The sequence below is a fragment of the Trachemys scripta genome, chromosome 14, assembly GCF_013100865.1.
Source record: "Trachemys scripta elegans isolate TJP31775 chromosome 14, CAS_Tse_1.0, whole genome shotgun sequence".
NCBI classification, from domain to species: domain Eukaryota; kingdom Metazoa; phylum Chordata; order Testudines; family Emydidae; genus Trachemys; species Trachemys scripta.
In genome coordinates, this window is record NC_048311.1 from 29,187,623 (window position 1) to 29,248,657 (window position 61,035).

The 61,035-nt window shown below is 45.1% G+C and overlaps 1 protein-coding gene across 2 annotated transcripts; it reads right to left on the minus strand.

The window, feature by feature from the left end:
* Positions 1–6,441: 6,441 nt before the first annotated feature.
* Positions 6,442–60,490, minus strand: LOC117887689 (WD repeat-containing protein on Y chromosome-like). Of its 2 annotated transcripts, XM_034790376.1 has the most exons (20): positions 58,681–60,490; positions 56,189–56,456; positions 55,333–55,479; positions 54,610–54,732; positions 53,267–53,438; positions 51,922–51,968; positions 50,633–50,770; positions 48,719–48,907; positions 45,901–46,092; positions 43,892–44,152; positions 39,459–39,623; positions 38,561–38,710; positions 38,122–38,306; positions 36,049–36,188; positions 31,138–31,283; positions 27,384–27,601; positions 19,360–19,544; positions 10,787–10,920; positions 8,782–8,934; positions 6,442–6,984 (listed from the first exon to the last, which is right to left on the minus strand). In XM_034790376.1, exons 1-20 carry the CDS (start codon positions 58,800–58,802, stop codon positions 6,703–6,705), a joined length of 3,417 nt encoding a protein of 1,138 aa, XP_034646267.1. In that variant the 5' UTR covers positions 58,803–60,490; the 3' UTR covers positions 6,442–6,702. The 2 variants fall into 2 exon arrangements, with proteins under 2 accessions (XP_034646267.1, XP_034646268.1); XM_034790377.1 differs by lacking the exon at positions 50,633–50,770.
* Positions 60,491–61,035: the final 545 nt, after the last annotated feature.

The following is a 61,035-nucleotide window of genomic DNA, read 5'->3' on the forward strand; positions in this document are numbered from 1 at the left end:
TTTATTCTGGACTAGAGTGCACATACTGGGAGCTATTCCAGAATGGTTTATTCTGCAACAACTATCCCAGTCAATTTCCCATGTACACAAGTGTCATGTCCCCGTGTAATCAAAATCCACCGCAGCTGCCTACGGGCACCTTTCACTTTGCTGCCATCAAAAGGGCTTGAAGAATTCAGACCTTAACTTTTTTTCCACTGTGCTCTTTGTTTACTTCCCTTGTTGAATGTCACCAGTGCGGTTGACAAATATTTTCTCCCTTTGGCAAGCGGAGCTGTCAGTAACTAACCTTGTGTGTGTGCGTGTGATGCCATGAGAAAAAAAATCAGGAAATACTTTGAACATGGGAACTCACTGTTAAAGGAGAGTAACCGTCCTTGCATGCCAGAGTGGATGCCACGTGCCAGGGTCTGCAGCAGTACACACTGAAAAGACAGGTAAAGGCAGTGACTTGCTCCTAACATCAACAAGGTGGAAAAGTAACTAGGGAAGAGCTACAATACCTATATTGTACTAACAGAACGGGAGCATGCTGCCGCACACCAACTGCATTTTTTGCATCTTTGCATTAGTTTGGAAGGTGCATGTACCACTATACTCTAAAATCATACGCGCATGTTTTTGGATCAGATGAGGGGCAGCCAATTAAAGGTAGAATTGTGGTTTTAATGTCTTTAGTGCAACCTACTAAAGGGATTAAAGCCGTAACTCCTCTTAAATGTCTGTCTGTGAAAATTCTTATTCACTTCAATTTTCATCCCTGCTTCTTGATTCTCTACACAGGCACTTTAGCTGAGAGATGATCTTGGCTCCGGTCTCGCTCCCAGCCCTGGCTCCCGACCGCGGCTCCTGGGGGCAGGTGCGGACAGATGCCATTACGGGTTAGGGCGTTGTGACTTAAAAAGTTTGGGGACCACTAGTCTATGGGCTTGTCTACACATAAAACACCACAGCTACACCACTGCAGCACTTCAGAGTAGACATGACCTACGCTAATGGGAGGGGGTCTCCCGTGGGCGTGGGTACTTCACCTCCCTGAAAGGCAGTAGCTAGGTTGATGGAAGAATTCTTCTGTCGACCTACCCGGGGACTTAGGTCAGCTTAATAACGGTGCTCAGGGGTGTGGATATTTCACACTCTTGACCGACGTATTTACATCAACCTAATTTTCTAGCATAGACCAGGGCTGAATCTCTTACAGCTGCATTAAGATTCTGGTTGTGGCACAGTCAAATAACAAGCTCCCTCCAGAACCCCGGAGAAAAGTAGTTCAAGCAAAGCAGAGGCTGGCGTGGGCTGACCCGCTCTGCTAATGAACAGCTAAAGTCTAAAAGGTCCCTTAGACCTGACAAAACAAATAGCCCACAGCAAGATTAAATGAGAGCAGCTCTGACCTTTCATACGCTGGCCAGCAACAAAGGAACCAGTTCAGAAAAGTGGCCTGGCAGGGATCATTGCTCTGTCTTTTCTAGGCAATGGCAGTTTTAGTTTTTCTCTTAAATCAACAGCGTGTCAAACGGAATGTAGCCCCCCGAGACCCAAACCAGCAGCATGTCCATCAGCAGAGAAAAGGAAGAAATGAACACTCTTCCAGGCAGAGGAAACCGGGCTAAGGTTTACGTGCTACCTTCTCATTGTTTTCCTGGAGAGTTCTTTGGTCCTGTGGTTGCAGAAAGGTCAAAATCCAGAGCAGGATGAAACAAAACAAAACAAAACGAAGTGGAGTACGTGGGCAAAGGGATGTGGCTTTTGTTGTTCACAAGCTTCTTTTCAAATGACATGATTCACTCGAGGTCATTTTTCTGCAGAGAGCAGCTAAATGATGGAACCTGGCTAGTGCCCCAAGTCCAAGCTTGTATGCTGTAAGGAGCACGTATCTGGCTCTGCACTGACATGTGACTCCTCTACACCTCACTTCAGTGCTGTGCAATCAAAAAGCCACAACATGTGACCTTTCTACAGCACCTTCCAGTGAGGAGCTCAAAATCTCTTATGAACAATAGCTAATTTTCTTGTTATATTTCAATAGCACCAACAGGCCCCCACTCAAGACTGGAGCGCTATTGTGCTTGGAGCTGTACAAGCACATAACAGAGAAAGCCTTTTCCCCAAAGAGCTTGACCAGGCATAGGAAGTATGACTATTCTCATCATACAGATGTGGAACTGAGACACAGAAAGATTAAGTGACTTACCCTAGCTCACATAGGAAGTCTACGGCAGACTTGGGGGCTAGAGCCCAGATCTCCTTGTGCGCTTTAGTCTCAAGACCATCCTTGTTCTCTTGCAATGCACTCTTCCGCGCACCTTGGGCAGGCACGGTGGCATGGTGCATGATGAACAAAGAAGCATATTCTTTATACATATATTAAATATATATTAAATATTCTGCGAGAAGAGAAAAGCTTGGGCTGTGTTTATGTTTGGCAATACGGAGAGTAAGGGCTGTGGGCAACCGATCTGGTGACAGGAATACCTGACATGAACTTTCACCCAAAACGCTGACCCTTTTTGGAGGTTTTGGTTCCAGCTCACACATTTCAGTGGGAACTGGATGTGGAAATACAAGAGTTAAAATAGCACCAAAGAGGCGAAGTCTGTTATATTTCCAACTCAGCAGAGTCCAAAGTTTGCTTTTGAGGTTTCTGGTGCTAGGGAGACCTGGATACAGTCTGGCTAAGCATGCTGTCTGTTCGGGACTTGTGGGCACAGAACTGAAGCATTGGCACTTCACTTATATCCTCAAGAATTGTAAAACATTTTCCACCTGGTCTGCATCCGTCTCCTCAAGGCAGTTGCTGTCTGTGCGAGCTTCGACACCCAAGTAGAATACCCTGCATTACTGAGCTACCGCCATAAAAGGCTTTTCTAGTATAATGTAAGGAGGGATGTAATACCACCTTCAACACAAGTAGCTGCAGCAGAAATAGATCTTGTTGATATGCAGGGAGCGTCATTGAAATCTTAGTAAATTATATCCCAGGCTAAGCTATTCATTAAAGTCCCACGGGGGAATTTCAGTATAGCTAGGTACAGCATCATAGGAGATAGGTAGAACATTATAGTAATTTGAGTTCCTTTAAAAAGAGAAGCGTGGCTTAGCTCGTGAATCTGAATCTTAGGGTCTGGTAGTGTATGTCAGTGTGCAATGAATGTTTCCATTTAAGAATACAAACTCACACTAATTCACTGCGGATAATTGCATATCACAATATGTCACCGATGATCTCGCCCATCCCCATGCTACGTGAGATTTTGCTGGGGATCTTTCATGCCATCCTTTCCACCCTAATTCCACCTGTGTCACACATATGGGTGGTTCTGAAATGGACTCGTTCACCTACTCTGTTCAATGCCACTCTGCAGGGAACATTTCTTCCTGACCTCTGTGGTCTTCAGTGTATCCTCTGAAGCATGAGGCTTGAAAGCCCTTGTAATTTGCATCCCAGCTAGTGCAATAGTCGAGGCTGTTCTTATTCATATAAACGTCTAATCTGTCTATGAAAACTGGTCAGAGAACAAGTTTAACTAGCATCTAGAGAAGCCCTAGCTGTTTCTGCAGTGTGTAAATTGCCTGTTTCTATTAACTCACCGTAGTTTTCCTGTGAGGAATTGCATGCTGATTCAACATTTCTTTTTGGGGCTTACAGAACCCATAAGTCATATTCCAGGTGCCCTTTGAACAGGGGAGGGAAAAAGTGGCTTGTGGAAAACAAATGCTGATCATTTTCTTGAGTGCAGCTCTTCTAAGGATTATCTCAATGGATAATTCTCGTGCACTTTCACCAACTGGCTTCCTTTTCATTTTTCTGAAGGCTACATGCATCTACAGGAGCGCCACCAGCTTTTTTGCCGCCCTAGGTGGCGGAAGGTCCCGCCCCTGAAATGCTGCCCACGACAGAGGCGGCGGAAGGTCCCGCCCCCGAAATGCTGCCCCCGACAGAGGCAGCGGAAGGTCCCGCCCCCGAAATGCCGCCCCCAACGGAGGCGGCGGAATGTCTGGCCACCACGGTTGTCGCCTCCCAAATGTTAGTATCCTAGGCGACCGCCTAGGTCGCCTAATGGGTTGCGCCCGCCCTCTGCATATACTCCCATGATCTTCTCGGTGGATCTGTATGGTTAGCTGCCTTTCAGGCTCTGCCGTGCGTGGCTGTAGTGTGGGAGTTTGCGTGAGACAACAAGTATATGCAGTTTCCTGGTGGACATTTATTTTTATTCCCAGCATAATGGCTGGCAGTGTACAGCTCTCTGTCTGCCTAACCCCCTGGATCAATTCATTCACTGTACAGTGCTGTACAATGCCTATGTGACTCTTCATTGCTACAAGAGGGGTTGTTTGGGGTTACTCACAAACCAAGATTTCCCTAGCAAATGACCTAAAGCTTCTTCCTCCCCACCCCCATCCCTCCCAAACTGCCTCAAGGTTTTTACAAGACAAAAATACTTTGGAATTGCTAATTGGGGGCTTTTTGCTTTTTCTCTGAAACCACTAACCTCACCAACCTCATGAACTTCCCAGTTCCACTTGAGATGGAGGTCTTTTTAGGACACCACAGTAAAATTGCCATCTGATTTCAGTGACTTAGCCACAGAGCCGGCTTATGCTTTATGAAACTCAAACTTACTTCCTGGGTAAATGAAATCTCTGCAGTTTGCAACAAGTTCTTATAGGCTCATTTATAGGCACTTGGTCTTTATCACATTTCTCCTCTCTGCAAGGCTGAATTCCTCCAAAAAAAGTGGTTTCTTTTTCTACATAACATCATCAACATGAGAAACTCTGGGGGAAAGTGTAGACCATTTTAAAGAAGTCTGATTCACTGAAATAACTTTTCCAGTTCTGCCTCCAGCCTTATACATAGTTAAACACCACTGCCTTAAATTTTAATGCCAAGATCTGTCCATCTACAAATATATGAGTTCTGCATGTCTGGAGAGAACTAGCTATGATAGCTCTCGTACATATCTATATCTAATCTGTCCATTTCCAGTGTTTCTAAGATGCCTGTCCTGGTGGTATCTTGGGGGTGAATATTTGAATTGTAGGTAATATAACTTACATTCCTTTGAGCTACAGAACCAAGATGCCTTTGTGGGGAATAAATCTTGATTTGCATTTACCAATCCCACTTTGTAATGAAGCAGCCTGGCACCAGATTGCAGTTTTAAAGAAAAATGGCAAATTGCATGCTGGGTAATCATTAGGCCACACCCATCGCATGGTTTGTATCAGAGCTGGTCAGGAATTTTCCACTGAAATGTTTTTTTTCCCCCAATGGAAAATTCAGTTTCCACAAAATCAAAATTTTCTGTGGAAAAATTTTAAGTTTGCCCAATTTTTTCAATTTTCCATTGTGAAAATTGAAATGAAATTGTCCAACATTAACTTGCTGCTACCTAAGGTGCTGCAATGCTCCATGACAGTTGTAGCCCAGGAGCTCCGCACTGGTCGCTAACTATGGGCTGGGCTCCTGGGTCAGACTTATATCGCCCATTATGATCTCCCCTTGCAACTTTTCCAAACTGGGATTTTTCACAACTTTTAAGTCCATGAAAAATTTCAATATTTGGATTTTTTTGGTCCCACTTCAGGCTGAAAACACATCTCAAAATATCAGAATTTCGTAGAGGATGGGATTGACTTGACTCTAGTTGCGATGATCTGATGGCCCTCACTCTGAATGCAGTCATAAACACCTTTAAACCAAGCGACTGCTGTATCCTCCAGAGAAAGGTTCTCTTTTTGAATAATGCTTTGAGTCATGTTGCTTTGTTTATATTATTCTGGTTTGCTCCCAGCCTCTGGAAAGCTTACTGATGCAAACTGTACAGCGAGACTGCAGTGTCTAAGGTCACATTGATGATTTACTGAGTGTCTGCAAACAGCTTTCAACTGCTGTTCACCTTCCCCCACTTTTTTCTTTTTTTTTTTTAATAGTAAGGAGAAAATAATCATCTTCCGTCATTGCCGCTATTGCTCAATTACATGGTTATTTCTGACATGAAGATTATAGGATAATTATAGTTGAAGATACTATGATTTAACTAGATAACTAAGTATCAACATTTTATAAACTACAGGGAATTTTTTTGCTCATATGGTAATATTTAGCCTTAATTGGAGACATAATTAACCAAGTAACTTCTAAACTACATAGTAACTATCAGAGAGAATTACGAAAGAATGCAAAAATTCCCTGCAAATAAAGTGACGCTGAATCTTTCTTTGCCTGGTTTTGATTTCTCCCATTATATTCAAGACCTCATTTCAAGAGCTAAAGGAGGCTTCAAGAGGCACTTGAGATGCACAAATGATGTGGTTTGGTTTGATCTCAGCAGTTTGAGTTTTTCAAAATTGGGAGGGATAGAGATTTGAGCCACAACTGAACTGAACGTCCGAAGACTGTCAAACGTTGGAGAGATGGTTTGCCTTTTGCCCCTCACAAAATCCCATGTTAGTTGCTTTATTTTCATTATCCAGTGTAGAAATTTCACCATTTTCAAACCAAAGTACAAAAATACTCTTTTGCAATTACTTTATGTGAGTGTCAAAGAGGAATTTAGGTGTCAAAGGGATTGCTTAAAACAATGCTCTAGGGTCTAATACAAAAAAGACAAAGCATATTGCTCTAGAAATGGAATCCAGGTATTCTCTTTCAGAAGGTGCCAACACTTAGCATCTATTACAGGCTAATAGAGACAGCTACTGTGGGAACTGGGAGGGAAACTGGAAACTTTTAGCCTTTTTACTGTGGGAGAGGCTAGCTCTGGTTGGTTTAACTAATGGGGGAAGCAGAGGGGTTTTCATGTGGACTGATGACTTCTTTCTCTCACTCAGGCTGGGCTCTTCTGTCTTCTCGGCGTCCAGGTCTGGGAAGGTTAATGGTAAAGACCTTAAGTCCATCTCGGTGCTGCAGACTATGCCCTGCCTCAGCATCCGAGGGGTCATGGGTAAGTCTTGAGGTAAAGTTAATTTCTGCATCTCCTAAGACAGAAATAGTTCATAAAAATGCATAATGAACACACAGGCCAACCTCGAGAAATACATTCTATCGCATGCATTTCTATAGCGTCCATCATTTCAGCCTGGGCGTGTATGTGTCAGGATTTTGTCTGAGGGCCTGATGATGGGTGGTTCTCTAATTACAGCCAATTTCAGGGTTGAATCTCTCTGGATTTAGTTTGAGACTAGTGAAATTATTTCTGTGGTTCCAATAATCTATGTACAAGCACCCAGAGACATTGTACTTGGTGTATTTTTAAAACTCATTCAATTAAACACCCCTCCCCCCTTTCCTCTCTGGGGACTCTACAGAACGGGAGAGAAACAACAAAAGTTGATACAACCAGATTCCTCCAGTGCATTTTGTAGGGATGAATATAGATGAGCCCAAATGGCTCCTCTCCTCACCATCTCCACATCTGGAAACCCCAAACCTGTATATCCTAAACAGAGGGGCATTTGGGGTGAGAAGTAACTTTCTCCCTGGCCATGGACACAGTCTTCCCTCCGCTTACAAGTGGAAATGGAATCTGGGGCCCATAGAACCTAGCAGCTCCATTTACGCCTGTGTTGATGCTGTCAGGATAATGTGTGGCCTTTAATAACTGTAGAGATGAATTTCTAAATATTCTGGCTAAGGGCCAGAATATTGCATTTCTAGGTGCCAGGTTTTACATCTGCCTTGCACATGTACTGACAAAAAACTGTGTGATACATGTGTTTTGAAAAATGCATATTTCATATCTGTAATGACAAGTATTTCTGTTATAATACATACAAATGTATTAGGGGATGAAGCTCCTGGTTGGGAATTAAGATTTCTAATATTCGCTCTGTCGCTAACTCACTATGTGGCCTTGGGCAAATCACTTAACCTCTTTGTGCTTCAACTTTCCTATCTGTAAAATTGGGAACTACATTATTTATCTGTGTGCCTCGGAGGGTTATTTTGTAGATTAACTACTTGACATTTATACACCACTTAGCATGTACACACTGTTCATATTTGCAGAGTATAATTATATCATAAATATATTAAAGATCAGGAGGTGCTCAGATAGCATGATAATGGGGGCCAGACAGAGAGAGATTTCAAACATGAAAAAATTTATCTAAATTAAACAAGTATTGTAAGAAATCTCTGAAGGAATGAAGATTCTCTTTGAAAGGAGTGCAGCCAACTCAAATTTGACTCCACATTTAATTTTTGTACAAGCAAGTTTTTAACCCAAGCAAGGATCAAGAAAAATGTTCCCACGATATTTTCTTTTAAACAAATTCAAATATAAACTATTATTTTTACGAAATCAATATCACCCAGGCCTAGCTTGCAAACAGAAGCCTGGAAGCGATGCTAAACAAAAGCGAAAGTGAGGCCATTCATTTTCATTTTCCAAGAAGTAAACAAACAGAAAATAAATAAAATAAAATAAAAAAATAGATTTTTAAAATTCTTTTCATTTTAATCTATGGTGTTGTTAGAAAGGTAGGTAGGTAGTGTGACTCTGCTATAGATTATGATTTTTAAGTTGATGCTAACCCATTAACAAACAGCTGGGTGATTTACTTACTTCCTTACTCCTTTTGTAGTGAAGTTTATGAAGAAACGATTAAACCTTACAGGAAAAGCCGCAAGGAAAATATAATGAAAACAGCCAGGAGTCATTGACTGGCTGATTCTGAAAATGCTGTTGGAATGGCTATTGGCAGGAGGGGCCTTGGCCACTGGGGGGCTGGTTTGTATTTAATGTAAAACTACCTGGAGGGAAGGACACTTACCGGGGTTGCTAGTGCATGAAAAGGTGAACAGAGTGTCCCAAACCGGTTGAATTTGTTAGCATTGATAGCCCCAAACACACGCCGACGGGCTTTCCTTCCTGTAATTCTTTTCACCAGGTCATTTTCCAGATGGTGTCTGAAAAGGCTCTGCCACTGAAAAGGGAAAAAAAAAAACTGGGTTGCAACGGCGATGATGCCATCACACTAATTTAAAGCCTATCTCCCTTTTCAGAATGAGGGAACATTGATTCACGTTGGAAACAACTAAATCCACCCCCAGAGCTGCCCTCTTCCTAAAGCTCAGAAGCAGAGGGCATCAATATCACTTAATGGAAACGCATGACAATGGTTTTATAACATCAATAGATCCCCTTCCCAAAGGAATGCTAATTACAGCTCAACTTCAGTGGCTAAAGTGTAAAACGGACACACTATTCTATGTATGATTATGTCCCCAAAACTCCAATATATGCCAGCCACTGGAGAGAAATAAACACAATGCCTGGCCCATGCCCCAAAGAGTTTACACTCCTATGGTCATATAGAGTCCCATGGGTTCCTGGTGGACATCTGCATGGAGCTCATTGTAGGATCCACCAAGCAAAGATGATAGATGAGATTGGAGAGGAGGGACAAGGAGACAACAGGATTCATGGGATTATAAAGCCAGAAGGATTCATTGTGATCATCTATTCTGATCTCCTATATATCACACACCATCTGAGTTGCTCACTAAGGAATGGGACATCTCAAAGGTTCCACCACGTGTTTTTGGTTCTGTTTATTGTTCTTTTCCCTGCTCACTTCTCACATCCTTCCCAGCAGAAGTGAAATTTGAGGAGGGAATTGAACATGGTGAGGGACGTGGCAAGGTGACCTGGTTTTGGGAGGGTGTTCCCAGGTTCAGGGGACGCATTGAAGAAGGAAGAGACACATAGCGGTGGTTGCTGATTTTAGAGAAATTACGCAGTTTTCTTTCTTTCTTCCTGGTGGTGTGACTTTTAGTGATTGGCAGTTCTGGACTGATCGCCCTGGAGATGGTCATTTCTCTATATCTACAGAACAGCTATAGAAGAAGCGATACAAGCTTCCCCCACCCTGGTGCTTCAGCCATGGCCTGGAGAGAGCAGACCTCCAGGAGTGAAAGGGCAGCTCTCAGTCTCCTTGGCCCATGTAATCCCTGGCCTTTTTACTGAGAATGCCGAGAAGATTGCAAATTAGTGCTAGTGGAGATATGTCCACTGGAAAATGGACCGAGTTGACCCATCTCATTTCATAAAGGCTACAGAACAGGCTTTGGATGGAAGTAATTTCAATCATTATGGATGTGGGCTAATTCCACTGCTTGCAATCCATTACAGTTGGAACAAACTACCAAGGGAAGTGGTGGATTCTCCATCTCTTCCAGTCTTCATATGAAGACTGGCTGCCTTTCTGCAAAATATGCATTAGTCAAATGGAAGTTATTGACCTCGGATATACGAATGGTCCCTTCTGGCCTTAAAATCTATGAATCACCAACCCTCTGTGCCACCCAAAAATTCACATTTTACAACGGCATTAACCACCTGAAGAAGAGGTACAGAAGAATACATAAGAATGGAGCATTTGTTATCAGACCTTGGAGATTACTGTTATCTGCATTTCCTTATTAAATATAGTTCAGCTTTGCTGCCTCACACAGGAATAAAACCTACTGGCTATTACTTTAAGAAACCATCCATTATTATTATTATTATTTTAAAAAAACCACCATTCAACAGTCTATTTGCTCTTGTGTTTGCAATAGATTGGATTGCTCTGCATAATCCGCAAACCGTTCCCTGTACATGACTTTTTTTGGCTTGCCTATCTGAAGCAATCCCCAATGCTTTATCGCTTTGTGTGTCTTTTAATTAACCTGAGCTCATGGAAGATTCTCTTATCTTAAGCTGCAGGGTTTTACCCTTCAGTGGAATGGCAGAGTGTCAAGGTCAGAGATAGGCGAAAGATCTCACAGACTCACCTCGTGTTTTCTTTGATTTGAGGTACCGGTGAACGATTGTGGCGTAGTCAGGCGGCTTTGCACCGTATCCTCGGCAGAAATCTGGCTGGGGGATGTGGATGGATGGGCACCATCCGCTCTTGGTAATTGGAACTCTGTAGAGAGAGAATAGGGTCAGCAGGTGGCACTGTATGGTAGAACATGTATAGTATTTCTTAAAGGCATGGGCAGTTCTGTCAGCTTCTTCTTTAGTAAAAAGCAACAGAGGGTCCTGTGGCACCTTTGAGACTAACAGAAGTATTGGGAGCATAAGCTTTCGTGGGTAAGAACCTCACTTCTTGTCTGAAGTATGCATCCGAAGAAGTGGGCTGTAGTCCACGAAAGCTTATGCTCTAATAAATCTGTTAGTCTCTAAGGTGCCACAAGTACTCCTGTTCCCCCTGATACTTGACACCTTTCTTCTTTAGTGGAATCCCAGCAAAACAAGGCAATGGCCTAAAGCGGAGCAGGGACCACACACACCAAGTGCTAAATACCACATGACTCAGGAGAGGAATCACACCTCTTTATTATGTGGATTTAGCTTCCTAACACTGTCACTGCCTGATAAGCATCACCAGACCTTCGTTTTCCCATTTGACTCACTGGCTTCTGGAACACCTGTGTAATTGCCATAGGTGCGAAGACTCTGTGCGTGTTAATATTGCTTGAAGCACTTATCAACCTAACTAAAAAAAGAACCAGACTGTTGAACGTGGAGTCACACTCGGCCGGGCTCGGTCAAAAATGACTTGGGCCTGTTAGTTCTTTGCATTCGAGCCAAATCGTAGCTTCATTATCAACAGCTGCCCCCTCCCATCTCAGCATCCTTCCTGGATTTGAAAAAGTTTGCTGGTTTGAAAGCCTCTGTGGGCATTTACAAATGGAAAGGTTTGTTGCTGCAGCCAGGCTGCGGTGTGATGAGACCTCTTTGGAGCTCAGCGCACAGCACCTTTGCATGAGCAGCTGCTGAGGCGTGATGGGCAGAGCCAGCGCTCAGCTGGGAGACCAAGGAATGCAGGTGCCACAGGAAGCAGTGATGAAATGATTCAGTAAGCGTGTCTGATCTTTCCGAGGTGATGCTCATCCAACACTCCAGCATGGTTTGGGATCACTGTGCGGACAGAGGTCAGCAACAATTCCATTTCAGTCTTTGACAGAGGCGGGGTTTTGGCCTCTGTAGTCTGACAATTGCTTTCTGTCTATTTAAACAGCTGTTGCAACTGGGAAGCATGCTGCTTCCTTTCCTGTCCCAAACCATGCAAGGTGCTGTTTGCTGTGAAACAGATGCTGCATTTCAACCCAGAGCTGGCTGCACTTCAGTAATGCTTGAAGGGATTCCCGTGCAATTTGTCCGTCTGCTTTCGAAAGGGACAATAACGGATAGTTAAGGTCCGGTCCAAAAGAAATGTTTCCATGAATTATGCAAATTCCAGTTTGAATTCTCCCCCCCCCCACCCTCAGGGATACATTTAAAACAACCCCCATCGCCTGTTTACAGCTGGGTAGAGCATGGCAAATACAACTGGCACAAATATTTTTGACAAAAATGTCAACGCCAAATCGTTTCATGGAGATACATTGATTTCAACTACATGTTTGACAGGAAGGCTTCAGAGGTCCAGGGCTCTCTGGTCCCATCTGACTAAATTGAGGGAGCGAGCAACTTGAATGGAAAAACCTGACCTTTTCTATCCACAATTCTGTTTCACAAAAACACATTTTGAAACCTCGAAAGTTGTCATGAAACTGAATCGGCCTCCTCCAGCCAGCTCGTGTGAGATGGTTAGAAACACAAATGAAAATCACACCGGTCTGTATTCATTGGACGCTCCCCTCAGCCCAGGCAAACAGCCAACAGCCCAGCCCACAAACCCTGACCCTCTGCTCAAGGGTTCACAGAGCCAGGATCCTAGGTCAGCCCATTACAGAACTAGGGCTAGAGATTTGAAATTTGAATATAAACCTGAACTGCCTTAAAGTTCATGAGGGGCTTGGAGGGGTGGGGGGAAAGAATCAGACCCATGTCTAATAAGTTGGAAAAGTGCATGAAATTGTTAACATTCCTTCACCTTTAACAATCAATGGTTTATTAGAACATAGGGAAGGGTATTTGTTCCCCAAGCACCTGCTATTTCGCCTGGCAGTGCCCCTTTAAGCTTCTGAAGTCCTTTGGGATGAAACGTGCCAAATAAGTGCAAGACATTAATTAGTTTTATTAAAGATGATGATACAAAGACAAATATCTTCGGACTCTGCCAAGCCTCCTTCGGGAGGCCCCAGACTGACAGAGACTAAGCGAGGTATCGAACAGTCACTAAAGTTCAAACATTTGGAGCGTGGTAGGGAGAGAGACCATCTCTGCATCGCTGTGGGACAGACATTCACCTGCCCTTTCCATATAGGGTGGGGTCCCTGAGAGGAGAGAGCTTCTCTTCTCCCCTCCCCTGACTGCCTCTCCACCCCTAGGCCTCCTCACCTTGCCTCATGAGACCTTAGGTCCAATCCTCTGGTGCGGCTTTTTTCCTCCTCCCCACCCCGCTTGTTGGATATGGTTCTAGATCTGTCCCTTCCCTTCCAGGGGATGGGGATTGGTTCGCTTCCTCCCCTCCTTCCTGGCCTGCAGTTTTACATTCTTGGCTTAAACCCCTTTCTTATGGATCCTTACTCTATGCAGCCTGCATCCCTTGCTAGGCTTCAGCATGCTTGTAACGTAGTTTGTAACAGGGCGTGGACGCTAGCCCTGCACCAATCCACTAGGTAGGGTGACCAGATTGGAAGTGTGACAAATCAGGATGGGGGTGGTGGTGGGGTAATAGGTGCCTATATAAGAAAAAAACCTCAAATATTGGGACTGTCCCTATAAAATCAGGGCTCTAGTCACCCTAGCATTAGGCTGCAAGTGCATTTGAAGGTGGCTCCCAAACACAGGGCCTGATCCAAAGCCCACAGATGCCCGTCCACTTCAGGGACTCAGAGTCCTGGTTAACAGCTCCAGGGTAGACAGAGCTTGAGATCCATGAAGGCGACAGGGAGCCCACTGCTGTCACTGGCAGGTTTGCAGGAGCAGGTTTCTAGCATGGGATCCTAGCATGGGTAGCTTTTGCTTTTGTTTCCCTCTCCGACCCGTAAGGGCTGAGAAGCAGACAAAGAGGCAGACACAGCAAGGTGACTTCAGAGGATGCCCAGGGAGGTCAGAGAGAATTCGTACAGCAGAGCATGTAAAACACCGGCAGCCTCTGATCAGCCAGGCAAGGTAGGATCTGGAAAGAGAATTATGCAGCCGTGTCTGTTTGAACGAGGGAATTCGCTATTTCCCCATTTCGTTCCTCGCCTCCAATACCTGTGAGTTTTAAACAATATGCTAGGCCGGGAAAAGGCATTCTTCAGCATCGCCGGGGCTCAGTGCTGTCTAGACTTCAAAACACAACAGTGCACGCCCTTCCTTGAACTCCTGCCACTGCCTCTCTCAACATTTCCTAGACATGGAAGCTGAGAGCCCTTCGCTTTGCCAAAGTCTCAATCATGCTAACGAGCCCCTAGTTCCTGTAGCATCTGGCAATTGGTCCTGCTGAACTTACAGCAGGTGTTAGCAAAGTTCATTTCCAAAACCACATCCATCCGAAAAATTCAGCCTTCACTTCCCATTATGGAATGACAGCATCTCCCTTCAGGCTGACGGAGAGAGAGAGAGGAGCTTGGAGCAGGCTGTTCCTGGAGGCACGGCTTCCTAATAATTACGCTACGGGGGTAAGCTTTCTACTGGCGTATTACTGTCAGGGCAAATTGATGTCTAAATCCTGTCAGAAAGGAGATACCTCTCGTAGCTTGGAAGAATGTCCTCTTTTCTATAAAACCAGCTATGTCCAGAGACCCGAGGTCGCAGCTGCCCTAAATAACCTGCTCTTTCTTGCTTATGTCCTTTCCAACTTCTTATCGGTATGTTGAGGGATGTGTGGTTCTACAAATCTGGTTACCCTTAAGTGAGTTTAGATTTCTCATGTATTGAGGTGTTTGTTTAGTTTAGGGTAGAGTTTCTCACATTAGCCTTTGACTCTGTGGGTTTTCATCACAAAGAATGGGACCTGGCTGTCTCTGAGTGCAGTCCAAGTGAAGAGAGTTTATAAGGAGAAGGTACAGGGTTTGCCTAACCCCACGATCTAAGTAACTCCTTAAAACCCTGTTTCTACCCCAGTCAGGCCCTCTCTGCATTCCTTATGATGTGGCTCAGCCTGGACCCGTTAGTGCTGATAGGAGGCATTTTCCAATTGCCTCTTGTTACCCCTACAGCGTGCGTCAGGTCCATGACACATCCAACCCCTGCAGGCTTTGGTTATGTGCTGGCGAATGGGTTTGCCTCACCGCTGTTCTCCACTGGATGGACTGTCAGACCTGCTCCAGTATCAGGTCATTTCACCCTCTGGCTATCTTAGGTACTTTATAGCCCTCATAGGACTTCACGGTTATTAATGGCTTTTATCTCACCACACTCTGTAAGGCAGGGAAATAATAGCCTCCGTTTTAGAAATGGGGAACTGAGGCACGCAGTAGGTTGAGTGACTTGCCCCATATGACACACCGTGAGCCTGTAGCTGAACCAGGAATTGAACCTATTTCTTTTGAGTCTTAGTCCAGAACGCTAATTGCGAGGCCCTTCTTCCCTCTAGTGACATGCCCCTAGGAGGGATAGAACCAAAACTAACACTACAGGTCATTTAGCTCATGTAACAGAGGCTTATGTTTTTGGAGCTCAAGGTGTCAGTTGCCATGGAGTGTCCTGTGATTATTTTCAGAAGTGACTAGAGATTTTGAGTGTCTCAATTTTTGGGTGCCTAACTTGGCACCCCTTAAAGGGGCCTGATTTCCAGAAGGTGGGTGTTCAGCACTTTCTAGAAACCAGGTCCCTTTAAGGTATATGAAACCAGGCAGCCCCAAATGGAGGCAACCAGAATCACCACTCACTTTAGAAACTTGAAGCCCTGAGACTCCAAAATTTTGACCCAGAGAAAAACACACTCAGCAGAGACAATTTCTCAGGTGTTTGATCACGATGGAGCTGATTCCAGCCCCACAGCTCTGAGCCGGCAGCTGGCAGCTCTAATCTGATAGGCTAGAAAAGTAACACAAATCAATGAAAAGCTCCACATTAGGACTCCGACTGTCTGATGTAGATTTGACTGTGTGTGATAGATAATGTGTCTGCTTTAAAAAAAAAACACAGGTCACGCGTGAATATGAAGGGTGTGTTCGTCTAATGGCAGGACACCGAACGGTAATTAAAACATTCAGCAAATGGGAACCGACCAGCAAACACTTAAGTGGCCTAAGCCCATCTAATACAAAGAAGGCGGAAGGTGCACCTGCTAAGCAGAAAGGCAATAATCCTATTGCCTTCCATTCCACAGCACCTTCCATCTAAGGAGCTGAAACCAGTCTCATTAATTCAGTTTCCCCCGCAAGGTGGGTTTTCCACATGGGGATGCAGAGGCACAGTGTGTAAGTCATGCAGGAAATCTGTGGCAGAACCCGGGAATCCTGGCTCCACGTTTCCCGCGCTAGTGCCTATCCAGCCTGTCACCTGGTACTTAACGGCTTGATCGTGAGCACAGGAGGCAAAGAAAAGAGGCTCTAATTGCTCACTGTTCGAGCGGCTTGTGGATTTGGATAGGGAAACACATCCAGATATAAAATGCTGCAGTGTATTGTGAGCTCTCCAAAGCAGCAAGATGGCAGATTTCTCTGTCCTCCCAGACAGCTGGAACAGATTTTACATTTGACAAAAAAAAGTCTGATCTATGGGCTTCCAAACAGCACTCTGGACAAAGCGCTTATGTGTGTTTTAACAAACATGTTCATGAAGGCAGGGTTTGCGGCCAGCCCACTAAGAGTTGGCTGCAAGTTGCTCCTAACTTGGACGGAAAAGTGCAGAAAATCTGTGTCCAGGCTAAACAAATCTGAGCACATGTACCCGTTCAGCCTTGAATCTCGGAAGCCGTTGACCGGCCAGTAGCTCCAGGTGGTCAGAATTTGCAGTCTTGCTGGTTGATTTCTATAGGGCCATTTCAATTCAGACCCCAAACAATGATGTGGGTGCTGTTCTGCACACCCCTCTCACTTAGATAACTGCACAGTTATTACCATCTTCATGCAGCACAGTGCCTGAAACTTCAGAGCAAGGCAAATCAACCCTTTTAGGTCCTCACCCAGCAAAGCACTTAAGCGCTTGCTTCATGCTAAGCATGTTCTTAAGTCCATCTCTATTCTGCACTGAAACATGTGCTTAACTTTAAGAACAGACTTCAGTTCCCTTGACTTCAGTGGGTTTTAAACAGCTGCTTACGTGCTTTGCTGAGCTGGCACCTTCATGCATCTGACCTATTATGTAATACTATCCATAGATCTGGGATTTCCTTCCTGAGCCCCATGGTGATCAGGTGGCATGAAGCATGAGATTTAACTTCCCTGATCTGATCATGCATATGGCAATAATGGTAATCCAATTATCTAGCCTTTTAAAAATGCAGCCACACTATTTGACTTTCTGCTCCAGAAACGCAGAGTTCACAGTGAATATATTTCTGTTCATTTGGGAAGATCTGAAAGTATTTCCATGGTGGGCATTTGTTCAGTTTAATGTGTTCTAGGGGTCACTGTGTGTCCCCCCTCCACTCCTTGGCTAGGAATTTTCTGGGCAGTGTTGATTTTTTCCCTTAGTATGTTTTTAGTTAGCTTTTTTTGTTGTACCCAAAGACCTTTGGGTGTTGGCACCACATCATGAGAATATTTTATTATTATTTATCACAGTTATGAATGCGACTCTGTTTACTGCATGGCCCCTAATGATTTACACAAATTCCTGGAACCCATATTGTGCAAAGTGAACGGAAACCTCACAGCTGTGCATTCCTTCAGTGAAAAGTGCAGTCCGGTTCCAGTCTGTTTCTTAGCAATAAGTCAAGCCTGTGCAATCTATGGAACAGCTTGGCAGCCGCGTAAAACTGTCTGACTGTTAGAACAATTTGTTGCTCACTTATTCTGGGTCCTGCCCTGAAGTCCTGACTCCAGTAAACCCCCACCCCTCCATTTCCAATATTTGCCAATTGGCTTCACTGAGTTTTGACTGTGCGAAGACTTCAAGATTGGAGTCTTAGGAGCACTTCTGACGCTTTGAAAATGACAATTTTTTTTTTACTCAGCAATTGCAGAACATTCAGATCATTTTAAAGAGGAGGCAAACAAGCAGCAGACTGGGATTTGGCTGAAGTAATGAATTCAGCTCTTCACAGCCTCACTAGGTCTACATTTCTCCCTGGAACCTAATTAAATTACTTTAATATCCATCTTTCAGCACCTTTTGTGAAGCGGGATGACAAACAATGAGTCACTCTATTTTATAATTACATAAATGTTAACTTATTTTAAAAGAGACACATTTGGGGCCAGATCCTAAACTTTCCATCTGGCTACTTTGGGCTGCACAGACAGCACAGAACAGCCAGGAACCTGGTCTAGACGGCAGTGGGGGATTCCCAAGGTATACAACAGCATCTCCCAAAGTGCAGGTTGTGCTGGACTAACTGGGGGTGGAGAGCCATGAAAGTGTATGGAGTGACCTGGGTAGGTTGTAACAACGCATGGCATGGGTACAAGGGGATCAGTGGATTACATTTTTTCCTGAAAGGGGAGGGAATTATCCTTCAAAAGTCTGAGATATGCTGGCATGGGGAAAAGGCAACATGGCGGGAATGGGGAACAGATGGGAGGAGGACCAAGGGTGGAGTGTACTGTGCTCTAGCTGATCCTCACCTGTGCAATGGCCGTAAGGGCTCAGAACAAACCAGCCTGTCCAAGAGTGGCCCTTAGGCTGTTCTAACTTGTACTGGGGGCTGGTTTCACCCCTGGCTGCCCCCAGGAATGGGGAAGGTGTATTGCAGCCATCTTTGCCCCCTGCTCTGTCAGTTGCACAGAGAGTATGGTGTGAGGTGGAGAAATTGGAAAGGGTCCAAAGAAGAGCAACAAGAATGATTAAAGGTCTTGAGAACATGACCTATGAAGGAAGGCTGAAAGAACTGGGTTTGTTTAGTTTGGAGAAGAGAAGACTGAGAGGGGACATGATAGCAGTTTTCAGGTATCTAAAAGGGTGTCATGAGGAGGAGGGAGAGAACTTGTTCACCTTAGCCTCTAAGGATAGAACCAGAAACAATGGGTTTAAACTGCAGCAAGGGAGGTCTAGGTTGGACATTAGGAAAAAGTTCCTAACTGTCAGGGTGGTTAAACACTGGAACAAATTGCCTAGGGAGGTTGTGGAATCTCCGTCTCTGGAGATATTTAAGAGAAGGTTAGATAAATGTCTATCAGGGATGGTCTAGACAGTATTTGGTCCTGCCATGCGGGCAGGGGACTGGACTCGATGACCTCTCGAGGTCCCTTCCAGTCCTATAATCTATGATTCTATGAGGTCTCACTGTCCTCCCAGAAGAGCTGAAGTTAAGGGCTAACTCTTGAGAATATGCTCCTGATTCTTAAGGCGGGCCCCATTGCGGGCAAACACTTACCCTGCAGTTGCTCTCTCTCCTCCATTGTGCTTCCCCCATTGATCTCCTGGTTTACCTTCTCTTCTGTCTCTCCCTCCACATTTCTGACAAGCTCCTCTGAACTGAAGAGCCGCCCATCAGTATATGCCAGCTGCTTGATTGGCGTTCGTTTTTTCTTGATTTCTTTTCTCTCACTCCAGGGGTCCCTGATAAAAAAAAAGGGAAAATAAAAAGATGCTATTGCTAGAGTGGGTTAAATATCTGTAACCAAACCTGGGACTGATCATCACAGTCAGCCAGAGAAAACGTGAAACCCAAACCCTGTTTCTACAGAAGGAAAAGACAATGCTCTGGTTGACTTAAGTAGTGGTAGATGCCATAAAGAACATGGAAAGAACTGCCTCACGTGTTATTCCATATGGTAATAAGATATCTAGCCATATTGGTAACTCAGAGTGTGGCAGGGATCCTTAAAGGCAGAGCTGTGTGAAAAGGGGAAAAGTATCACCCCACCTGCTATATCAGCCCAGGTCATTTCCCAGCCTGAAAAGTTCACTTTTCATTAAACGCATTGAAACTTGGAAAAGTCAGCGCAGTTTGACACAAAAATTCATCTTCACTGGAATGAAACTTCACATGTCCAAAACCAGTGGGTTTGCTCAAAGATACTATTGCGCAGAAATCCACGACATTTCCCCCCCGCTCCCCATCTGGACCAGTTCCATGAAATCAAAACCGAATGTGAAAACCTCAAATATTGCGAATGTCACTGCAAATATATCACATGGCCGTACGTAGCCCTGTGGCCAACGTAGGAACACTACAGAAGTAGAAATTCAACAGTGTAAGCTCGGAAGAGGTTAAAGCCACGACAGAAGACAGTCCCAGCTCAATAATAAATTGGATTTATTGGTTGAATTTTATGGACACTAGTCAGATAACGATGCCTTTGAACAACAGTAGCAATGCTTGAGCTGCAGAGTCCAACCTTGACCTGACAGTAGTTTTAAAACCGGCCTATTAACTGGAATGGTGTGATACTTGGTTTATACCTAAGTTTACCAAATGCCTTCTCTTTATATTGCACTTTTGTCTCAGCTTGTGGTTGCAAAGCCAGTAGAGGTGACTTACCTGCAATCCCCCACGCCACCCAGTCGCAACAAACGGCAAGGTGAGAACAAAACAGAAGTGCTTTCCCACAGGAAGTGGGCCAATTCAAGGGGAGCTGAACAAGCTAGACTTTCTGGAGTTTGTTCGGTTGAGAAGATGGGTAACTTCTACTAAGAACGTCTTCGTGAGAGAATAAGCTTAAACCAGACTGTTCTCGCTATGTAATATTCACTTCTGTCTGAAGCTGTCCACTGCGATTATAGGTGGCAAATAAAATAGACTAAGGTAATGTATGGCCACTCGTTTCTCTTCTGAAAAGGAAATTCCTCGGGCCAGATTCATTACAGTCGCATAAGCAGGCACAGCTCCCCTGAAGGCCATTGCGTTGAGCCAACTTAAGTCAGCCCAGAGTCCAAAACTTCCCGACAGCCTGGAAGCCATGACAGGATCAGACATTTCATCCATTCCCACGGCTCTGAAAGAATTCAGATTCTCCATCTAATAGTCATACACAGCCGGCTAAATGACTATGCTTGCTGGGAGAGGCAAGTTGGCATAATGCTCCTGGGCCCAGCATGACTCCATGGGTGGTTAGCTTGGTCCCCGGCCAAAGCAATGAAATTGGAAGGAAGTATGTGGCTTCTCTTTGGTACTTTGTGGTTTGACCATCTGCAGGGAACTTGAGTAGGCGAGCATCTCTCTCTTTCTGCCCACCCCCTCCTCCACAGCAGACCAACAGCCAAGGAGCAGTGATAGTCTCTATCACTATAATAAATGACACTTCTGTAGAGCTTGCCAACCGAGGATCTCAAAGCACTGGCAAGCCTGCACTTGGAACACTGCACTCAGCTCCGGCACCTCAGTAACAGAAAGATGTAGAGGAAAGAACAGCAGCAAAATGATTGCTGGATTGGAGGGGCTGGTTTATGGGGGATGAGATAATCATCTATAGTATCAGAGGTGTGCAAAGGATGGAGACGAATGGAGGGCATAATTATGGGTAATGGGATGAAGGTAAGAAAAGGAGCATTGACGATATCAGGGGAGTCTTTCTGGCAGTGAGATTTATGAAATAGTGAAAGAGTCTTTCATTGGGTGTGGCAGAGGCCTCATCAAGTGGCAGGAAATTTTAATCTAGGAAATAGGTCTACACCAGCAGGAGAGGCACTGGACAAGTGAGATGAGTGTTGTAACTCTAATTTCTGTGATTAATGTGGAGATCATCATTAGGGGTTACAATCAGGGAAAACTTTTTAAAATCAGTGTTTCCATTAGATGCCTATTTTTCTAGGGTAACCCATACCTTCCCTCCCATCTCCCCCAACTTTTGCTTTGGCCTGAAACGTACTCGTACGTGGCCAGAGATAAATGTTTTCTGAATACAGTTGAGGAGGGTGGGGAGGGAAAAGTACATTCATGTCATTTTTAAGATGCAAGATTACAAAAGGCTAAAAAATAGATGTTTGTGGTTTCTGAAGCCATTTGGCATTCCTGGGTGGGAGTTGATGAGGCTCTGGGTTTTTGTTATTATTTAGACACCCTTACATTTTGCAGGGCTATTTCTCTTCAGTGTGGGTACGTGTGGGTAGTAAAGCAGAGGGTATTTTGGGGAAAAAAAACAAAGTTAAAAATGGCCTGGTTATCGAGTTTACAAAAGTGCTCATTGCATGTGCAACCACTTGTTTTGTTTTTTAAAAGGAGCTCAAATTTGCTGTAGATTTTGAGGATGTGGACATGCAATACCAAAACGCAATGAAATATATACGGGAAAACAACTGAAGCACGCTCCTCTTGAGCTGAGATCCCGAAGAATATATTTCATACTTCATTATGCAGTTCCTGATTTATGTTAGCTTGTATCTAGTACTGTGTGACCACGGGGAGTGTGGGTTTGTACAAGAGTCAGCTAAACCTTCTGGTGGGCTCAGGTTGGATTGTTTCAAGGTTGAGATAAAGGTCCACACAAAGAACTCTCTGCTGGATTCACTGAACTCTTAAACTCATAGAGCAGTGTTGATCCAATATGCTGTGCTCTGATGGTCACCATATAAGTTTTAGTAACTGTTGCACCAAATTCAATTCTTGTGGGTATCTAGTTATACTTTGAACCTCATCAGCAGCACTAAGGATTCCCACTAAATCCTGCATGCTCAGAAGAGAATCCTATTCACTAGCATCAAGGGTTAAGTGGCTTTTGACCTCTCTGTTTCTGTCCCTATTAGTGCCCAGCATACTTCTAATCTATCCTAGGACAATTAGTGTGGATCTTATTCTTCCTGATTCAGGCTATGTCTACACTACCGCAGGATCGACACTGCTGCGATCGATGCACCGGGGGTCAATTTAGCGGGTTTAGTGAAGGCCCGCTAAATCGACGGCAGACTCCAGTACTCCAACAGGAACGAGAGGAGGAAGGTAGATTGATGGGAGAGCATCTCCTGTCGACCCAGCATGGTGTAGACACCACAGTAAGTCGACCTAAGCTACGTCGACTCCAGCTACGTTATTCCCGTAGCTGGAGTAGCGTAACTTAGGTTGACTTACCGCAGTAGCGTAGACGGTGTTGACTCAATGTCAGTCCAGTAAGTCAAGAATTATTTCACTTCTTTCTGTTTCTTTCTCCCAGCATCGGACAATTAAACACTATCTTCTCGAACAGTAACAGTCAACCGCTCAAGTTGTGGGCTCAGTTACACTGGTGTGAAAATCCAGAGTGACTCTGCTAATTTCAGTCGGATCACTCTGGATTTACATCAGTGTAACTGAGAGTAGTGTTTGGGCCACAGTTTTCATGTCACAGACAAAACTTAGAGAGAAACAGTCACTCCATCAGATTTTGTAAGAGAAATAAATAACTACACTTCATTCTCCCAGTAGCACTGCCATGCTGTGTGACAGTTTCCTGAAGGAGATATTCTTATGGCTGCAGAAGTTTGCGCTCAGATGCTGGACAAATCTCTCTTGATCAGAGGTGACACCGTTATAAGAGATGCACATTCTTTACTTGCCAGGTTCAAGCACTTACTAACTATTGACTCTCAGGTATTCTCTGATCTGAACGTCTCAAAACACACAAACATTACAATTTCCTTTTTCCTAGTCCCAAAGTACATACTGACTTGTCTAATAAGTGCATCCCATTTGATATTCTCTTTACCCATTACTTCTTTAAAATGGAAGAAAAAGGACTTCTGTTAAATTTCCAATTAACCCTCTTTGGTCAACTAATGCTTCCTTGTAAAACCTTAATATCGCTAGTTTTCCTCTCAGGTTAATTAATATTTGATTAGTCATCTGGAAAGGTCATGGATGTTTATCAATAATATCAGTGAGATGATTGTCTTCCAAAAATTATAGTATCTGTAGAATAATTAGGTCTTCTTAATATCAGCTAGAACACAGATCTTAACTCTTTTGCGGTGAGTGGAAATTAATTTTGTTTGGCTATGAAAGAATTAATCCCAACTCACAGGGTAGGTTTGTCCAAAGCTTCTTTGGTATCATTTTTTCTATCTGACTTTTCCTTTGTGAACACAATGCTTTTTTTTCTGGGTGAAACAATTGGATTTGTGGAAAGAAAGTGGGAGAACTTAGTACAATAGGCCTGACTTTGGTGAACATTGTTGATCTGAATCCTCTGCTGCTTTCGGGGACTGGAGGGAGATTGAAAAATCTGGAACTTGATGAAACACTGTTTAGAACTGTGGCTATTAAGAAAAGCTGGACTCAAGTAATTTACAAAGCATCTGATAACCTTTTCAGAGCTCCCGTCTGCTTCAAATTTACAGTGTTTATTCGCTTCACCTCTAGTTCTAGCCCAGTGTAATCAGTTGACAAATCTTCAGCGACTTTAGTTGGGAGCACATTTGAAAGGTACGGGTCTGTTGCTTGCACATGCAAAATTTTCAAAAAAGATTTACTTTTGCTACTTCCTCGCACGTTCCTCCCAGTTGCTGGTTTACTGAATATACCCAGTACAAGGACTAGATTTATAGAGCATCTGCCTTGCCTTTGGAGAAGACTCTGAATGTAGATTATTCCAGGAATCAGCAACAGAAATACTGTAGGGGGCCATAGTTTCTTGGGCAAGGCTGGCAGGGGGCATGCAGTTGAAACAAGAATTACTGAGGTGACTCAGTATGGGAGTATGGGAATTCCAGAGAGAATTTTAAATCAAAAGCACAAATCCGTAAAGCTTCGCAATGATGGCTTTTTCCCCATTCTGGACTCAGGTGCCTTTCAGCCAGCATGCAGCCCGTGGGTGTGTCTGTACTGAGCTTCTCCGGCAAACATTTCCCTCTGCAGCTAACACAGCTGCAGCTCCTTTCTTGTAGAGAGCCTTACTATGTGCATGGCCCCCACAGCCATTGGTGTTTTGAATGCTGTGTCATTTTGACTTGCTCTGAGAGCAGACTTCTTGTTAAAAATACCACCTTGCCAGGGCTTCCACTTCAGTTAACACGAGGGGAATGGCACGGATGTGAGCAACAGTGGGAAATTTTTGCCCCCACAAAACCCTTTGTGTAGACGGCTCGTGAGCATCAGCAGCAGTAGGGGAAGAGTAAAGGGTGTCAGGGGAGATGCTTTCAGGGGGACAAGTGTGGCCAATGCTCACAATTGAGTTCATGATTTTTCTTTGTTTCCCCCAAAGCACCAGCTCCTGGAGTCATATGATTACATAATAATCTCATCTTCCATTAAAAAACAGTAAGTTTCTAGTCCTCGTGGTTGAGGAGAAAAGGTTGAAAATGTGAACCTTTAAAGGCGCCAGTACAAAAAGGCAAATTGAAAGAACCCCGAATGTATCATTTTAATAATCTCAAGGTTTTTATGTTAAGCTCATGATTGGAGAGAGAGGGGGAAGAGTAAGATTAACTCAACTGAGTTTAACTGACACTGTGGGATCAAGCTGATGAAAGAGGATTTTCTCACCTACCCTAAAAAAAGCAACAGAGGGTCCTGTGACACCTTTGAGACTAACAGAAGTATTGGGAGCATAAGCTTTCGTGGGTAAGAACCTCACATCTGAAGAAGTGAGGTTCTTACCCACGAAAGCTTATGCTCCCAATACTTCTGTTAGTCTCAAAGGTGCCACAGGACCCTCTGTTGCTTTTTACAGATTCAGACTAACACGGCTACCCCTCTGATACTTGTCACCTACCCTAGTAGAGCTCTCCTCAGCAGGTCATCACATCTGCAGAGCATCCTCTCATTTTCCGGCTTATTTAAGCAGGAGATTTTCTGTATTAATCTTCTCATAGCTCTCCCACACCCCCCAGGATGTGCTGTGGCTACATCCTAGAACCTTAGTTAGGCAGGCATTCTAACACCTTTGATATGTAGGCTAATTAACAAAACTATTGTTAACCCCCACTCCTACTGCACACCCCTAATTGTCACCTACCACCCCACACTGAAACCCATACGGGGTATCATTAAACAATTACAATCCTTTCTCAATAGGGACCCCATCTGAAAGAAATATTTCCGGAACCCTTTCTTCTGGCCTTCAAACAATCCCCCAACCTCACCAAGCTCATCATCAGAAGCAAACTCCCCACAGACCCACCAACGCAAAGGGGCACCGGACCCTGCCAGAACAACAGATGCAAAACCCACTGCTGCAATGATCGACATTCCCCCACAACACACCTTTCCGGATTCCTGGGTCCTACACTTGCCTATCACAATACATGGCGTACTCATCCAGTGCACAAATGCCCCAGTAACAACTATGTGGGTGAACCCAGACAATCACAACACTCTCGAATGAACTCACACAGAAAAATGATAAAAGACAAAAACATCCTGTCGCCCATGGGCCAACGCTTTCCCCAAAATGAGCAATCCCTCTCTGATCTCAGTCCTTGTCCTCAAAGGAAACCTGCACAACGCCTTCAAAAGACGAGCTGGGGAGCTTAAATTCAATCTTCGTTAGATGCTAAAAATCAGTTGTAATAAAGACACTGGATTTATGGCTTATTCTGACACTCCTTTTGGTCAGATGACTGCAGGGTGGTAATGGGCCATGTCACCTTGAACAACTCCTTTAGAATATGTGTTAACCACTTATGCGAAACAATCTGTTCCATCTTGTATTCAGTCAGCTCTGACACTCTGAATCCCTTCCCCAGACCTGAGGAAGAGCTGAGTGTAGCTTGGAAGCTTGTCTCTTTCACCAACAGAAATTAGTCCAATAAAAAATATTACCTCACCCACCTTGTCTCTCTAATATCAAAACTATCCCACACTTGCCAAGCCTACCATAGCTGTTATACAGACTCTATGTGCATCACAGCTCGAACAGCCTTAACATTAAAATTAAAGCATTTTCATACGCCTTCGCACATGATATATAATTTAATCTTGCACCAGGCCAGCGGTTACAGGTCAACAGTGATGAAGAAGGGAGGAGAGAACTTTATCATTTTGCATCTATGATACACGAAGGGTGCTGGGGAGAAGATCCCAAGAGATGGGAAGGATCATCTGGAGCCAAAAAGGATGAGCCCTAATGTCACCCCAGGCACCCACGGGGATGAGATTACATAAGAACTTACATAGAATAGAAGCAAAAAGGCTCTTAGCAACCTGCACCTTCATCCCCTGTAGCTGCCCAAGCTCTCCTTCAATCCCTTAATGGGAAGCACCCCAGCCAGACCTGCCCAGCTGACAAACCAGCCCCTCCCACAATCGGTATTGTGCCCGTTAGCCAAGGCTAACTGAGTTCCCCACACATATGACTTAGTACAGACTCCACAAATCCCAGGGCCAGCCTTGCCCTTAGATTGTCCAGGTCAGTATCGATTTGAATTTCTTGCTAGGCAAGCATTGGTCGTGACAATGAGATGCCCTTGGGGCAGAGGAGTGGTAACATGTTCTCAGAAATTCATCACAGAAGTAGCTTTAGAAGTGATCCAGGTCTGGAAACTTACTTGGGGTGGGCGAATGTTGATGGATTTTTCAAGTCCCATCTCTTTTCCTGCCCAAAGGTTCCCACAAATTTCCCGTCTGGGGTCCACAGTCTGGCGCTTCTGTCTGAGGAGCCGCTCAGAATGAATGAATCTGAACCGAACATGAAGTGCTCGACACTCACCACAGTGCTGTTATGGGCTCTCCAGCTACACAGTAAGGGAGGCTTTTCCAGAGAGCCCTGGAACAATGGACACAAGAGAAAGAGACTCAGGTAGTTGTCCACTAATCACAACCATAAAAAAATCCCAACAGAGAAAGCAGAATCCACATCACATGAATGGAACCTAGGCTGTGGGATTGATCCAGGTCAATAAGGCTTCAGGTCAGAAGTGGGGTTATTCATGTGAGTGATGCATTTCCTTGGGTCTGACCTACCTTAGATAAAGGGGGAGGAGTTGTATAACAGATTTTTTTTCTGTATTTTATCATCCTATAACCATCAGCACAAAAACCATCCTGTATTCATTCCTGGCTAATTATCCGGAAGAGATTCAGCCTTTGCCCTTGTGTCCGATATACTTGGCATGGATTAACGAAACATTTCACACCCAATCTCATCATCTAATTAGAAAAGGAAGACAGGAAAAACGGAATGCTCCCAGCGGCTAATATGAATTTTCAAAGCAGTGACCAGTCCCTGCTTCCAGAATGAAGCTCCTCATTACCTTTAAAAATGGAGAATAATGAGCCCAATCTTTTGTCCTTATTCAGGCGAGACTGCCTTGGGCTTAATTAGGATGAGTGAGGGAGACAAGGGTGAAGTTAAAAAGCGAACACATGGACAGCCGCACCACTGGGACATGTACACAGTGAACCTGAAGTAACTATGATCTCAGCATGGTAACCCTCCAACTGCCCTTCCCACCTTTCTCCTCTCTGCTATTAGTTGACTTCACGTATGGGATCAGGATTTTGTTCTGTAAAACACCTAGCGCACTGTATGTATTGTATGTACTGTATAGATCATTGTTAATAACACTATGTGACTGGCTCCGTGGAATACTCCAGCTGTGGTGTTAGTAAGATGCTTATCGCTCCAAGTAACTTGTTTACTTAGCAGGCTGGATAATTGTATCACTTGCTTTCTGCACGTGCTGTGTCTATAAGCCCCAGCATTGGAGATTTGTAAGGGAAGCAATCCTGGTGCTTAACTCATATTATTAGCTGAGTCAGCAAGAAAGGAGCACATTAGAGGCTGAGCTGAACTAATTTTATTTTTTTGCAGGCAACATGGCCTTTTGTCTCTCCGATTTTCTCCATAAAGGTTTTTTAAATCATGGAGTCCATCCAAAGAAATCAACGGTCTTTGCTTTCCTGCCAGAGACGTAGAGTGAATGTAGCAGACATATTTGGGGGGATGCCTTAAGGCCATATTTAAGATGGTGATGCTACAAACTACCATGGCCAAAGTTTATGCTTACAAACTAGAAGTTCAGGGAAACCCCAAGAGTTCCTGTTCAGGAAGAATGGACTGGTGGTTAGAGCATTAGCTTGGGCCTCAGGACCAATTCCCTGCTTCAACAATGTCTTCCTGTGGGAGCCTGGGCAAGTCTCTCTGTGTCTCAGTTCCCCCTCTGTAAAATGGTTCTCTGGTAACGGGAGCCATATGGCTTAGATGTACTGAGCTTTCCCCACCGATCCCTTTGGCCAGTGGAGCTGTCCTGATCTCAGATATTTACATACATATATATAGAGAGAGGCCTCTAATCTGCAGTTCTGTATCAATAGTCAGTAGGACTGACAAGCTAATTGGGGAAGAACAGCAACCACAGAGCGCTGAGGCCTCGAAATGTGAATAGTAATGCGTTCCTTACGTTATTCATGGGTGATGAAGGGTTAGAACATGCTGAGAACATCTCGGTGGTTTGGGAACATTAACCACCTGGTGAAACGTTTGAGTAGATTCATAGAGTCCAAGGCCAGAAGGAACCATTGTGATCATCTAGTCTGACCTCCAGTCTAATGCAGGCCAGAGAACTTCCTCAAAGTAATTCCTAGAGCAGATCTCGAAGGAAAAACACCTAATCTTGATTTTAAAATGGTCAGTGATGGAGAATTCACCACCATCCTTGGTAAATTGTGAATGACTCTCACCACTAACAAACAATAGTTCCTACCAGATTTTCTGGGTGATGGCTAGATGGTCCAGAGGCTTGCTGAACAATAGGACTGATAAATGACAGGGGGTAACTATAACTAAACCCTTCCCATGAAGCTCCTGGCAGCAGCTTACTTCACTTCAGAGTCTGGTCTCGTGATTCCAAACCAATGGATAATTCTCAAGCTACTGTAGCTACTATTGGTTGTCACTGAAACTTCTGGAACTTTTCTTCCAGACTTCTGTGAAGTCACCAACTCACGGTCAGGCTTCTCTTATTCAGACACCACGGCACAAAAATATCCGGGTCCTGACCTGTGGGAAGGGCTTAGCCACATGAAATGGTGGTAGTAGCCGGATGGGCTGGGCATGTGTGTGCTTGAAAGTGTGCATGTGTTAAGACCTGAGGGATCTTAAACACAAAGTAGATGACCTCCTGAGGTCCCTTCCAACTCTGATATTCTATGATCACATTTCCGCAAAGGGAGCCTCTGGTAACTCAGTGAATCACATCTAGTTGTAGGCAGGCTCTTTACTTAAATATTATTATTTATTGTGAACTGACAATGTCTTGTTGGGATGATGACGCTGAGCAAAACCAGAGGAAAAAGTGTTCCCTGCCCTAAGGATCTGACAGCCTAAATCAGACAGAAAATACAGCACACCTGTCAGACAGATGGCTAAACTTTCAAGGATGCGGATATTTTAGCAAATATATTGTAACAATTCCACGAGCACCAAAAACATTTGTCATTCTGCTGCACACCAGGGCTACTCAGAACTTCATGGCATCTGTGCTAGTGGCAACAGAATATCTGTTTTCCTGAAATTAAAAGCTCGGGTCTTGCCAGCTGATGTACAGGTAAATCTCTGCAAACCGTGAGCAGTGTAGTTCCTATGACAAACAGCTGGGAAGTTCTGATCCCATCCAACAGTGTGTGTACACACACACACACACACACACCAGTTCATAAAAACCTAAACTATGCTTGTTGAGTTATCATTGAATGACCTGTGCAGAAAACGTGAAAATAGGGATTGAACCAAGTCATAAAATTTGGATCTGGATTCTGCCGGGGTGCTGGAACAATTTATATAGTGGGGGTGCTGAGAGCCATTGAACCAAACTGTAAACCCTGTATATAATGGAAGCCACTTCAAACCGGGGGGTGCGGTGGCACTCCCAGCACTGCTCGTTCCATCAGCTATGGATTTTGCCCCAGTCTAGGGCACTGGGGTTTGGATTCAGTGATTTCAGGCCCATTGCTAGTTTTGAAGACACGTTTGGAGGTCATTTGGCTCACCAGGAGAGAATGACAGCTCCAGGAATAAAGGGTGGCGTGGAAGAAAGCCCTAAGATGGATAATGGAGACCTATTGGAAGTACCTATTCAAGTTTGCCTAATGCCTGCCAGAGACATTAAAATGATGCCTGATGTTCTCTTGCTCAAGGAAGTGAGCAATGCCCTTGACAAGTGAAGCCCCATGGACATGAACTCACTAGGGATAATTAGGAAAGAACTAACAACGCACATGAACATGGTAACCTGGTGAATTGCTTTGTCCCTACATGCCAAGGCCATTTCCATATACTGAGAATGAAGCGTCAAGATTTACCTGAGTTCTAGGGGACAGCCCATAATCTGAAATGTCCCAAACCTGGATGAATCCACATGTGTCTCCAGATACAAGAACACTGTTCATTTGATTGGCTGACAACCCAGTCACAGACGCATCCTCTTTAGCTGGGGCATAATAAAAACCTGAAACAACAAGAGAGGATGGAGGGTAACATTTTCAAAAGTGCTGAAGTGACTTAGGAGCCGACATCCCATTTTTAAAAGCGACATTGGCACTTAGGAACCTAAGCTCCATTGATTTCAATGAGACTCAAATGTCTACTTAGCCCTGGTCTACACTGGGGGGAGGCGGGAATCGACCTAAGTTACGCAACTTCAGCTACGAGAATAGCATAGCTGAAGTCGATGTATTTAGGTCTACTTACCGTGGTGTCTTCACGGCGCTGAGTCGACTGCTGACACTCCTCCGTCGACTCCGCTTGCGCCTCTTGCAATGGTGGAGTACCGGAGTTGACAGGAGAGCGCTCGGGGATTGATTTATCACATCTAGACTAGACGCGATAAATCGACCCCTGATAGAGTGATCGTTACCCGCCGATCCACCAGGTAGTGTAGACCTGCCCTTAGATTGTAAACCCCCTGGGTCAGGGAGCATCTTTTTGTTCTGTGTTTGCACAGCACCTGGCACAGTGAGGTCCTAGACCATGACTCGGGCTCCTGGGCACTAAGGTAATACAAATAAATAATAAGTGCCTAAGCCCCATATCCCCAAAGGTATTTCGGCACCTAACTCCCATTGATTTCCTAAGTCCTCTGTCACTCATGAAAATAGGACATAGGCATTTTTGAAAATCTTACCCTAAACCTTCCAGGAACTCTGTCAGGTTCAAAGAGCATATGCTACCGTATTTTTTTTTAAGTTCCTCCTCTGTGTTATTAGTATCACTTAAAATGATCAAAACAGCAAGAGTTATTGAAATCTGCTTCCATTATCAGCATAATGCTATTCATTTTCATTCTTGAACTTCATTCAGCTTGAACAATGAAGCAGACTAATTAGTTTCACTTACCTTTCTGGTGGTTGCTGTTAGCTTCACTTTTTGGGTCTCGTGTACAGGTAAAATGCTACAATGCTTGGGTTGCAAAGACGGCAGGGGAATGTTATATACAATGCTCCCAAACAGCCCCCATTCAATTTCACGGACTGAATTAAAAACCATGGCCACATTTCTACTGATCTTCATTTTTTGTGTGAAAAAAAACCTCCTAAATTTTGGGCCTAAATGGACCTGACATCCTTTAGCTAAATAAAGAAACAGAGAAATAACATGGTCCTTTGAGCAGCCTATTACACTGACACTGTGGAAAGTGGCTTCATTAGGTAGCCCTTCAGCAGCACTTCACTGAAGAGAAGATGAAAATTCTTTGTTCCCCTTCTAACTCTGTCACACGGCAGCTATTTTTAACACAGAAAAAGGCCTCTCTTCTGCACCATTAGAGTCACATTGGCAGCACAAGCCTCCGCACACTATCACATCTGTTATAATAAACAGATGCTATATTTAATACCTTATATCTATAGACACACCTGTTAGCTAGAAGAATACCAATGTGCTTGCATATATAAAATTAGTCACCCACTACTGAAATGCAGCCATCTCTGGGTTGGAATCTGGCAGCCACACACCACTGAGTAACAGTTCTTCTTGTCTCCCCTTAAGGAGAGTAATATTTCCTTCAGTTGAAATGTTGGAGTTTTTTTGGACAGTTATTCACATTGGCATTTGGCAGAGAGCATGGGACCCACTCCAGAATGGCCAATATGGTGGGATACTCACTTGGGATGTGAGACACGTGGCTTTGGAGCAGGGACTTGAATCGAGGTCTCCAACATGCCAGGTGAGCATCTGAACCACTGGGCTATAGATTCTTTCTCTCTTTGTCCCAATAAATATTTAGTTATTTATACAAAGCGGAGCAGCTCTAGCAGGAGTTATCTATAGACAGAAGGACTCTCTAGTGTGGTTGGGACACACGCCTGGAATGTAGGAGATCCAGGTGAGTGTCTGAACCACTGGGCTGTTGGCTATTCTGGGGATTCTCTCTCTCTCTCTCTCTTGTTTTTGTGTGGGAAATTTTGAAAGCTCTCAGTTTTGTTCTGATGTGGATGTGACGCAGTAGGGAGCAGGGTGGATTGACCTGGGAATGTCATTTAGTTTTACTGGGACTGTCTGCATGGGGGGATGGGAGAGCAGGGGATGACTTTAGGTGAGGGACCGTACCTGAACCTGTAACCTAAGTCAGGAAGGGGGGTGGGGCGAGTCAACACCTTTGCCCGGGAAACTGGACAAAGGGAGAGGAGGAGAGAAGGAGGGGGAGAGAGCCTGCTGGAGGGGTTTTTGGTTTCAGTTTTGGGCTAGCTGGGAAGAGGCAGGGAACCCCAAGTCTGGGGTCTAAGATCCTTGCCCCACAGAGGGACCTGGCTGAGGGGCCCTGGTTGGGACTGTGTTCCTGTCGTCTAATAAACCTTCTGTTTTACTGGCTGGCTGAGAGTCACAGTGAATCGCAGGAAGTGGGGGGTGCAGGGCCCTGACTCCCCCACACTCCGTGACAGTGGAACAAAAACAAATTGTGAAACCTCAACGTTTTTCATGGAACGGAAGCTCAGCATCTTGTACGGCCTCTCATGGCTGTACCCAAAATCAAGGGCTACTTTAGAAAATATTGGCCCGAGGGTGTGTCCACCCAGCAGCTGGGAGGTGCGATTCCCACATGCACCAGCTCTGCTTGAGATAGTAACGAAAAATTGCACTGCAGGGGCGGGGCTTAGCCTGAGGATGTACCCAGGAGATTGGGCAGGGTAGTACTTGGGCAGCTAGCCCGAGTGGCTCCCTGTGCCTCTGTAGCCACCCTACTGTTAGGTGCTGGATTGAGCAAAGCTGGCATGTGTATGTCTACCCGCCCCAGGAATCACACCTCCCAGAAGCTATGTAGACGTATCCTTAGTGTCTCTGTGCAAAATCCTGATCCTCCTGAAATTAATGGGAGTTTAGCCATTGACTTCAATGGGGCCAGAATTTTGCCCTCTGCGTGTCTGTTTGACTCACTGTTACTGGTGCTCAACACAGATGGAAATTCCTCAGCTGCACTGGGTTTCATTTTCGGTAACAGCTCCCCATGTACAATTGCTGCTGCCCGGATTGCCGTTTCCCACCCATGAACTCTCCTCCCTTTGATGCTTAGCTAAAATGATCTGTTCTAGTGAACGTGGCTGGGCACTGAATAGCACTTCTGTGTCTTTTTGCATGGTAATTTCTTGTACGTTTCCTGGAGTTAGCTTAAGGCTTGCTCTTTGATTTTCGGTTTTGTAGTTTTTTTTTTTCCCCACAGGGATACCGAAGTGGGGCACTGAAAAAAACAAAACAAAACAAAACCCAACCCTAGTCACTGGGAAAATACATTTCCCACGAGAAAGGGTTTGAATATCCTGTTTTTAAAGCTTTTCTCGTGTCATGTTTGGAAGCGTTTCTATTTAGCTAGCATTTTGGTTTTTGTAAATAACATACATTTTCCAATTGTTCTTAGTGCCAGTATCTGAAGTTCCAATAACTGGAATATTGGTACGATAGGGAGGAGAGAGAATAAATAAGCATCAGATACATCCCTGCAGTTAGACCAGGGAAGAGTTTGGCTCTTTGGGCCAAATCCTCATTCCAATGAAGTTGATGGATGTGCTTTTAATTCCAAAGGGATCACAATTTGGTCCAATAACATCTTATGTCTCTCAGTAGGACTATGGTTATAGCATATGTTGCCAGAATCCCGTTGAGAGAGAATTTCTGGAACAACAGATCAGTTAAAGATCAGCACACACCAATGAACACAGATCAGTTTAATTACAAACCAGATTTCACAGTCAGATGCCAGCTGCAAGGCCTTTAACACTAAGCTGTGTCTACACTAGCACTTTTGTCGGTATAACTTATGTCACTCGGGGGTGTGAAAAAAAACACCCCCGAGTGACACAAGTGACACCGATAGAAGCGCTGGTGTGGACAGTGCTATGTCGGTGGGAGAGAGCTCTCCTCTCGGCACAGAGCAGCTACATGGGAGATCTTACAGCGGCATCGGGACAGCTGTGCCGCTGTAAGCTGTCTAGTGTAGACATGGCCTTAGCCCTGGTCTACACGACAAACTTATGTCGGTATAACTATGTTGGTCCAGCTTGTGGAAAATCTACACCCCTGAGCAATGCAGTTATACCGAGAGAACTCCCTTCTCTCGCTGACATAGCTACTGCCTCTTGGGGAAGTGGAGTACCTACACCCAGGGGAGAAGCTTTAGGAATTAGCATCAGCTTTAGGAATAGGTTGGATAGGTGACCAATCAAAGCATATCAGGGGAAACATCCGGGCTCCAAACACTAGGGGATGAATTCGCCTGCAGGAAGAGACCACCAGACCCCTGCGCTCCAGAAGCCCATTTATGGAGTACAGGCTGCAGAAGAAGCCAGATAGCTAGAAGACTCCATACTCCTGGACTCCTGACTGTGGGCTGCAGGAAAAGAACAGCTAGCCAGAAGACAAATGCCCTTCTCTAACATGGGTTGGGCATGAGACACGGAGAGGTTGGGAAGGAAAAGAAATAGCGTACAATCCAGGACTAATTACGTCAGGTTAGATGGAGGTGTCTCCCTTGTTTCTCTAGCACCAAACCAAGCTGTTTCTGCCACATCCTCATGGTTTATTGGCCCATGGACCAAGGGGGCTGGAGGAGACACTCACACCTCCAGGTCGCTAGTTAAGCAGTAACAAGCCCTTAACACCTGCTCCCTATTGAAATTAATAGCAAAACTCCCACTGACTTCAGTGAGCCAGGATTTCTCCACAGGCCGCCAGGATCTGAACATCTAGCTGAAGTTACCATTACTTTCACAGGTAAATCTTACCAAATTCCCGTTGTTCTGCAAGGACGCTCCACCAGCGAAGGTTCCCAGCATCAGAGCTCACAAGGATTGCACTGTCTTTTGAAACACCATCCAGGGATCGATGCTGGAGAAAGAGTAGTTTATCCACTGGAGGATGTGACCTAAAATTCAGTGAAGAAGATGTTCAGACCATCCCTAACCCTTTATTTTCTTTAAAGTCCACCTGGCAGGTCAAAACACCCAACTTTTTTTTAAAGGCTGGTTATTCCCATTGGAAAGGAGGGGAAAGGCCCGGAACTATAAATAAGGTTGCATTTGGAAATACTAAGCTTTTCCTGTGGTTGCTTTTTTCACACAGACATAAACTAACCTCCTCCCACATTTAATTGTTTTTATTTAACTATTCATGCCAATTTCTATAGGAGAACCCCCAACTAAATAACTGTCTGTATGTATTGGCTGCTAAACATCCAACAAAGCTCTGCATTGTCTTCAAAGCTTGAGCTACAGGCATCAGAGTGCTGAGAGCAAGAAGTCAAAAGTTGATCTGAACCAACCAACAGGTCCTGAACCTGCAAAGGGCGGCATGTGGATGAACTGCTGTGCCCGTGAAGAGCCTGACTGAAGTCAGCGAGACTCTGTACCATCTCAGGGGCCTGCCCACCTGGAGCTCATGGCAGGACTGAGGTCTAGCTGGTATATATTTCAAAGACGTTTGCCATTTTTTGTTCAGTGGCAAATGTCTCCACAGCTGGGGGGCTCGTGGTGGGGCGTTTCGTCTCACGGGGCTGATATTCCTAAACCCGGGGGAAGAATTGCATTTGGCTCCTGTTCAAAACCTTTGCAAAGGGTGTAATTCTCCTCGGTGTCCCTATCAGCCCAGTAATTGTTCATTATCCCACACCACTGGAAACACCGGGCCATTGAAGCAGATACATGTCTCCCCACCGACATCAGGGAGCTTTGGCCCTGGCCCGTTGGCAGATTTTTACACTGAGCCAGGGCAGGAATGGAAGATGAAGTCCCACTGCTGTAACTGCGTGGAGAGGCAGGCCCTGTGTGTTTATTAAGGGTCAGATTCCGCATTCCCTGTTGAGGCTGGGTCCTGCTGATCTCAGCACAGGGCCGGTCTATATTTGGAGCAAATTGCAACACCCGCCCCCTCTGGCTCAGCTGCTACATTGAGGCTGGAACTAGGGCTTCAGCCATTCCCCACCCCTTCTCAATCAGGTGCTGCTCAGGGGGCAGGAAGTGGGTGCACGAGGTCTGGGTCTAGCCAATGGAGGGGTAGAAAGGAGGTTGGATGCACGGTGCCTTTTAACCCTATACAGTGTTGACCAAACCCATAAAGACTGGCTTAAATTTAATGGACCCAATCCTGCAAACCATCTACTCTCAAAATTCTTGTCAACATCCATGTCACGCAGGATTGGGCCCCATTTCCCCTCAGTGGGGCAGATCCTCTGATGGTGTGAACGGTCACAGCTCCATTGCAGTCAGCGGTGCTAAGACACTCTAACCTGCTGAGCAGTTGCTCCAAGGGATTTAAACATGCCAGCGGCCCGTGTGCGTTCACCATTCAAACCTGCAGGCCCCATGCAGTTATGCTAATGCTCATCACGGCTATAGCCACCTGTCATCTTCAAAGCACCTTGCAAACATTAATAGTGCTTAGGATGGTGCTTACATTTTGTGAGACACCTTCACAGTTTGCCCAGCATGCTGAGATGATCTCAAATAGAGAGAGCAATGCAGATTCTTTAGTGTCAAGCGCCTGGTTTTTAAATTTATTAATAAATAAATAAATAATAATAATAACACCACCACCACCTCCACCACCACCCAAACCCAGCAGTTTAATCATGATAAGAAAGATAATCAAGCAGCATGTTGCAGGGAAATGAGACACCAATATTTTAAGCAGCAAGGCTCTAATAAAAATGCCCTCTCCTTTTCATGCTGTTTGTTAGAAGGAAAAAAAAAGGTGTAACTTGGAAACGAAGCAACTCTGTAATGCCTGAGCGAAGCACATTACTTCCCCCGGCCCACAGTTTAATGAATAACTCACCATAAGTCATTACAAGAAAATTGTACCTTTCGGGCTGAGCCTGTCTGAGGTAGAGATACACACTCTGGGATTCCACATCCCACATGATAATTTCTCCATCGAAGCTGGCTGAAGCAAGGAGCCCAAGAGAAGGACAATAGTCCACAGTCAGGATGTCCTCTTTGTGCAGCTGCCCGCCCTTCCAAGAAGGATGCGCAGTAACATACAGGGCCTACAAACAGCGGAGAACAGAATAAAGCTCAGGTTTTACTAATTTGATTAATAAGATGTACGGGGCAAATTCAGTGTTGATGTAAGCAGATTTGGTTTCCTCTGACTTCAATGAGGTTTTTACCCACTTACTCTAATGTCACTTCTATGGGTGTAACAGAAGGAACTGTCTTGTTCGTTTAAACACAATCAACAACAAGTACCTTGCTTTTTAACAGGTGGCTATTCCCATTCCATTCCTCCTTCTTTACGCACCTCAGGTTCACAGAAATCATAAAGGACGATTTTCTGATTCCATCCCACCGTAAGCAATGATTGATCCTGCAAAGCTACAAGTCCCGTGACTTCAGCTTCTTCCACTACCTCCAGCTGGTGCAAGTTGTGGCCAGTCTGAATATGCCAGACCTGCTCAAAAGAAAATATATTTACTTTTATCCGCCCACAATGTTAGCCTTATCTTGTCCGGCCCCTCAGCTATGGTGCCTGGCGTCAGAAGGGGAAGGAAAGGCACAAAAGATGATAAATGAAGTCTCTGTCTCAAAGAGCAGACTAAAGATGAGCTGAACCAAAACTAAGTTCTGATCACAACTGAAAACTTCAGAGAAGTTCCTATCCAATTCCAGAGCAGAATATTGCAGCTTGGGCTATATGCCAATTGTCACACCATGTAGAGTCATCGGAGCTTTGCAATGATTGTTATAAAGGCTTTTAATATACACAGTACAAGCAACATGGTACTTTATGTCTATCCATATCTAAAGCCACTGTAGTGAACTGACAGTGTCTGACTGAAAATCCCACTCTGTTAGCAAATGGTGAGCTCGTTAAGTGTGTTCTGCTGACTCACCGGGGCAGATGACTTGAGGGAGGTGGGAATGTCACTCTAGAGAGAGGACCTCAGCTGTGAGCTGAGCAGACTTAGGGGAGGAACCCTGTGAACAGCCAAAGCTCAGAGATTTTGTGCTGAGTTGTTTTTGTGAATACAGCCAGACACCAGAAAAGGGGCTACATTTTGACCTGCTACAGCTTGTGCGGGCTGTACTTCAGGCAAGGTGGGGGAATCACCCGCTCCCAACTCCGTATTCTGGAAATGAAGAAAGCGTCAAAGGAATTTTGTCGGAAGAGCAGCTCTATTCTGTTTCAGTGAACAAACCTTTATGGTCCCATTCCTTGCTGCCGTAATGAGCCTGTGCTGGGAGTTGTCAAGGGCCATGCATGTAATCTCTTCCTTCCCATGGGCATTGTTTATGAGGAGGCGTTTGGCCCCCGTCTCCACATCCCACACAGCAACAGTGGCGTCATCACCTCCTGTCACCACCTGTCAGCAGAGAAAGCATGGTTTGAAATGTTCTGGTTTTGAGTTGCTTTACCTTTTGCTAAGAAGGAAAGCCCCGAGGAGCAGTAGGGAGCAGTGTCTCCGTTTGGAGCAGGACTGCACCTTCCCTGGATGGTGCATCAGACCACCACTTTGTGCAGAAAAGCCAATTTCCCCACTTCAACCCATCTATAACATAGGCAGTGGCTGGTTCAAGGCAGCTATAGACTGATTCATGTATATCCATTGAACTGAAACTATGAAATCACCGTGGATAAACATTTGTGAGGTCAACAGGGGCCGATGTAGGATTGTTCTCTGAAATTTATCCTCTCCACTGCTATGTCCAGTCTCATTTGAAATGACTTCATGCTGAAGGATGTTGAGAAATGTGAAGAGGGTTCAGAGAAGAGCCATGAGAATGATTGAAGGATTGGAAAACATGCCGTAGTGAAAGAGTTAAGGAGCTTAGTCTGTTTAGCTTATCAAAGAAGAAGTTAAAGGGTGACTTGTTCACAGTCTATAAATACGCACATGGGGAGCAGGGAGACAAGGTGAGTGAGGTGATGTCTTTTATTAGACCAACTTCTGTTGGTGAAAGAGACCCACTTTGGAGCTAGACAGAGACCTTCTTCAGGTCAGGGCTCTGGGTAGCTCGAAAGCGTGTCTCTTTCACCAACAGAAGCTGGGCTAATAAAAATATTACCTCACCCACCTTGTCTCTAATATCTTTGGATGGACAGGGCTACAACAACACCGCAAACTGCATGAAAGACATTTGACGATAGAGGGTTTTTTAGTCTAGCTGACAAAGGTGTAACAAGAGCCAAGGTCTGGAAGTTGAAGCTAGGCAAATTCAGAGTAGAAATACGGTGCAATTTTTAAACAGTGAGGATAATTAATCACTGAAACAGCTTCCCCAGGGGTGTGGTGCATTCTCCATCATTGGACATTTTAAAATGAAGATTGGATATTATTCTTAAAGATCTGCTGTACTTCAACTACAACTATTGGACTTGAAGCAGGAATTAATACAGTGAAGTCCTAGGGCCTGTGTTGACTAGACGCTCACATGGTCACATGATCACATGGTCCCTTTTGGCCTTAAAATCTATGAATGTATGAAAAAAGAGAAGGTGCATCCATCACATCCCTTGGAAGACTACTCCATAGTCTTTATAGATCTTAATGTCAATTCTCCTTTGCTCATTTCCATTTGATTTTGTCTTGTTATACTGCTATGGAGCATCCTAAACAATTCTCCTTGCGTGGTGTTTATGTCCTGGTCCTAGGCATTCTATAGGACATACAAGACCTATTATTGAAGAACAACAATCAGTAATGAGGAGGGGAAACATGGGACAATGCCGCGTGTGAAAGAGGTGAGCATTCCAAAAATACGCAGAAAAGACTCGTGTTGGCCGGTTCCATACGGCTGTGATTTAGAAAGATTTCCAAGGGCAGGCATGTGTCAGGCTGCTAGTGAGCTCTCATTTGGCACTAGCACTGCTTGGAATGGGTGTGAAATTTGGAGACCAAAGGGAGCAGAGGACAGAGCTGAAGAGGGGCAGCTTTGGGGCTGGAGAATATTAAGAAGCGAATCTTGACAAACTGAAAGAAGTCAGGCTGACCGGCAAAACAAGAGGAAGAAGATGCAAGGGATTGTGGCAGAGGATGGGTATGGAGGGGAATTTATAGAACAAGGCAGCTGGGCGCCACACAACTAGCTGTGTGGTGCAATGGCTGACAATTAAACACATACAGTGATAGCAATTTGTTCCTAGCCTCACGCATGAGAGTAAAGATGTCAAAGCTGCAAACCCCAAAGCTGAGCTCAGCTTGGGAGGTGCTGGAGATGTCACCGAAATCATGCTTTCTGGAGCCAATCGGATTTCTCTTTGAAACTTTTGATTAAGGCAAAGCTACAAAAAGTGGTTATCGTACTACACGATACATTAGTTAGTACTTACTGAGGATCAGTTTAATAGTCAAAGACCCTGGCTAAAAAGAGTTGAATGTACTTGGTTTCCCCGTCCTTTCCTGCATTTCTTGGCAGCTGCTCTCCTCCCCGCCGAGCTCCCAAAATATGACACGGAAACAGATGCTGGAGCCAGACAGGACACAACCCAAGCCAAACCACAACATGAACTCAGGGTTCCATGACGGTGGAGGAGATTTAAAAGGCTCCGGGACTTGTTTTCTGGGTGGGTTAACAGCTGGAGTTTGTTGTTCTAACCTTGTCCTCCCTGTTTATTGCAGAAGGAATGCATCTCTGAAACAAAAGAACTCTTTTCTTGTGGCTTCCGACAGCGATTCAGCCGCACACGTTCCAGGGCACACAACCCTCGACTGTGCTTTTCCAGTTGGTTTGGGATGCAGTCAAAACAAGTGAGTGACGAATCTGCACGAGCTGCCCTGGGTGAAGAGCTCTGCTTTGCCTTATTTGCATTTAGTGATTAACACCGAGGGCTGGATGGAAGGAAGACAAGTGAATAAGCCCATCACCTGCCTGCTCCGGGTTGAGGAAACAGACAAAGAAACCAATGAACGGTGCACAGTTTGCTTCTCCGGCAATAAAATAGAGATTTTATTATAGAACAAGAGCAAGCACAAGTTCTTGCTTTTTCCTTCCATAGCAACTCACTGGAGAAATTGCTAGAGCTGGGGGAGCTTCGTATTGCTCTTCTGCTGGTCTCAGAGCAAGGAGGAGAAGAATGTGACTCCCTCACTGTGCTTTCATTTTAATTCGAGACCTTATAGCACATCTCAGTCAAGCTCCGAAGAGTCTGGTCATCACAAATACACCTCCCCAGAGGGTAATGGGGTGGCGAAGGAATCCCTGTCCGGTGCAGGGACTGGATGTGTTGACCTATATTAAAGCGCCTTGCACACCTAATTCCTCAATTGTCTCTGTAAAGCACAGCCCTGCTTTATGGGCATTTCAGAGCGGCACCGTTCCAGCGGGAGCAGCCGGTGCACTGGATCTGCTCTGGTGCCTGGTCCCCAGCTCTTCCCACTTTGGGACAGTCCCAGCTCGCCACTAAGCCCTTAGGTAAAAGTCCTATAGAATTTCTTAGGCATTTAATCTATGCCTAAGTTCTCTAGGAGCCAATTGAGGCTGAGACCCAGTCACCGCACTGGGAGCTTTGCCTGAGTGAAAACCAAATAAGGATTTCAGCCTTCAACGAGCACTTTAAAATCCTGGGATCAGCATGTAGCCTGAGAGGGTGGAGATCTGTGTGGGGATTAATGGAAAGGAATCCCCCCATTAGGCTGGGGAGCAGCCAGAGCTGCTTGTGTAAGACCCCGGTTGTTGGCAGGCAGGATCAAACCGGGGACCTCTGGAGCGTAGTGCATGAGCCTCTACAGTGTGAGCTAAAAGCCAACTGGCTGGTAGCTAAGGCTGGAGAGCAGACTCATTTTATCTCTCTCTCTAAGTAGTCTCAGTGCCACTAGATGGGACAGAACACCACACCCAGAAGGTGTGTGGGTTACACACGCTCCTCAGCCGCTGTTGTAGGAACAGGGCTGCCCGCACCACTCTGGCCAGTGCATTTGAAAGATGGGAAGCTGGTTTCTTTTCTGGCTCGCACACTGTAACTGCAGATCTGTAGTCGTTGGCGACGATGCTTGAGGCGACGGATCAAATTTGCAAAAGTGCTTGTGTACTTTCCCCCCCGCATCCTTTTTGCGCTTGCAGACTCTTAACTGACACCCAGGAACGTATATGCATGTGCAGCGCACACACGCACACACACACTTCTACGGATGTGCAAATCAGAGTTTGTGTGCTTGCATTAGGATTTGTGCAGCCCAGGTAGAAAGCGTGAAAAGGTGCATGAGCACATCTAAAAATGTGTCCCAACTGGATTTTCAAATGGCCGGTGGAGCATGTGCCTCTGGTAAGTGGGAAAGCCAGCTTTTTACTTGTAATTTCATAAACTGGACTGGGAAAGTCACATGGAGAGAAGAAATACAGAGGTCCATAATGATGTTTTTACAATCACTTTCCTGGAACTGGTTTCTCTTGCAAATCTAGCATAGAAACTAGAGATGGGTTTGAACCAAACTCCCAGATCCAAACACCCCCAAAACTATTCAAAATCTATATCTGATTTTCTCAGTTGCCCCCATATCTACAGTGGGCCAAACGAGTATCTTATATGCAAACACACAAAGGGGTTTAAATTCTGCATTCATATCCAAATGTTGTGGTTTAAGTCCAACCTGACCGGAAAGCGCTGATCAATAAAGTTATCAGAAGTGCTGACCTGGTGGAAGAAGGTGTTGTACAGAGCACCGCATAATGGTGCATCATGGGTAGCCAGCATTTCTTCCTCAGGACTGACATGCGCGAGCTTCAACAATCCAATGTAATCAGCACAGGAGACTAAGAGGAGGTGGGGAGACTGCTGGATGAGCAAGAAGGGAAAATCCCCCTGTTCTAGTGTTTGTTCTGGCTGGACACATGGGAACTTGAGTGCCAGGGTCTGCAGACAAGCCTGTGAGAAAATATCCCAGACTTTCAGGACCTGAGAAAGGGAGAGAGAGAAGCCGGGATTTATTTACGTGTTAGCTAGAGATGGCTACTAGTGGCTCTGCATACTCCTGAATTTTGTGGCTCAGGAAAATCTTTTCTATTTTCCATGGAGCGATGTGCTCGTACTTTGTGATGTTTTAGCTCATCACCTTATGTATTTCCTTTCACACTCCATCTTCCGGCAGAGTTAAGGGCATTGCTGAAGCAAGGCCAGTTACAATATATTGCACAAACATTGAGACTTTCATCTGAGCTTTTCAAAGTGCTTCATAATCATTAGTAGAGCAGGGCGAGTAATGGTTTTTGGTTTGTTGGCAATTTCAAAAGTAAAAAAAAATTGTTCCAGGTCGAACTGAAAAGTAAAAGTTTTGCAATTTTCAACAAATCAAAATGTAAAAAAAAGAAAAGAAAAAGATTTTGGGTCAAACAAAACTTTTTGACATTTTGTTTGTCTTATGACCATTTAAAATGTTTGGGGATTTTTTAAAAACAAAATGAAAGAGCATTTTGAAACACAAAGGTATTTCAAACCCAAAACATTCAAACGTTTCATTTTGAAAATGTCAAAGTGAAGCATTTTAATTTTTTTCTGATTTTTTTTTCAAAACAAAACAATTCCATGAAACTAGCACCACGTCGCAAAATGTTTCAGAGTCACAGAATTTGCATTTAAAAAAAAAGATTTGGCCGAAAAATGTTACACAGAGCTAATGCTGGATTAATGCTTTTATCCAAATGATGCCTCTAGAAGGGGAGACAGATATTATATTCTCTGTTTCGTAGTCCCATACACTTACCACTAAAAAAGGACGTCCTTGCTAGCACTGATTCTTAGGGAAATGGCAGAATGTAATCATATTTGCTTTTATCTAGTCCAACTACCAACCTGCAGTGAAGGCACATGTATTCTTTTTAAGCACTTATTTGGCTTAAAATGATTAATTGCTGAGAAATTTCTCCCCCTCTTTTAATTGCCTGGAAAATTTAAAAAAAAATTCCAACTACTGTAATAACAACCTCTTCAAAAGGCAAGAGGAGATAAAAGAAACTCCTATTGCCTCAGAAACAGCTGCACATTCGTTCCTTGCCCAGAGCTACACGTAGGCTTTCCATAGGCTTTGGCACTAGCATCAGAATACTGTGAATGCCCATCATGTCCTTCAGCCCAGGATCTCAAATCACATTACAAAGAACGATTAGTTAATGAAGCCTCACAAGGCCCTGCTAAGGTAGGTGAGGAATACATGGAAATTGCTTCATCCACCTATGGAGTGAAACTGGCAGCTTCGTAGCATAGGAAATAAAGAACGGCATACTGGAGCCGTACACTTCAGTATCCAATTGAAACGGCTGGAGGAATTTTGGGAGGCAGAATGAGTTGAAATGCGACAGGAGCACTGGTGTCAAAATGCCTGTTCTTATGAAAAGTGTCTTAGAATCTCTCAGGACCACAAAATGGATGTGAGTGCCTTCGTTTTACCACCCAGTCAAAAGCCGGCCCCTCTGGCATTAACTTTGTGCTGAGTCAGGCGTTTTGTCAGCCATGACTCGGATGGAAGAGCGCCCCCTACTGAATCCCCACACCACCTCAATGCTCTTTGGAGGTCTTCTACCCAAACACTGATCCAGTAACGTATCAAACGTCCCTCTGGCATGGTGCATATTGAACAAGAGAAGGAGGGGTGAACATTGCTATTAAAGGAGGAGTGCTGGCTAAAACCTAGCACAAATATGACAAACCGAGTCCTTGGAATAGCTGAATACGTGTCCTCGGGGCTCATGGATGGCAACCGCCAGAATGGTAGTACAATGTCCCTGAAAGGTAGCAACTGGCCAGCTCGGGACATATTGGTTCCAGAGTTGCACAGCGTGATCCACTCCTCCGGTAACCAGCAGACTCAGGGATTTGCAGTAGTCGAAGCATTTTACCCCCTTGAAAAAATAGGAAAAAAACAATAAGTGTTTCGGAAACGTTTGTACAAGTCTATGGAGAGTGTCTGTGGAATGAGGCTGTGCGGGACATAGAGGCCCAACTAGGAAAAGTCTCAGAGCGCATCTACACGTAAAATACTCCATCAGCGCAGCTGTAGTGCTTAAGTGAGGATGCTCTATGCTAATGGGAGAGAGCTCTCCCATTGGTGTAGTTAATCCACCTCCCTGAGAGGCGATAGCTGTGTCAGCGGGAGAAGTCCTCTCGCCGACATAGAGCTGTCTACATGGGGGCAGGGTGGTGCTGGGTGGTGGTTAGGTCAGTGGTGTGGATTTTTCTTTAGTTATAGCAAAGTAATTCTGTAGATCTGGCCTCAGTACAATGTTAAAACACACTAGGGAACCTTTAGCGCACGCCAGCAGGGTCTACCAGGACCAAGGAACATGCAGCCTGTGAGTGTACTTTAGAAATCACGCCCCTGTAGAGCACATCACTGCACCTTGTAGACAAGCCCTCAGGAATAGTGGTTTTTTTCCCTTTTCATATTTCAGCTTTGTGAGTCAGATATCAGACGTTACTTTTGTATCCCGGATTGATAAAGAAAGGGTTCTGAGAATAATTTAGGGTCACAAAGACGCTCTTAAATATTATGATTAAAAAAATGCACTTTCCCCCCTGTCTCGCATAATCTACTCAGACACACAGAGGAAACCTTTGCACTTTGCAATTAGAATTTCTGTCCGGATGGGAGGGCTCCAATTCTTTCTTTCCATGACTACATTTTTCTGTGATTGGAGACCAGAGAGGGGAAAAGGCCTGTTTTGATTTCAGCACTGCTAAGTTTTGTTTAACTATCCAATTGCAAAACCACAATGAACTGAAGGGAGCTAATTTAGATGCTTCCAAAGATTTGGTTTCAAATTCTATTTTTCCCGAATTTCATTAAGCTTTGTGGAGTCTATCTATGCTGTTGCTTTTATTGTAAAAATAGAATGGTTAGCTAGTAAAATATAATTGCTATATTTTTTTCATATTGAATTAAAAGAGCATAACTCCCATTGACATCAATGGGAGCAGGTTAGGCACCTACACCGGCTTAGGTGCTTTTGAAAATCCAACTAGATGCCTATCTGCATCTTTAAGCAATATCCCACAAAGACTTAGGGAATGGCTACACTAGAAACTTAAGTTGACCTACATTAGGTCGACTTATGTCCACCGCAGTACTTATTGTGGTGATGCATGTCTACACTGCCCTCCTTGCACGTGCTCACCAGCAGTGCTTCCACCGACCTAAATGTGAGTGTGTGCTGAGAGCCCGGTCAGGCTTCTGGGCTCCTGGCAGGCTGCCCCTCCTATCCCCCTGCTCCCCATTCCCTGCTGGGAGCAGGAGACGCCGCCTGGGACTTCTCGCCTCCTTGTTCCCCTCTGGGAGTAAACGCAGAGAGAATACATGTCTCCTGCCTAGTGAAAAAGGACAGGAAAAGACTGACAAACGTGCAGCCCTGTAGACAGGAAGGAGGACCCTGTGGTGAGGATATTAGCCAGGGGCTGGAGAGACCCAGATTCAATCCCCTGTTTTGTCATAGACTTCCTGTGCGGCCTTGGGTGGGATCCACAAAGGTGCCTGGCTCCAGTGTGACCCACACAACTCCTGCTGACCACTGCAGGTGTCTAAAGTCACTTGGCACCTATGGTTTTTGGGTAAAGTTTTCCTTGGCTCCTGTGTTTCTGCCTCGGAGCATGCACACTGCTGCCCCACTCTAGGCATATAAACGCCGATCTCCTGCCTACATCCCTGAGTGAGCCACGAACTGGGGGAAGACAGGCATTTGCTTGCCTATTTCATGGGGCCCAATCCGGTAGGTCACCTCTGAGCATGCTACTGGATCGGGTCCCATTCAAACACTGGGGGTGGCGTTGGTGTCCCTCTTCTAACTACTGGATTGGGTCCCATTCAAATGCTGGTGGTGGCGTTGGTGTCCCTCTTCTAACTTTTAGCCCAGTGGTTAAAGCACTCACCTAGGATGCGGGAGACCCAGGTTCAATCACCCCTCTGCTTGAGGGGGAGAAAGGAATTGAACCGGGATTTCCCACCTTTCAGAAACATGCTCCAGCCACTGAGCTACGGGCTATTTTGACATGTGTCTCCTTCAGACTCTCCTGTTGAAGCTGTTCCACTGCGGACAAATAATTAAAGTGAGTGGGCCAGAAATAAATAAATAGTGGCAATGACTCTGTAGCCTGGTGGTCCAGGCACCAACATGGGCAGTGGGAGACATAGGGTCCAGCCCCTTGGCTCCAATCCCGCTTTCCTTGCAATTCCATGTCCCTTTTTGGATCTAGGCCTTAGTCTCTCTGTACCTCAGTTCCCGAGCTGTACATTGGAGTTAATAGCCCTGACCTACCTCACAGGGGTGTTGTGAGGATAAATACATTAAAGATTGTGAGGTGCTCAGATACTAGGATAAAGGGGGGGCCAGATAAGTACCTGAAAGAGATAAGAAGAGTGATAAACTCTGTTGAGTGTAAAAACAGGAATATAATATTATGAAGTATACACGACTGCGTTCCTTTTGCCTGAGGCTGGAGTAAAAACATTGGCCAGAGGGCGGGGAGTGGAACTACCTTCTTGATTTTCCAGGTGTAAACTTTTCTCTTTCTGAGAATATCCATGATCACCACAGAGGTCTTGGGACTGCCTGAGGATGTGATGATGAGTTCTCCCTCTGCTACGTACTGGATTTGGGAAACAGCTTCCTCATGCACCTCTGGGATGGTTTGATATTGCAGGAGCTTACTGTGCTCTTTAATTTCCTGGGGGAAAACAAGGGATAGAAATGTCACAAGGCTAGTTCACCTGCTAATCACCCGTCCTAATACGACCGGAGGCAGCATGCCCACAGAGAGGGAGAAGTATAGAGGGGCTGGAATATCAAGAGATGTGGGTTTAGCAGTGAAGTTTGGGGAGCCCTGGGCCTAATGCGATGATGTTTAAGATGCCATGGCAACCCAGCAGACTATTTTGTCCCCCGGCAACGTGACTAATGATTTGATGATAGGATTAAAATTGAGCCTGAGATGCACAGTTCAGATCCAGAACCAAATATCCCCAGGCTTAGGGCGTTAAGGGGTTGGTTTGGGACAATTCTGAACGGCAACGCACAGCTGTTACATTCTTGTCCCCCAGAGACAAACCCGTGATGTTTGCCTCAACTTGAAAACAGTTTCTTTGGAAGGATTTCTCTAGTTTCCTCCATCCCCACTCACCAAGCGCTAAAAATAACCCACTATGTTTCTATTTATAACCGAGAACAGCAGCAAGAAACTCTGCTCACGTGCTTCGGAGCTACTGCAGCCTCAAATTCTTTGAGATGAACCTAGGGCGGTGAAGGCGTTTCACAGTCTGAATGCTAGAGATGCTCCTCTGATTTGTGCTGCCCAGTGGACTCTCGCAGCCTTCACCTTTTATCTCAGCCCACAGCAGCATCCCAAGGCTATTTCCTTTGAATATATGTGAATTTACTTTGGGCAGCTCTCTCATTTCGGAGGGAAACTTTTTTTTTTTAAAAGAACTTTTTTATAGCAACTCCTGCCCAACCTCTGTAGAAATGAATATTTCACAAGCACTGAATTCCCCCACCCGTCCATTATTTGTAGAAGTTGATATCTGAGATTAATGTTCAGTGGGGCCTGGGGATTTAGAGGGCCCTTGGGAACACCTGCTTAGCTGAGAAGATTCCTTGTTTATCCTCCTCATCCTACCCACAAACATCCTGCTACAGGATGACTTCTCTGTCTGGTGAGGACAGCTGGACTTGGCTTCTGGCTCAGTTGGGACTTAAGGTTTGTCTTGACCTTCAGTGGTGAAGTCTCGATATGGTTTCGCTAACACACGGGCTGGTAGGTCACGCCTTAGTCACCATCGGAGAGCTGAGCCAATCTGAGAACAATGGTGTGTGTTTGGGGGAGAGGGGAAGGTCATTAGTAGAGGAGTTAAAAACAACCTGGTAGATTTGAGGGCTGATTGAGGCAGTACCCAGAATTGTGTCGGCTGTGTGGGTTGAGTCCCAATCCCTGTATCACCTTGGATACAGGTCAGTGCTATTCCAGCGTTATCAACTAGGGAAGCCCTGCATTAGAATAATGCTTGGTCCACTACTTTATGGACCTACAGGGAGAGCCTGGGGAGGAGGGGAAGCATTTGGTACCTCATAGCGCTATAAAGCCTGTGCTCCTTACATGTCTCTATCAGCTAACTGCTCTAAACTGGGATTCTCTCAGATAAAGAGAGCGGGGCAGCACTTGGTGAAGTGAAAGTTTGTGACTTCTTGCCTGATGTAGCTGGGCTGATGGGGAGAAGATAGTGGCATCTACTGGGCCGTGGTAGCTAAACCTGACCTAAACTGGACCATCTTTCCTAGCCTAGGTTCTGTTTTCTAGGGCCTCCGAAAGGAGGCCAGGAAGGGCAGTGACAAAGGAGGGATGCTTAGCACCATTTGAAGGTTAGCACCATTCTGGAAGACGCCTTTCTGCCCCCACCTGCAGGAAGACTCTTTGCGGCCCCGACTGATCCGTGAAGGGCTTTTCAAAGACGCCCAAATGAGGGTGTAGCAGCCAGAGCAGGTGAACCCCACCATGGTCATCTCCCCAGAGCAGCAAGGAGCGACTCCCTAAGGACTGGAAGGGAAACAAAAACACAGAGGAGGAGGGAGGAGCTGGGATGTGCCGGGGGTGGGGGGGAAGCGGATGATGTTCCCTTTATGCTCTGTCTTCGCATGGTTAACAGCTGATTAAACATATAATGAACGTAATTGCGCTTGAGTCACTGCTGAAAACCCCGCTGCAGTCCGTTGGCCCAAAGCCAGGGAATCGGCCCATGGCTCGAGTAGGGTGCCGTGCGTGCCTTGGGGATCTCCGCAGGGAGCTCTGATACAGCACCCCTCATGCTGCCTGTGCATCCACCCCCTGGATCCATCCCAAACACACCCGTGCCATGCCCCAAGCTCACCACATGTGGCCACAGTGTGCCCCTTCCCTCACAAGAGCTGGGCTCTGTGCAGTATAGCAGGTTCATACCTGTGCCCTCTCCCCAAATCCTGACCCTGGACTAGGGTAATGGCACAGCTTTGGGTCACTGTATCAAGGACCTCACACGCTGCAGAGAAGCAAGATTTGCCCCATCCAGCACAGACAGCTGATAACAATCAAACCTCCTGACACAGGGTGTGAATTGGAACCATCTCTATCTCCTGTACAGACAGTATTGATTCTGCTTCCTTTATAGACACATTGATTCTGTTACCCTTGTATACAACGTTGTATGTCTCCTTACAGACCCCATTGCACAACTGGCTAAGTACATAATTGGTGGAGTGGGGCAGGTTTGTGTTTCCCTGAAACATCAGGTGCCCACCTCTGCTACAAGCAGGATATTGAATTTGGGGGAGAAGGCTCTGATCTGCTCTGCAAATCCTCTGTTCCCAAGTAGATTAGAACTAGAAAAGCTTCCTAAATAAATCCCAGTTTCCAATCTGAGAGCACCCTTGTTATTCCTTTAAGTAATAATTAACTTTTCCTTCTCAGCCCTGAATCTTGACTGGCTTCTTAGTCACTCACAAGAGAATGGTAGCGAACAATCTTTGTGACCTAAGTCGGGAGGGGTACTTGCATCTGAAATATAAGACAATCCTAAATTGTGACCTTACCTCAAAGAGTTATAGCTTGGCACAAATGGGCATAAACACTTTTACTTGTTGGGGATAAACAATAAAGGTCACAGGTAACTTTATGAGCACATATTGGGAACACAAAGTGCTGTGCCACTGTACCTTTGCATTATACCGGTAGTACAATGAAGTTGGAACATTTTTCAGAGCTGGAGGGATAGAAAGAGAAATGGAATATTAGAATTATTCATCATTTTTTTCTATTCCGCTTCCTCAATATCCATTTTCCATGTGATTCGTAGAAAGGGATCCTATTCATAGAAAGGGGGGGACGGATAGCTCAGTGGTTTGAGCATTGGCCTGCTAAACCAAGGGTTGTAAGTTCAATCCTTGAGGGGGGCATTTAAGGATCTGGGGCAAAAATCTGTCTGGGGATTGGTCCTGCTTTGAGCAGGGGGTTGGACTAGATGATCTCCTGAGGTCCCTTCCAATCCTGACATTCTATGATTCTATTCTCTCAAAGCAGTGGGAGGGGACAGAGATGCATAGAACTCATTACTGTTAATGGCAGGGAACAGTGTAAATTCCTTGGGTATGCATGACAATATTGAGGCCAGAATGATGTCTAGTTTCCACTACCTATATCTATTTTCATGATCACCTACACACTCTTATAACCATCAACATAATCATCATTCGAGACAGACATGAACCAAAACTCTGGGCCCAAATACTCATTAAAGTGCTGTGAAATTCAGAAATGGATCTGAATTTAGCAGTTCGGCCTGTCTCTAATCACTTCTTGCATTCACCCACCTCCAGCAGTTGCTGTACTGTCATTTATTTAAATAAGGTTCATTGGGCCTGTTTCTCCATTGCAGGAGGTAAATGCTACCACACAAGAATGGGAGCACATCACTTCCACTAGCCGCACAAGCTATCAGATCCACTATACATAAAGGGCCACAAGCTGCTTTCACCAGTGTAAATTCAGCTTGACCTCACTGTACCCAATGGAGCCAATCTGGATTTATGCCAGTACCAGTGTGAACAGAATTTGGTCCACTGACTTCAGTAAGGCGGATACTTCCAGCCTTTAATTTAAACCTTGATACCCATACATCTATAGGAATCCATCCCCATCACAGCTGACCTACTAGTGAGTGTTGGGGTCTGGTTCTGAAGCTCCAAATTCCCATCTGCTGCACCATTCCCAAACCGCATGGCGTTAGCTACCTGCCTTTGGCCAATTTTAGCTAACTCCATTAAGCAGGAGGAGAGAACAACAACAGCAACCCCAGAGACTGCAGTGAGCAGCAACTGAGTACTTTTATTTGGTTTATTGCTCTCCAAAATACCCAGGTTTCTGTGTGAATAGCCTGGTGTTTTCTCCCCAGAAAGCAATGCTGGAAATCAGAAGCCTGATTTAGACTATACCCAAACCTCAGAATAGAATCTGGGAACATGAACTGAGGCCCCCTCCTATTAGTAAAATTCTAACTTGTACCAAATAAATGAAACTCTTCAACAAGGTTTGCCGTGGACACGTCAAAAAAGTGAATATCCCTGCAGGTGGTGGCTACTGCGATTTTGTGGACATTTGCCATGTACACAGCATCTGTGGTCCAGGATTTCAATCTTCTTTTTTCTGCTTGAGAGCCTTTGGAATCTGTTGCAATCTGTTAGAAAACAAGCAGCAAAGGAGAACTCAAAGGACTGGAAGCTCTCTCAGAAGAAATGCACTGGTGCCACCTTCAGCATGAAACAGCCATTCCCAGATGAAGTTAATATGCCCGGATTCTGCAAAGAGCTGCGTATCTTTCATCTCCCACCGAAGGCACTCAGCACTTGGCAGGAATTTCTCCTGGCAGTGCCAGGGCCACACTGCTTGGAAAATGAAGGTACCCTGCTAATCCTAGCTTCCCAAACATCCACATTATTATTGATCTGTACTGCAGTAGCAGTAGGAGTCATGGACCCGGGCCCCATGGTGCTAGGTGCTGTATACACTCCCAAAGAGCTTACAATCTAAGTACTCACCAACAGACGACAAGAAGAGATAAACAGACAGGCACTCTGACCCCATATAATGCTAGTTGATGCGATGCATTTAACGATACGCAACAACGCAAACCCCTTATTTTCCCCAGGGCAGATGGAAGGAGTACTAGGAGCCGCAAGAAGTGGTTTATAAAGGTAGGTACTGGATTCTCATTAGGGAGAGTTTAAACTCAGAACTTCCCACAAAAGGGAAATTCTGACACTTTGGAAAATACTTGCTTCAGATTCAGAATGAAATACAGGAATTTTGGAATTTCCCATTATGGGAAAAAACAAAGTGTTTCATTTCAAAAAGGCTCCCAGGCTCTCTGGCTCCTCAGCAGTCCACCTGAGGAGTTGGGGGCCCACGGACTTCCAAGATCCCGAGATCCCAGGGCAGCTGGCTGGGCTGCCTGACTCTCCAGTTGGATATCTCAGGGAGTCAGGGAGTGGCTGCCCAGGGAGTCATGCAGCCAGGTAGCTACCATGGAACCTAGAAGCCCCAGATCTGCAGCATCCCTCCAGGTGGGCGGCCAAGGAGCTAAAGCTTTTATTTCCATTTTCCCGATAGAAAATCAAAAGTTATGGGCAAAACTGAAATTTTCTTGCAGAAAATTTGAATCGTGCAGAAACAGCATTTTCCATTGGAAAACATTCCTCTGTAAAATTCCAACCAGCGCTAATCCTCACTGCAAAGAAGCTAAACTCTCCTAGAGATAGCAATTTATTGAGTGAAATCTGGATGCTGAATTACTCCCAAGTGTTCAGTTGTCACTGCATTAACCCCCATGCTATTACCAATCTCTTTACCTCATACGTTTTTTGAATATGTAGAGCGCTGTCCCAGGTAGTAAGAACTCCTCCTTTGCTGACACTTACAAACCAGAGTGGTGGTGGTGAAGAGATGGCCAATATCCTGGTAGTTGGCGCCAGCTGAAAAACCAAGACAAATATTGCTCCAGTGGTCAGATCTCACGGTCTTCTCCATTTCACATTATATACGTGCCTGTAATTCAGCCATCATATTCAATGGTGGCTATAAACAAGGTGAGAATTTGACTGTACACCTTCAAAGTTATAGGGAAATGGCTCAACCCAACTGGTCCTGAAATAGGCAAATTACGACCCTGCCCCTTTAATTGATAAAGTGACCTCTCCCTAGATTTAAGTGCCTGGCCAAAATTGTTTTACTGTTATGTCAGTGGAACAAATCTGGAATTCTTTATTCGCTTTTTACTAGAAATTCAACACGAAAAGCTGCCCTGAAGACAATTCCAGCTAGACAGAAAACTCTGCCAACCGCTGTCTGCCTGTGTCCTCAAGAAAACTGCAATAAAGCTGGGGGGAAAAAAGAGTAAAGCTCAAGTTTTTAATTCCTTTTATGTTTTGTTTGTGAAGGAAAAATGCAGCTGAAGAAGAGAGGAATATTGCCAAACTATGGGCAGCACCAGAGAACGGTTACGCTGCTAACCTGTCCAGTTACTGTTCAGCTCCTCCACCCTCTTCGCCCAATGCATCTCCCTCTCCGCTCACCTTGTTCTGCACAGAGTGTCGGATGAGGGGCTCCCTGCCAAGGAAGATCTCCTTCTTGGTTTTCATGTGGTCCCTTTCTTTGTAATAGAGCAGCAGGTATGTGCAGAACTTGTTCCAGTCAATAAGGCCATCGCAGCTGGTGTCAACCTCAAAAACCATAGCAACAAACAAGGAGGGGGAAAAGCCAATGTGACTTCACAGGTAGCGGGAGCAGGTTCCATAGTTCTTGTGATCAAATTCCACGTTGATTGTTAAAATTACTCATCGCTTGTATTACAGTAGCACCCGGAGACTACACCGGGGAACCCATTGTGCTTGGCACTGTACAGACATATAATGAGACAGTCCCTGAACGTGATGAGCTCACAGTCTAAGTGGATAAGACACAGGGCGTGAATCTCCAGGTCCCTGCATGTATACAACTTGGGCAAAGTGACTGTAAAATGCTATGAAATCAGGGTACTTCACTCAGTCCGGTGGTAGCATTTTACCTCCACAAGATGCAAGGCCATGGAGAAGCAGTTAATGCTGAAGTCCCAGGTAGCCAGTGACAAGACTAGATGCCATAAGGCAAGAGTCCTAATGGGGTAGGGTGACCAGACAGCAAGTGTGAAAAATCGGGACAGAGGTGGGGGGTAATAGGTGCTAATATAAGAAAAAGCCCCCCAAAATCGGGACTGTCCCTATAAATCGGGACATCTGGTCACCCTATAATGGGGAGGGGAGTAGTGGAGTGACATGCAAGGAAAAGTAAGAGTGTTTCAAAATGTTGTGGAGCCTGCATGCTAGAAATGCTAACTGGCTGGGATGGGAATTATTTGCACTCAGAACCCATCTAACCCTAAATCCTCCTTACCTTGTTGAAAAGCAGCTCTGATTGGTTGTTCCAGCTCTCGGAGCCAGTCAGCTCCGACAGGACTCTATGAAACTCTTGTAGAGTCAGACTTCCTGGTGGCTGCACTTTCTGCTTTCTGCAGGGTCTCACCCACTGGTCTTTATTCTCTGCTTCCCTGCCTTGGTCTTCCCCTTCGGGAGAGCTGTGAGTAGCAAACAATGCTTCCAGGAGCTGCAAGTGACCCAGCTCCAGCTCTTCTTCCAGACGGGGGCTTTTACTCTGATCAAAGCTGGTGGAAAAGGAAAGCAAAGCAAAGCAAATGCTCATCGGGGTCAGGACAGACACTGATTGGTGTGGGGGTAATATGCCGCTCAGGTCCAGGGGTGCTAATTTGCTGTGTGTTCTCTTTTAGGGAGTAGTAAGAACAAGCGGACTGCAGAGGGGTCAGTACTTCTGAACATCAGGCTCAACGAACTCATGTGGGACGCCCAACATTAGTGGACCCTTGAAAACGTAGACCTTAACCTCTCTGGGTATGTCTACCCTGCACTTAAAAACCCGTGGCTGGCCTGTGACAGCTGACGCAGGGCTCGGGCTAAGGTGCTGTTTAATTGTGGTATAGCCATTCGGGCTGGAGCCCAGCATCTAGGACCCTGAGAGATGCCAGGGTCCCAGAGCCCGACCCCGAATGTCTATATTGCAATTAAACAGCCCCTTAGCCCAAGCCCCATGAACCCGAGTTAGCTGGTACGGGCCAGCCATGGGTGTCCAATGGCAGGGTAGACACAGCTGCTGTGGTTCGGTTTCAGCCATCTCTCAAGAATTAGAGTGTTCTGCATCACGGTGTTTTTGGGCGGCTTCGAGATCCTTGGCTGGAAGGCACCATTGTTTATTAATTATGATTATAACTATTAGCAGCAATAAATGCAAGAGTGGCACTAGAGAAAGCAGGAAGTGAAGATGAAGCGAGTGCACCAGGCTGCTTTCCCCACCCTCACAGGTGTAGTATTTCACCAGGAGATCCCTTGTGGCTTCTGCAACACATTCACTTTCCCTTTGTGTTTCTCAAAGTCCCAAAGAGACATTTCCCCATCCCCTTCTCCCCCCACATGCCCATTTCCAAGGCCCTGAGTCTTCACGGCTTTCCTCCTAGCTGAGGAGGAATGGACGTGACTCTTTGCACTGCTCCTGAACCAGCAAGGGGGCTAGTACAGAGCTACGTGGGGCACTCTCTTCCCATCCCTGGGGGCTGGATATAGGTCTTAAACTCAGAACCAGATCATCAGCTGGCACAAATCAGTGCAGCTCCACTCCAAGCTGAGGATTTGACCCTCTGAGCCCCTAGGCTGTTCCACTCTTTCACTTTTTTCTAAAGTATTTAATTCCCAAACCAAGTGCACTCAGATCTCAATAGCACATGATGCCATGACAACATTTTCTCTATGGCAAGCATGTGATCAGATGAAAATATCCAATGTGGGTAGCTGCATAGCTCGGAGGAAATAATGACTAACACATATTAATTCCATTATTACAAGTGGGAATTCACTGTCAACTAATAAGCCACCATTTTTTTTTCTATTCGAGGTGTTGCTATATTGAGGTACAACCTGTTGAATTCTTATTTTATAGAGAAAAGATTTAAATAAGTACAACACCATATAACTTTATATTTGATTATATTCAGTTTCTTTTTATACGGTGGCTTTTCAGAGGAAAAGTTACAAAATATTCAAGAGCTGTCGTAAATGGGTAATATGAACAGCAGCACCAACAACTGTGGAGACAACTTAACAAGCAGGTGCTTGGGGCGGCCAAGGGAGAGAGGCATCATGTGCGGCAATTCGGGGGCGGCAGGTCCTTCACTCCCTCTAGGAGCGAAGGACCTGCCGCTGAACTGCCGCCACCGATCGCGGCTTTTTTCCCCCCCCCCCCATTTGCCGCCGCTGGTCACGACTGAGATCGTGGCTTTTTTTTTTTTGGGGCAGCAGAAATGCTGGAGCCGGCTCTGTGTGGAGCACAAGACCATTGTTGATGGTGGGGGTGTGACACATCTATGACATTATTTCCTTCTCGCCAGGTACTGGATAAGCTTTCAGCGTGGCATATGTGGATGTAGCCCATGAGCTATGTTAGTTCAACTGACAACCAAGGGACTTGCACGGCTAAAACACAGGTTGAAAAATGTGTAACGTAGCATCATGTCTTAGGGCTTGTTGTCATTGGGAAATTTGTCCAATGCATGTGAAAGTGTGAATTTACAGCACTATCTGCTCTGCACTAACCCCCTGTGTGGCCACTAAAAGTGCCTTTGTGAACTTTAGCTTAATACACTTTAAAGAGTGCTACACTAACCAGCCTGAGGGCACTTTTAGTGCTCAGTAAAAGTGTCCACCCAGAAAGTTAGTGCAGAGCAGCTAGTGTGCTGTAAATTCACACCCTAGTTTACTGCACACTAACTTTCCATTTAGACAAGCCCTTACTAAATGTACAGTTGTCAGAATGGAACTTACCATGTTATACTTGCTGGTACTTCTTGCTTGTATGCACACCAGGAAGAATTCTGCTTTTTCTTTTTCATCACTGACATTTCAACTTTTTCTCCCTCTTTCCTGAAACTGTGATGGTTTTTCATGGCCTTTTCCCAGTATGCCAAGCCTAATTAACGTGCGACACTGGCAGAACCAGTCAATTCAATATCTCCTTCTTACCCCCCCGCCCCAAATAATAATAATAATCAAGATCTGAATGATCTTCAACTGGAGCAAGGTGGAAGTTCTTCTCTGAGTTCTCCTGAGGCCCTTGTTGTCCAATAATCCTTGAGAAGTTGCTTGGCACCAAAAATAAATGTTTTCAGGAAGCCACGCTGACAATCTTAGTGGTAACTGCAATACGCTATGGCTGAATCAAACACTGCTCTTCAGATGCAAGCTAAACCAATGTTTCAAGTTTTCCCAAGCCAGGATATGCCATACCATGCAAGCAGACTAGCTAGTGCATTCTCAGACAGCTGCACTGCTTAGAGGTTCCCAATCCACGAGCAGTGAATACATTACCCAGACAGAAAACTAGAGGCTTCATTTTGAAAGGCCAATACTAGGTACATTGGGAACAGTATTCAGCATAGTTACTAGCCTGGACTTGAGTAACACGATCCATGCTGCTTATAATTATTTAGCAACAGTGCCCAAGAAATGTTTCAACGCAAAGGAATTTCACTTGGGGGGTGGGTCCATGCAAAGAAAAACATTTGGTCAATTGATGATTAACCTGATATCTGCAGTTGATATCTACAGAGAGAAGAGACAATCAGAGATTTCTTTCCTGTGCTCTGTTGGACATTAAGGTTTTGCACCATGAGCTCTATGTGTGACTATACGTATCAGGTGAACCTTTAGAAGGGGATTAATTTAGGGAATTACAAGTAGCCTGTTGTGCAACTCTAAGGCCATAATCAGCTGTGGAGGGTTGGTAACATACACTGCACAGAAACAGAAGTGAATAGCTAAAGAGACTCCTTTACCCTTGATCTCAGAAGTGGAATGCCCTTCCTCTTTCATAAATGCGGACTGGTTATTTAATAGTGAAACGGGATACATTTTTGCCTTGCTATTTTCATTAATACGTAATTTATTGTGCTGTCAATATTTTCTTGTCGCTATAACTACAGGTGATGCCGAGGTTCCCCACCCTATTCCATTAGATAGTTAAACTATAACAATTCCATGAAGCCTCCAGTCACGTGCAAAGCAAGAATTCTATAGAGTAAATGGCCCGTTCTTTCAGAGAGTTTGAGAGAGGGTGAAATCCAGGGTGCCTGTTGCTTTTTCACAATAGTATCACTTCTCTCCTTGTTTTTAATTGCTGCTTTCAGGCCTGTGACTAGTCTTTGCCAGCCTTAAAATCAGAGTGAGACCATGATATATACATACATGCATATTCTCCTTCACACCTGGGTGCAGAAGTAGGTCCTCAAATTTCCTGATTCAGCCCTGAGAAACATCTTATTTCCCTTGCTGTAAATCTTCTTCTTTAGAACTAGCATTACAGGCAGCAAGGGCAACGAGAGAGGACCTCTTTAACGGTCCTGTGTGTCTTAATCCATCATTTCCATACGTGTGGGACTTGTACACAGGCCTCTTAATTATTTTAGAATCTCAGCTTTCATATTAATCATCGACATCCCCATTCACTTGGGTGGAGCTAGGAGAAGTTACATCATGCTGCGGATTTGACCCCTAGGGTGTGCTTAGATTGGATTGATAGACAATATACTGAGCTGTGGAGACAAAATTTGGATTATCTATATTCTAACTCTATATTCTAGATTTAGTTGGGGATTGGTCCTGCTTTGAGCAGAGGGTTGGACTAGAACCTCCTGAGGTCCCTTCCAACTCTAATATTCTATGATTCTATGATAATAGCTAATATATTTCACATACTAGCGCAGTTAGAAAGGAAACAGTGCTTGCTTCATCTTCAGCAAAGATCCCTACATCCTTTGAGAGGTGGAAGCAGGTCAGATAGCTTGTAGAGAGAATATTTTCTTGTCTCCTGTTTCACATGAAATGAAGAGCAGGTGACATTCACACCTCTGACACATGCCCACTGCTGAAGAATGCTATCTGGAACAAGCCCCATGCAATTCTGAAGTCTAACCAGCAGATGGTAGACTATGAAAAGAGATGGAGAGCAACAGATACAATCTCTTTTCACTCGGGTGAAATCCAGTGGAAAACAACCAATGACTCCAAAGAAACCTATGTCATATGCTGGAAATGTGTGCAAGACATTCCAGGAAAGAAAAAAGCCTTGTATAGTCTTTCGTAGAAATTCCGAATGATTGTGCAATGTTCTTTTAAATCAAA

Excerpts from the sequence above, each read along its gene's own strand:
- LOC117887689 (XM_034790376.1), bottom strand. The coding sequence starts at position 58,802 with ATGAAAAACCATCACAGTTTCAGGAAAGAGGGAGAAAAAGTTGAAATG. Across the intron at positions 56,457-58,680 it reads GTACCAGCAAGTATAACATG|CTTTGATCAGAGTAAAAGCC; the intron begins GTAAGTTCCATT and ends CTTTTCCACCAG. Across the intron at positions 36,189-38,121 it reads AGACAGGCTCAGCCCGAAAG|GTCACATCCTCCAGTGGATA; the intron begins GTACAATTTTCT and ends ACTGAATTTTAG.